This window comes from Argiope bruennichi, chromosome 10 (assembly GCF_947563725.1).
Source record: "Argiope bruennichi chromosome 10, qqArgBrue1.1, whole genome shotgun sequence".
In the NCBI taxonomy this organism is placed as follows: domain Eukaryota; kingdom Metazoa; phylum Arthropoda; class Arachnida; order Araneae; family Araneidae; genus Argiope; species Argiope bruennichi.
In genome coordinates this window covers 124,068,578-124,140,666 of record NC_079160.1, presented here as the reverse complement: position 1 = coordinate 124,140,666, position 72,089 = coordinate 124,068,578, and the positions used below count along the sequence as shown (strand labels likewise).

The 72,089-nt window shown below is 30.1% G+C and overlaps 1 protein-coding gene across 1 annotated transcript; it reads left to right on the top strand.

Annotated features, from left to right (window-relative positions):
• The first annotated feature begins 38,749 nt into the window (after positions 1-38,749).
• Positions 38,750-55,615, top strand: LOC129988608 (glycine receptor subunit alpha-2-like). Its single transcript, XM_056096868.1, has 7 exons — positions 38,750-38,819; positions 45,978-46,048; positions 46,702-46,928; positions 47,750-47,832; positions 49,185-49,319; positions 53,599-53,957; positions 55,373-55,615. Exons 2-7 carry the CDS (start codon positions 46,046-46,048, stop codon positions 55,541-55,543), a joined length of 978 nt encoding a protein of 325 aa, XP_055952843.1. The 5' UTR covers positions 38,750-38,819; positions 45,978-46,045; the 3' UTR covers positions 55,544-55,615.
• The last annotated feature ends 16,474 nt before the right edge of the window (positions 55,616-72,089 follow it).

The window sequence follows — 72,089 nt, the reverse complement described above, 5'->3', positions numbered from 1 at the left end:
CGATACGCCTGTTCGTTAGGAAAGTACTGTATTCCGACAGCTGAATTATTACTTAATTACTTACTGCTATTCGCTGCCATTCAGAACCCTTGAAAAGAAGAGCAAGAAAAAGAGTTTCCGCATCTCTTCTGCACGGCAAAGAAACAAGATGTTCGGTCTGCCATTGCTCGTTAGGTCCTTTGCTCGCTCTGAGTGCGGAGGAAAGGCTAATGATATTTTCGTCTTTTTTTTTCACGACCTCTTCCATATCTGGAGATGAAGAACTCCAGAACTTCGCACAAACTATGGCCCGAGAATAACGATCGATTGATGGAATGAAGTGGTGTTTCATCCCTGTTGAAAGAAATTCTCGTGCACTTCTAATATGTGCAGTTTAGGAGTTTTGGAAATAACTTTTTAGAAACAAAATTAAAATTTAAATAATGCTCATATGAATGCTTGCATTTTACTTGATAAATTTTTTAGGAGAAAATAAATTCGCAGATAGAATATGTGCAATGTCTACTTGAGTCATCCAAAAGGAATATCCGAGTAGTAGTGTTTACATTTTTTTTGCGAAAACATTCACTAATAAAGTCATATTTCTATTTTATTTCTCTTTTTTCACCGTTCTTCGGTACTTTAACAAATTCCATGAATTCTAATATCTTTAATTTTTTCGATATAAGTTAAAATAGGAATATGTTTATAGTTGCTTCTTTATTATTTATTATAAATTATTTTTAAAAATTGCATTTTTCTGTTTTTTTAAATCTAATTTGTTTACTTTTCTATCTTCAGAATTCGATGTTCTTTGCTCATATTTTCTTATTTTGACAGTCTGTGGATCAACAAAAATGGGAAAAAGAATGAAATAAGAATGTAAAAACATGACAAAACATAAATCAAGAAAAAAATGTTGAGACTGTTAGATAAGCAATCCATGAAGTAATGAAACCCTCCACAATTCAGTGATTTATCTGAAGACCAAAAATATCTTTCTCCCTTTGAATTTAAAGGTTCTGGAGCTGCAGTTCTACCAGACCTGATTTGGAAAGAAAGTCCCCCCCCCCTTCTAATTCGATCACTTTGTTTTCACTCTTTTTCATTGTCTTTCGATTCCGATTGATCTGGATTTTTTGCCTCGACAGATATTTATGCAGTTTATAAAATATTCGTTTTACTTTGGTAAAGAATACTATTCGAATGATAAAAGATATGTAAATAATTTTCTAAAACGTTATTCAGATAAACTTTTTCTTTCATGACTTATAAATCAGTATTAATGCCAGCCCTGCAGTAGCGTCCGGTGTTAAGTGAATGCTCATTATCGCCACTACAGGAATTTGTCGGAAAATATGGCAAATGTATTTCATGGGCAAAATATTCTTTTTCAAAAAAAATTACAATTTTTTGATAAATTTATTTTATTATTTATTTCATAATTTTTTTTGATAATTTTATTTTTTGCAAAACTTTATATTTCTCTGCTGATAAATCTCCACTGCATTAAATATGAGCAATAAAGCATGAATCAATTTGGTTATATCTATTCCCAAAACCTGGTGAGCGTGGATTCATCGTATCATGGATTATATCAAAACTTTCATAATACTGCCTATACTAATTAGAGAAGGCTTAACTAATTTGATTGGTTAATCATGAGTCTTATTTTTAAAATATAAGAGTTTTAACTAATCAAATAGCTATATAAATAAAATTAATTATTTATTAAAGAATAGTTATCACGACTAAACCTAGCTTAAAAAATTAATATTAAGTTCGCTGATTTTTGAATAATTTTCTGAAAATCTAATAAAAATATATGTACGGCCTAAAATTCAACGTATTACTTAATAACAAGTTAATCACTAAAAAGCAAAATTAAAGTAAAAACAAAGAGGCAATAGCAAACAGGAAAGGGAGCCAACGAGCTCTAACAGTCTTATATATGGTGAAAGCCAATTTTTGCAAATTCATGGAGGATAAAATACTACAGACGCTTATTGATGTAAAAGAGTGAGAATCAAGCCATCTTAGATCAGTATTGGAAAAAAAAAATCAGATCTTTGAAGGTTAAAGTCAAGATTCTAAGCATAATTCTGTAAAGCCAGGAGAGAAGAGATCGCCTGTAGACGAGGAAGTTTAGAAACTTAACTTCTATGATTGAAACAAATTTAAAGAAGTAAAGCTGAATTGCTGATACTCAATGAAATATTACTTTTCTCTCGAAATTTTTTTCCTCAATAAAACGGAATCAAAATGCACTCTACAGAGTTGCCAAAAGACGCAATAAAAATGCGACTTGGCGGAAAGAACATGTGAACCGTAAAATCATTTCCTTTCTCGGAAGCTTAGAAAGTAAAGAACCTTTGGATTGAAAAGCAAAAAATAAAGCAACAATCATTTTTCATGTTTCTCAAATACAAAAACGTTATTTTAACAGAAGCTAGTTCCAACTTGAAATTCTTTGGTGAGGAATTCGAGCGAAATGAATTCGCTATTCGATATCTGACTTCTTCAATCGACCCTTTAAGAATACTTTTTATTTCCCCACAAAAGAGAATAAAGTTATTCCTCAAATGCTCGTGACTGTGCTATAAATAGCAGCGACATAAAATGCTTATTCTGATTTTTGATAAAAATTGAGTTAAAAAAAAAATGCTACATATTTTCGATCTTTACGAAGCAAACTGCAACCAGTAAAAACAGGGGTTGCCATCGGAAATTATAAGAAGTAAAGTTGATTTAATATCGATAAAGAGATAAATAACATTTTAAAATAAGACTAAATAAGATTTCGAATTAGAGAGAGAGAGAGAGAGAGACGGAACAGCTTTGGTATAATTACAAAAAAATTGAACAAATTCTGTGGGTAATTCCAAAATTTCCACCTGTGGCAAATCTTCCTCTTGTGTCATTCGACAGAGCAAGGTAAATTATCATTTTCAAATGTAATATATCTTTTAAAAATAGAATTAAGACCAAAAATTAATTTAAATTGAAAAAAAAACTCATTTATATTTTATTATAAACGTTATTAATGAATAAAAAATGTAGTTTCTTTCAAAATTTATAAGTATGAATCCAACCCCCAAAAGAAGGAACACCGTCTTGTGGCTAACTGCACCCTGCTAAAAGAGACGACGATCATGCCAATGAGCGAATGCATCAGCTGAATGAAGATGAAGTTGAAGAAATGAAAAGCTGCAATATACTCCATTCGTTGGTTGCGAGATTATTTGCTTATATATAATTCTTTTAAATATTCAAGTGTACTTAAAAAATCTTTTTAATTTAAAGTTCGACTTTACTTTCCCTTTTAAAAAGGAGATAGCTAAATGAAAAGTGGAGGCTCTTTATTCAGCAAATCAAAAAAGCCCTTTCTTCAAGAAATCAAATTAGAATAATTTTCTTCTCAAAATACATCTAAAATTCTTTTGAGTTAGATCAATCGTCGATTCCCCCAAATGTTCAAGAAATGCATTGCAATGAAGGACGATAAACAAATACTTCTTTCTATGCAATTATTCTCCTATTAAACTAGTTTAGAAAACATTCTCTTCAAAATCTTATCTGGAGAGTCAATTTACCAAAAATATTGAATAGAATTCACCCATTAATAAAAGATTTGCATAGAATTTTTACAAGAACGTACTGCTCATGGTTTAACAAGATTTAGAAAGCCATCATTGTTCAGCATAAAGGCATATTTTACATTCAGATTGTGCCATTATACGCAATTCACGAGATTTGCATTTGACTTTGAAATGCCTTCTACCTTAAAAGCCAACATTTTTTTTATTTACCAGAAAATCGACTTTAGAACGGTTAAAATGAGTTTTAACGAAACGTTTGAGAACTCTTGTGCAAACATATTCAAATAGAAAGCTCTGTATTGGTAATTTATAGATGTTTATATACTGCACTGCACGCTTCAAGAATTTATTAGAGAAAAAGTAAGTTAAACGATAAAAACTGTTCAAATTTTAACATAAACTCTGTAATGCCTAACTCAAATGCAGGAAACATAAACAAAACATTAAAGTAAATCGTAGGTCTAATTCTTAAAAAAATTGGCTCAAACTGATTTTATTTTTCACTGATAAGTGACTACTCAAATATAAAACGATATCCTAAGATAAGAGTGAAAACTTTGAGTATTTTGGTTTGGAAAAAGTCCTTAATAGGCGTCTTGCCTTCTTCATTTAATTACGATGAAAGATAACCAAGTCAGATAGTACGGAAGCCGGATAGTCGGGAGTGCACTATACTTCCAGCCATAGCAAGCATCTCTTTTGCCATATCTTCCACAAATTGCTTCACCAAATGAAGGAGACAAATTTTCCGTTTCCTGAATATTAATATTCTAAAAGTTGAGTGAAGTCGAATCGTGAATCTTCTACGAAACTCGTTCGTTTAATTACGTATTCAGTCGAGGGATTCGAAACTCTTAAAAGTTTCCAAACAAGTGATGTGAACTCCAGATATTTAATTCATTCTTCAAATATTTACTCGGAGATGAGTTTTCAGCAGAAAGTTTATTATTCTGACAGTTTTTAAAAATAACATAAAATGTGCTGAAATAAGAAAGTAAATATTGGTGACTGCGGTTATTTAATTCTATTGGTAAAAACAATGTGTAAATGCTTTCAGAAGCACACTTTTGTTAATAAATTTAATATTACTGTTATTTAAATTATTTTTATTTTGTAATTCATCATTATTAATATAATAGATTCTTGATAACATGTCTAATGATTATGTATCATTATTAGATAATGATAATATATCTAAAATACATTTTCAGATACCGTTATTTATATAAAATTTGATATATTTAATTAAATGAATCAATTAACTAATAATTAAAATCTCAAAACATCAAAATACTGTATTGTTACCGGGAAAAAGTGTATACAATTTCAAAAATTCCCGCAAATAAAGGTGAAAGCATAATTGAATACAAAATTCCTTCTTAAAATCAGGAAACGAGTGGAATAAAATTGTTTGAAAATGCGAGAGAGGAAAGTGGAAAAACACTTTCGCAAAAGGTTGAGAGTTATTTTATTATTGTTGTTTAGGATTTAGTCTTCTATTTGTTTGCCGAGTATGTAGACTTATGCATATCATATTTTTTTTAAGCAGGAGTAAGTAAGATAGTTTTAAAAAAATAACAAAAGTTGTTGTTGAAACAAGTTATGTTCAACCGGATAATGATAACAATTTATTCGAAAGCTTCTGCATTATTCAATATATGCAAATCTAAATTGGGAGAAATTTAGACCTAAATTATCTTGTTTCCTAAATCATTGAACCAAAGAAATTAATAATCTAAAACTGTTAAGCAACAACAAAAAAAAGCTCGTATCTCATTTACAATTATAAACCTTTGCAAGGGTAACTTTTTTTTATCATATTTGTGAACAATCAAGTACTTCGTTTTTCTGTCACCAATAGATTCACAGGCCATGTCTTCCAACTCAAGAACTAGTGGTTACAGACTTGATCTACATATATTTGCACTTCTTATCACTTCCCTCGCCTGTTGACTGCGAGTATTGTACTCAAAATTCAGCTGTGGAGGTCCAATTTCTTTTCTTTTCAGAAATCCATAGGATTTTCATACCTGACGTCTCACAATTCTTGTCTTGTACTTGAAGGAATGGATTTCTTTCTTTTGCACACATCTTAATCGAAGAGCAAGTATCTACTTCTTAAAATATTTTGTTTAATCAAATGCTAATCGCTCATTATGACAAATCGAACAATACAGATTTCATTTCGAGCTCGAGTAGCTATTGAATGAGCACATGTCTTCTGTCTACCCTTTGACTGATAATTCTGCAAAAAGTGGCTGAAAACCCAGCTGGGAAGAGCAGGATGATAAAGCAGGAAAATCTGACAAACATCTTCAAAGTCTACTTTTAAGAAAGAGTCCCACCGAAGTCCAGAGTCTAGTCTCTAGTATTTTAGTATTTTCGTGGTAACTTAATTTTATGCGTTTATTTGATTTACAAAAACTTTGAGCTCGAAATTAAATTAAAAAAGTATCATTTCAAACATTATATTTAGGATATTTTCTTATTTACATATTTTCAGATCCGTGTGATCATATTTTTTGATTTGCTAACTAATCATGAGTTATCAGCTCTTGCGGAATTTTCATTTAAGTTTTCGTGTTATATTAAAAACGTGCTTAAAAGTTTTTGATATTTGGTTTAAATGACTTTAAATATTAATTTTTTTATTACGGTGAAAACCTTGAAATTCTCTTTTGAAGATGTTTTGCAATAAAGCATTTTTATATTTCAATGTGGTGAAATATTGAGTACTTAAAAACTGCTTATATAATAACTGCTTTTATAAAAATTGCTTATATAAAATCAGCATACAGATCTTGTTTTGGAATTCGCGAAGGAGAAAGGCGCAATGTTATCTATAGGTTTAGTACAATCTTCTGCAACAAGTATTTGAAAAATCATAAGACATTTTATTTCCAATTTAGATTCTATTTTCGGGAAGAAAAGATAATGCTGCCCTAAGGGGGGCACAATTATGAAACACAATTGAATCGTTTTTGCCTCGATTAGAAATCCTCACCCATCGTTTCCATCGTTGCGAATGATATTTCAGAAATGACGAAACAAGTCTCACCATGAAAATGCAATTAGAGCAAACAAATGTGAAACAGTTGAAATTGAAAAGCAAGCCCAGTATTCCTGTCTTCTCAGCTACAGCGTAATTACTCGAAACAATTTCAGCCTCGCTGCAAGCTTCTGATTTGCATTACGAGCGAATGAGTTTATTTACGCAGAAATTATATTAGTCTAAACAGCATAATGAGAGTAAATTAAATTGAAGACAAATATTGTACGAATGAATATTGTTTAGTTAAGCAATGTATATATATAAGAATTTGATTATCATATTTAACTTTTCATGAAAGCTATACGATTTGCATTTGTATCCAATATGTAGAGATGATATGGGTGAATTGATGAGAGGAATAAAATTAAAAAAGTTTTAATATTTTAAGTTTATACTATTCACATTTGGCAACAAGATGGTTCGATGAGAATGCCCGTTATATTTAAATTCATTTAAATTATATTGACATAACTTCATACCTGTAATACTGTCAAATTGTTACACGTTGAACTCGTGGTATTTTAATAATCTTGCTCATGTTCTGTTCATGGTGTCTATGAACGTTCCTTATGGAGCTCCGTTCTAAGACATCATATCGCTTTTGAAAATGTTAGTTTTTTTTAACCTATTTTTTAACTTCCATGATATTGTAACTTTACTAACACGTAAACCAGCTACATAGATATTAAACAGAATCCTCTTCCTTTAGTTTTCAATAATGGAATGAGAATCAATGGGCTAAATATTTTATGAAACAAGGAAATTGGTTTGAATTTCAAGGCAATAATATAATGTATTGTTGGTTTAATTAAAAATATCTTTGAAACATTTCCAAAATCCAGGAAAAATTTACACAACAATTAAATTGGTATTATTGAAAAGATGATGTTTGAATTTTTAGATGGAGTAAAAATAATTTTCGCGCTATTATATTTGCTGAAATGATGATGAAAAATACCATAAGTTTGATTAACTTGAAAATAATTAAAATTGTGATTAAAACTTCAAGTCCATTGACCCGAATCTCACATTCTGACTTCTCCTAGTATATCTGTGCCAAATTTGATAGCTGTAAGTCAAGTGGTCTGACTTGTACAACGCCGATACATCTGCACAGACACGCGCATTTATATTTTTAGTAATATATCTGTATTACTAAAAAGATAAATGCTGCATTACTTTAGTAATATATCTGTATTACAGATAAAGATAGAGATTACTCAATCTTATCATTTTACAGATACTTCTAGCACTATGTACTACTAGATTCTAGACTCTTTCAGTGAAGCCACTGTCTTCATTTCATTGTTAGTTAGATGATGTTCATGATTTTTGTTTGATATTTCGTAATATTAAAGGTCCTCTATGTAAGATCTCATTGAACATCCGGAGATATATTTTGTTATTCTTTCAAATTCACGACTAGAATACGATTATTAGAAAATAGGCTTTGCACAATCAATCCATTATTTACAATTTATTTTGGTTAATTTCTCCAAAGTAATCAAGTATTTTTAACATTCCTGATTGGGATAAGATAACCGGTTGAAGTTGATGGCTGCTTCACCTTGCCTCAAGTCCTTTTTACTGCTTTCTATTTGGCAGAGTTTGATCAAGGATAGCCTTCCGCTTTCTCTTTGAGGTTCATATGAATTTTTTATTTGTATATTTCTTTATCCATAGATTTCTTTATATCATACTATAAAGCGTGTTGAACGACCGTAATATTTTAAAAATAGGAACTTTGGAAGGCATGTTACTTTAGAAGAAAGCACATAATGCGCAATGAAAACAATTAAAGCTACAAAAGCAAGAAGCTTGGGAAGCAAAAAAAAAAAAAAAAAAAAAAAAAAAGGTGTTGAGGAAAATTGTTACTAAACATTTGATTCCTGTAAGAGATTAAGAAGTCTAATACTCATCAAATAAGTGGAGCTCCCAAAGAAAGTGCAGTGTAGTTCGTGCATATTATAGGATCTATTTTGATCCTCTATCAGGAAACTAAAATAAAATACTGCAAAAACGACATATTTTGACCCAAACTTAGAAGGTAAGATTATATTTAATTTTTTTATAATAAATCAGTGGAAGTGATGCTCCCAAAAGTTTCTTGTATACTTTCTAATGAAGGCATTATCTCCCCTTCCTTTAACTGTGTACCTTGGATCAGGCTGTGAACACTTCAAGTGCACATGATGTCATTTTCAGAGTCCTCAACAGGAAAGTTGTGTGTTTCGTACTGTACTAAAGAAAGCCAGTACTTTTGTGTCCATTGCAGGACATTGGCGAACAATAGTTACGAAGGATCCATCTTTGGCGTGAAACTAGTGTTTTTACTGAATCTAGCGTTCGATATTTGGCGATTAATCGCTGGTGTGCGGTTAATGCATAAGTATTAAAAAAATCAGATGTATGCATTTGGGACACATTTTTTTCAATAAATTGGAATTAAAATTTAATATATAATTGTACTCAGATGATAATATATGAATGACACTCATTGAATATATTTAATTTTTGAATGACTGCATTTACATGCGTGCAAAAGTCTAGATCGGCAGACGGTCCATTTCTTTTCAGATTTTGTTCAAAATTTAATATATAACTACACATTAAATATTCAATTTACCTAATTTCATCTATTCAGCTCGTTTTGTTTTGCAGTTATTGTATTCTGATAACTGGACAGATGGACTCACTTAGAATGAATTTCTTTCAAAATCTGAGAGAAAACTGTTAATTTGGTGAAAAGACTATGCACCAAAATTCTTCAATTTTACTCAAAGAGTTGAATGGTCGCTTTCACAAATGGACGGATAAATACTCAACCAAAAATGTTTTATTCTGATTTACGGAAGTAGTCGAATTGCGGAGATTCGTTAAAAGCCCGAGTTCGAAGACTTTGATGATTACAGTATTTTCTTTTTGTAAATTTTGTTGCAAAAAAAAATAATTATAATAATAATAACCCACAGATTTTGAGTTACATTCATTTACCCTGACCTGGAATTTTAAGCATAATAATTCTCTCATTAAATAATATTCTAATGAAAGTTTTTCTTATCAATGTGTAATAAATTAGTATATTAATTTATATCTTTTAAAAATAAAAATGCATTCTATTTCTTTTATCAGGATTGTCATGTTGTCACGAAATCAAAATCATTTTGTTTCGGTCCTGAGCATATATATATAAATGGGACAAGATTATATTTTTTTCAAAATAGAAAAATATAATTGATAATAATTAATAAAGATTTATCCAAATAAATAAACATTTTAAAAATGCAAACAATTTTCTTCAAAAATTGTGTTTATTGTAAAATTGTGAGTGAACTGTGTCCGGTTTCCCCTACTTATTAATCAATATTATTACCTATAAGGAATACTTTGAATTTAATAAATAAATACATTGAACCAATATCAGCTGGAATGAATGAACAGACATTTTGAGTTGTCTTTAAAAGAATTTTTTCTGCTTTATATGTTGAGAATAATTTTTCACGTATTCTTAAATTATTTATATTTATTTACTTTGTTTGATATTTTTTTATATTTTATCATTTATTTATCATATAATTAATAAACCTGATAATAAGAAGTTTCTTTAGATGCCTTGATATATGAGATACTTATGCGGAAAAATTTGACCTAATGATTGGGCATAAATAAAATCCAACATTCGCCGTGCTGCTATAATCAACTCCAGCACTATCAGCCTACACCGGCCGCAACGTTAGACAGCCCTTGTACGTGGCATTTGAGCTGCAGTAGATAAAGGGTGTTGGTTTTATAAATTCCTCTTCCCTTTCTGGCAAAATGCGAACCTGCGGTGCTGTAATTAATTTTTGCGTTTACCTGAAAGATTTTGCAATTATTATAAACCTCGTGTTAATGGACTGGAACAATGGTTTTGTGACATTAATTTCCATTGCTGCCACCGTCGTCCAGATTTTTTTCGATTCCGACGGAGGCCAAGTTGTCTGATGGTTAAGTCATAGATAGCGTCAGGATTGAAGTTTCCAGTGTCGAAGTCCGGTTGCATTTAGATATATCGTGTATGATGATCTGGTGCGTGTTAAATCTGACTCGAGGATCAGACGTCCTTTCAGTGGCAAGATTCGAACATTTGAAGAGGTGTTGCTATCTCAGCTGACATCCTTTTTATCTGACCTCGAGTGAAAATAATAATTATTAATTACATTCATTCATTACAAAGCAGCCACAGCGTTTCTTCAAAACAGGATTTTTACATAATGAAATGAAAATAAACTAAATTTGATTTCATCAAAGAACATTTAATATTTCCTTTAACCACTTTACATTTCACACATTTTCATTCTTTTATAAACAAAACTCAAACGCGCTCAGGTCACTATTGAGTGACATTTTTATTCCTTCCCATTCGTGTTCAAGCAACAGACTAAACCGTCTTAGAATGAGGGATGCCGAAGAATTTGGATATTTCGGAAGGAAAAAATGATAGAGAAGTAGTCATACGAAAAAATTTCAGCATTCTTCAGCAAGGGGAAAAAAGCACTTAAGGAATTGCGCTTTGAAACAAGAAGAGCACTAATATTTTAGAATGAACCACCTGTTTTTGCAGATTGGACCACCAATTTCTATAAACGCAATTCAAGAAAAAGTGTTATCTTGATTTTCAAATTCAAACCAGTAAACAACGTAATAATCCAAGATAATATTTTACATATTCTATTATTTCTTCATGTTTCTTTGCTTCCTGACGTGTGACATAAAACCAGGTAGCCTTCATTTTTAAACCAGCGCTTCAAGTCCTTCGAGTGGTTTTATTGCTTTGCTTTTGCTTTGGTTGTTTCAATTCATATAAAATTCTACTCCATATGGCTGCACGCTAAGATATTCCTTTAATAACGGCAAGGTTTAAACATTCTATTTTAGACAATTGTTTGCAGTTCAGTCTGAGCAATTTTAGGATAACAACAAAAAAATTCACCTGGAAATTATTTTTTACAAAATCGTTGCAGCAATTGTAGTCGAACTAATTTCCTATCGGCGAATATAATAAGATATTTTTCTAGGAATTTTAAAATAGCACGAAGACTGTTAGACTTTTGTAAAAAATATTTAATAGATGATATCCAACGTAAATAACATTCTCTAAAGAAGGATTCCACAAATCGCTTTTGCTCCACCTTTGCAACAAAAGTTGCATTATTTATGGTCCAAACATCTAATAAAATTGAAATGACGATGCTGATGTAACTTAGGAGACGGTCCAATCGTGGAAATCTTTCCTATGTAATTAGTTTGGATTGAAGTTTAAATATTATTTAAAGTTACAACCATTATGTAAAATAGGTATAAAATTTAATGTTCCCTAGTTAAGCATCCGTGCAAGTAAAAAAATAATTTCGAATACAAAATTTTAATTTTGTATTAAATATGACGATTATAATTCTAATTAATATATTAAGAGCTAATATATTAATTAGAAGATAGTTTGTGAATATTCTGAGTAAGTGTTTTTTTTTTATACAGATTCTAAACAATTTTATATCATTATTGTCATGGCCTTTTTTTGTTTATCAGTATTTCCTTTTTACATACTGCAAATTTCTCTCTTTTCTTTTTCTTCTTGATTTTTTTTTCAAATCACACGCAATTTAATGTAAATTTCTTAAATCGTATGGAAATTGTGTAATTAAAGAAACCCCAGATATTTTTTTCTAATTCTGGCATCATTTAATCGTTCTTAATATAAATTAACTTCTAGAACTTCAAAATAAAAAAATAGGAAATATAATTCCAAGCTCCAAATCAATTATTCCAATGCAATAACAAAAAGCACAATAAATGTGTTATCTCTTTATTTTATAACTTTCGGCGATTTGTTTAATAGGCGTAGTTTAATCTTTGCTATTAGTATTATTTTCTTAATTCTTTAAATAATCGCAAGTATGAAATTTCTATTTCCATGGATTGACATGAAATTCTTTTGAGAGAGAAAGCAATAGCGCAGAGTGACAAATACTTATTAGCATATCAACGAAGGATACATAAATCCTGAGATAAAATTGTCTATCACCTCGAGAAGCCGCGTTGTTGTTCGATGACAGCGAGTGAAAACAGGATTTTATCACTCTCTGTCAAAGGAGTGATAGGAAAAGACTACGGACAGCAAGCCCTTTCCGAAAGATGCGGGCCTTGATTATGAAAGGCGTTGCTTTGATGAATGGCTCTCTATTATCCCACTTCGAAAACTGTCTGCTTGTACAACATTTTCTCCTAACTTTTATTTGTTATTGCTCCCAAGAGTCATTGTTTTAATCTTATTGGGAGTGACTGGTGCCAGGGCATAAATTTTCTAATGCACATTTTAGTTAAATACTAGTATAAGGTTGATGCTTTTAAAAATAAATTCTAAAAGCCTCTCTTTTTTTTATAAAACGTGATTTACTGTTTTCTCTTGTCTATGTATTTAAGCTACATTCATGATAATAGATAGTATCAATACTTTCTAATTCATTTCTATAACAAAAGACCGAGTTTGAAAAATTCTTATTTCGACTGGAAACATACGAGCGCTTTTTATCTTTACATTTTTCCTACCCTTGAGATTTATAGTGATTTACCTCGGTGTATTTATTCGCAATATTCTTTCAGTCCATTAATAACCTCTGTACTTCAGTTACACTCATGTATATAAACTAAAGATAATGACAATTATTTTCAAATTTAACACACACACACACACACACAAAAAGCAAATGCCGTAATCGCGAAATGTTTCAATGCTCAAAAGTTACGAAACAGTAACAAAAAAAAAAAAAAATGCAGTAAATGTATGACAGACCCAGTAAAATTCTTCCTAGATATTTCCTAAAACAGATCCTTCCTAGACTAAAAAGATAATATCTGTTTCATCGAAAATAAGTAGCCTAAAAACTTTTTAAGACGATTTATAAGCTGTATGTTTGCCACAAGTCGTAAGATTCGTTTTTTTTTTTAAATCATCCACGTCTTCTTGAGATAGATCGTCCTACTCATGAATCTGTGCCATTCGAAGTTCTGTAACAGATATAGGGGTCAATGATCTGCTGCGATCTAGCGCCCAAGATAGCCCACGCATGTTAAACCGGGTTGAATATTGACCAAAGCTGAAGAAACAGCGATATATTCTTCTTTAAGGAATTCATGCACGATGGTTGCAGGCGATGATAAACATTTTCATCCGTAAAGACCCTCAGCACAAATAACCGTACTGCTGAAGAATGACATCTCGGTAATTCTTGGCTTTCATGATCCCTCATTAAACAGAGATCTGTTCGAAAATACTGAATAATATTCTAAAGAAACTTGTTCTAACTTTGCGCGGACGGATTGGATCTGTGTTACAAGGCTATGAACTGAAAGCGACAGTTCACTACTTTGTATCTGACCGCAGGCATGTTGCCTAAAAATGAATTTGTTATGGATTTACTTTCTGTTATTCCTCGTTTCTTCTAGAATGTTCTTATCATTTCTGTATCTTTCTAAATCTGGAAGATTTGAGCCATTTTGTCTTGTGGATAAAAGCAGATGTAATGTTTAGTTCTTTGAATAAAGTCTCGAGTTGAGATTTCCGAGCGTTATTTTTGATTTTAGTTAACACTCAGTTTATCTAAGCTAACTTCATCTACGCGACAATATTGTTACGAAATTTCCAGGTTCGTTTGGATAGTGGAAGTGATATGGTGTGGCAGTCAGCAGTAGAAAAAAAAAACAACGACGTTTATTTACACGAAGACAGGACAGCACAAAGACGACAACTATGTACAGTAGAGACGAACACAGTAGACGACAGTAGCACACTTCAGTAGACAGCAGCATACGAAGCGGATAGACAGAATCCAGCAGGAGAGGGGTTCCTGGGAGCTTCGCTCTGCCGTCTCTCCAACGGCTGACCTTCTCGCTTTAGCTGCCGACTCGCTACTTCTCACACGATTTCATTTACACAACCTCTTCTTCTTCGCAACTTCAGATTGCCCGTCTTTTATAGTTCCGGGAGGTGGGGCTAGAATCTTCAGACTCTGGGTGTATCTCGGTTCCCACTGGATGGATCGTGAAACTTCTCGAACTTTCCAGTATGATCCATTTTGTCGCCAAGTCACCAAATGGTCGCCAAGTTAATCGCCAAGCTCTGAATTCATTGACGTCCAGCACGCACAGGACAGATCGTACATCCTGTCTTTCTTACGATGACACTAGTCGTACTGGGAAGCAAAATTACAGGTTTGTAACAATATCATTCCATGCGAGCAATTCAGCATCATTCAAAAACATATTCTTGGTTGTAATGGGCATATGACGTAAGTCAGATTGCAATAAAATCTGAATTCGTCAGGTGTCGTTATTATAGATCCATTGTTCGGTGTCTGGTTAGAAACATCTTTAAGCATATCTGACACACATTTGGGAATATAAATCACACTGTAGAAATTTACCGGAAATGTGGCACCAGTTGGTTATAACTATTAAATAAAATATTATTTAAAACTTGATCAGTTTCTTTGGGCAATCACTGCCACTGCCGGTGGTTCTAAACATTGTAGATTGGGGATGATTTGTAATGAGGCATTTTATATTTCCATCTCTTCACGTTCCTAAATATGCTAGAGCCGCTGCCATATAGACTATACTCTACCATATAGACTATACTGCCATATAGACTTCCATTCTCTGAAATACTTTCGTTTGCGACATTCTAATCTATCGAATCTTCTTCCGCGTAAGTAATCGTCCATGTGGATCCTTTAAATGATAGCAGCACGTATATATCAGTTTCAGTATTCGCCAGACTTGTACTCTGGTTTTCAGGTGTACTGCATTACAGCTACGAATCCTTTTTTGTATACCAATCTCTCAATCGCTTAATAAGTATGTTTTGCTCGATTTAATATGTTTTAGTTCAGCTTGCAGCAAGAGCAGAGGATTCCAACAGATATGTTTAGTTCTATTTAAGTAGAAATATTTGCTCTAGCATGCTTTCTTCTCAGATTCAAACATTTTTTCATGAAAACGAAATATTTACTTTATAAAAATTTATATATCATCCGTTCTGCTCTATAATTTGCGTCAATCAGTTATCAACGATCAGCTTAATGGTTTTAGAATGACTTCAAAGTTATATTAAAATGGACGAAATAAATATATTACTTTACAATTAAAAAATCTACTTTAAGTATAAATGCTTAAAGTAAAATAGGAAGAAATGCTTTGGTATCTTTATATTTGCTTCTACATTTTGTATCTGTATTTACAGTACTTAAGATAATTTGTTTAAATATTGGAGTATTTCTGTCATTGTTAGTTATTATGTATTATCAATTAATGTACTAACAAATAAAATTCTATATGCAATCCTGTTCCAGATTTTAACATTTCATAATCATCATCTATTTTTCTTAACAATCAGTGATAAAATAGACATACAGCTCTTTATAAAATACAAAAAAATTCTCAACATTTCGAAAGAATACGAGTTAGCATGGTTCATAAATTAGGGAAAAATACGGGTGAAATGAATCCCCTTAAAAATTTCTCGCCTGTAAAAAAAGCTGTGATGAATCAAAGTAACAATCTTTATTGCAGCTTTTGTTTTTTATTTCCTTTATTGCATTTTTCTGAAGAGACACTGCATATCCCTTTTTAAACAAATATTTTTGTATCAGATTTGTTTTTTGGTACAACTTTCTAAATCAGAGGGCGCATGTATCGATCGCCACCGCCTCAATTCTTCAAATTAGCCATTTCCTCAGCAGAGTTGTCTATGTTTACCTCAGTCCATTAATCATCCCTCATATACAAGCGAAATTAAATTCCATTCCGAAACAGCAGACGGCTTGTAAACGTTTATACGTGGATACTCACCCCCCCCCTTTCGCCCCACGCACATCCATTCCTTTTTAGACGTTTGCAATTAACTTTTCCTTGTTAAAATGCGTCCCCAAATCCCGCCACACTTCAACTTCTTTGGGTTTCCTCCTCGTTCTGGCATTCACGCATAAAGATTAAATTCCACGACTGGGATAATAATTGACCGGCAATACGCCCTGTTCTATGTCTTCTACATAAAGCGCTAGAATGGGGGAGGTATTGCCTTTATACGGAGTTTGATTATTGAATTGGTCTTTGTGATTACGAGGCTGATTCATAGTTCCACAAAAGACACTTTGGCTTTGTGGGATTTGTACATTGCAGTTCACGAAAGGGATAGTTAAATTAGACATTTGCATAAAATATAATAAGAGAAAGCTGCCTTATCTCCAATCTCAATGTGACTGCAACAATTTTGGGATAATTATTTTGTGTATTTGCATCTTATTAAAAAGAAAATAAAAGGAAAAGAGAAGTTTATTAAAAATAGTGAATCCGCTTTTTCAAAACTTATGATATTGTATAATAATTTTATTGAATATTTTCATTTCTAATAGTGCAAATTCTCCATCTGTAACATTTGCATAGTGATTAATTTAATCGGCTCACCCACAGATCGGCCTTTAGATAATTTTATTCTTTTGTTCTATTGCATTATTATATATGAAAAGATTAAATTCAGAGTTAATTATTGTAAAGAAAAACAGGTATTCGTACACACTTGGTTTGAAAAAAGGAAATATTTTCTTGCAGCTGAGTAAGAATGTCAGTTTTAAACGATTTTCTTCGTTCAGAATATAAAAGTTAAAGCAAAAAAAAAAAAAAAAAAAGCATATAAAATTAAGTATTTTAAAAGAAACCATGTAAAAAGACAATTCAATTAATATAAAATAAAGGTTTAAATATTTGTTCATAGACATTCGACTATTTCTTAGCGAAATAAAATAAGTGTTTTCTGTAAGAAAACTTGAAGGGAAGTAAGTAGAAGTGATACGAATGAATAAGATAAAAATATTTAATTTTTGAAATAAAATATGGGATATAAATTCACCTAGATGCTTCACCAATATCAGTCTTATAAACAAATAAATTGCATTTAAAGATATCACAACCTTCAACCCGCTTCTCCTAATTAGTGTGAAAATTTTAAAGCTGCTTTCAAAGAGCAGTAAATGAATTCTATTTGTCCAAGGCCTTTTGCTAAAAGTTTTTTTTTTTTATTTCAGTATTTTAAATAAAGAAAATTTCGAAATTTTCATCGAAAATTTCAGAAATTCGTTTTGATCATATAAAGGCCATAATTGTGAAGATGTGAAACTCTTTTTCTTTTCTTTTAATCACTAAATTTGGTGAGAAATCACCAGCTTGATCTCTCTGCCACAGTACTGCGGTCCAAAAGATCAGAATCGAAATAATATAGCTGGATTTATAATTAAGTTATGTGAATTTTTTAAGCTGGGCTTTTATGGTTATGTTGCAGAATTTACAATCCATTAAAGATAGTTTGGTTTAGTAGAAATTATTAACTCCAACCTACGAGATTTTGTATATCAAGAAGCTTTGCTTTTTTCCATTTTCAATTAGATGGGGTTAATTCTTAGCTGATATTTTTATCTTATGAAATTTGATTTTTTCATTAGTATATTGAAAGAACCAGTCAAAGAGAATTTTATATAAGATTTAATCATTTGTTTGTATAACTGCTTCGTGCCTTTTAAAAAAATTTTTTTTTCTCCTTTCAGATTATATTAAACAAGATAACCTAAATTTGAAATGACAATTAATTTTTATATCCTTATTTTACATAAATTTAAACGTATCGGATAGTATGGAAAGTGTAAAATATATAAGGTTTCAAATGCACAATTTTTTAAATACAAATGGATAAATTTTGTTTTGTAGTCAAATTGAAAAATCAGGTATAATTTTTCTTTCATTTTCCTCATCCTTTTAATTGCTATGATTAACAATAATAAGAATATTAAAATTCCTTTCAACCAGTAATTTATTAAATACTTGTGATTATTAAACTCATCAAACTTATTGATTGAGATTCCCTGTAATTTAATTCTGGATGCATTTTTTTTATAAAACTTTCCTTAGAATTTTTACTAGGAATTCGTGTTTTAATATTCAATTTATATAGCAAATTCCTTTTTCAAAGTTTCTGCAAGGTCATGCGCAAATTTCTATTGTGAGAAATTCTATTTTAGATGGAGACATTCATCTTGAACGCAAATACCTCTCAACTGTTCATATACTTTTCCTCCATATTTCTCTTTGAAATCTGTCTTGAAATAATCGTTTTGAGAAATGAGAGAATCGCTTTTATTCATTTTTGTAATGTAATTCTAGGCACAAGGTAAATGTCAGCAGCAGTCTATTTGGATATTTCTAAATTTGATAGCATTCTCAGACGATTCACCTTGGCCATCGCTTTCGAGATTTTTTTTTCTTTTTAATCCTGAATAATTTAACATCATTTTCTAAACTGTAACTTTGGTTTTAATCCTCCGAGCAGCTAATTATTCTGAGTATGGCTTCTCAAAAATTTATCTCTATTCGTCAAAAGATTACTTCAAAAAATGTCAGCTTTACACGAGAGAGTGTTCGAAAAAGAAACGAGCATTTTTAACTCCCGTTGCTTCCCAGCCGTGGGGGGTCTAATTACGCGCCGTGGGGGTTCGAACTCGCAACCTCGCGTCCCTGAGGTTGCGAGTTCGAACCCCGCCGGCCGACAATTTCCCGCATGTGTGGTGGCTGACGCGCGTATAAATCTGTCGTGGTCACAAAGTCCTCCATGTCGAGAGTAATATCACTAGGGTTACTGGATCAGGGGTGATCGTTCTCTGATTCAGGTCTAAATTACGATCTGTGGATGAGTGAATGAAATGCGTGAATGAAGTCCGCCCCGTAAAAAGGGTTGTGACGTGTGTGTGTAACTAAGTCGGTCTCTTGGCCCTATATGGCGCTGCTATAAAAAAACACAAGAGACGCTTCACCTCCGGCTTAAAATTGCTGTCTTTGTAACAGCGGGCTTGTCCATAGTAAGTGTCATGAGAAACAACAACAACTAACTGACCACTCCCCCCCCCACACACTCTTCACTCCCCAACTTTTTTTTTCGTATTAGCAATATGTACTTCCAAACTAAACTGTGATCCGAATTCGTTTTCAAAAAACCATCACATCTTGGAAAAGGAAGAAATATTTTCCATTAGAGGTCTTCAATCTTTTAATTAAAATTTCTGTAATTAAGTTGGTTATTGCATATATTTCTTTATTCAGATATTTTTAGAAAAGCCACTATTCTACATGTTGTCTTTTCATTAAAAATACTATAGAAAAACGAAGAAAACATTTAGAAATATAAACTCGTTAAAAAAATGATACGCATTTACACTTTTTCTGCAAATAATATAAGTAATATTTCATGCAAATAAATATTTTTTTTCGAAGTTTGTGACCCCTACACTTTATTTTTTTACTAGAGATTTAATTTAAGATATCTTTTACACTGAATGATGAAAATTTTACATCCTAATTATGAAGCCTCACCAATTAATGTCGTTTTCATTTTATAGAGGAATATATACCTCGATCATTCTTTGACAAACTTTTTAAAGCTGTATATCCAAGCTTTCGGAATAAAAACATGTATATAAAAGATTGATAATATCATTTTAAGAGCGTTTCTACATTTAATAACAGTAGGATCTTTTAATTTTGAGCTCAAAATTGAAAGGATTTTTTCAAAGATAATTGAAAGAAAAAGAAAAGGGGAAAAAAAAAAGGGAATTTTTCACTAATTTTTTTAAAAATTTCAAACTGATAAAATCAATTTTTAATAAGATATGAAGCGATATTAACTGTATTTCACCCACAGCAGTTTTAGTTATTTCTTTATATTTAAGGGACTAAATCATCTAAATATTGCCATGAAATAAAGCAAAACGCTTTTGCAAAAATAATGAAAAGTCCGCTTGTTCTTTTTTTAAATATAGTTTTGTTGTTTTAAAAGATTTTGTCTTAATATCTTTATGTCTTTTTTGAATCAAAAGTGATTTGTCACTTTTGATATAGTTTTGTTTTTGAATCAAAAATCCCTTTTGGCAAGAAAACACTTCTCAGTGCTTCAACACAATCTATCTTAGAATCTATCTTTTGTAAATATCAAAATGAACAGATAGGTGCATTTTTTTTTTTAAATTATGAATGCCAGAAAGTGCAATTGTATGCCCGAAAGTGTAAGAATCGAATGTTCCAAATTAAATGGTTTCATGTTTGCCACATTTCTCAATGAAACCAAAGCGGAAACAGAATATAAACCGAAGTTAATGCTATGGGGAATGATAACAAGTATATGTATCAACCTTCAAATTTGTTTTTACTAATTTTCATCTAAAATTTTTGCACTGATTCTTTATACAATTTTTTTAATCGTTTCCTAATTCAAAGAATCGTACCTAGAAGAAATTAAAATACCTATATTAGAAAATTTCCTTAAATTTAAATATGATTTGTTTGATTTATTTTGTTCAAACATCTGCAGTTTATTTCTGTGCATCATTAATCAATTACACAATACAATCCAGTATAAATTCGAAGTTAAATTTTAAAAAAGTGAATTTAATGAAAGGAAAATTTAATTTGCATTTAGCATTTTGTTTCAATTATCAAGTCGGTATTCATTTCACTACGATCCCTCATTTTTTCTTTTCTTGAGAATCAATCACTAAAATCTAAGCCGTTTTTTTTCCAACTTTCATTTTCACAACTTTTTGAAACTATTACTATGATAGCACTTGAAATTGTAGACAATTTTTTAAGGTCGATTGTTTTTTCTTTTTCTTTTCTCGGATTCCTATTGATAAAAAAGTATTTAAAGCCATTTTTCGCTACCCTTGGTTTTTATTTCCAATAGAGTCGAATGTTAAAAAAATAACGTAAATATTTGTCTTAAACTTTTACCAGTTATTTCCTTCTATATAACATGTATTTAAATGGAATTTCAAAAATTTAGCTCATATGAAAAAAAATGCTTGTTCCAAATTCTTATTTATTTCAAATTTGCTTATGATTACGTTAATGTATCATTACATTTTATAGTTCAGTTTATGGGACTTTATAATATAGATTCATTTTAAAGGACTGTTATATACTTTTCCTCTAAGTTTATAGTGTTTCATTTAAACACGAAAATTTAATATAATCTTGATCTTGTATCACTCAAGGTAAAAGTCAGAGGCCAATTTCGTACAAATTGGTCAACAGCTTAAAGGAATAAAATGATTGTTACATATTTTTTCCTAGGGAAAAGTAGAATTCGATTGGACTATTTAAGTTGCAAAAGTTTTAAAAGAATTTCTAATTTTTAAGAAAAAACTTTTTTTAATATTGTTAAACATGATGAACACTATTAATAATTTTTGTAATGCAAATATTTGGAAAAACTCCAAATTTTTAATTATATATATTTTAGGCTGCCATTTTGAAAAGAATATCTTTTTACAAGCCATTTTTGTGAACATTTTTATGTTTAATATCTTAACCCGATTTCCTCACGGTTCTTTTTCTGAAATGATACCCGTAATGAAATGGTAACATTCAATCACATTTTATTAAATTGCTTCAAATGTACTTTGAATGAATTTCATCTTGAAGTATTTAGTATGAATAGCGCCTGTTTACTCTGCTACTACCGTGATTCCCCGTTTCATTGTAATCTTCAACAAAGACTTCAATGAACATTCTTTTATCAAAGAAAACCGTTTGCGGTATAGTTCGCCTGCGTGAAGCATGTGTTCTGCAACCATCTCTCCCACCCTTACCCCGTAAATTATTCAACACTACATTACACAAGGGAAGAATGCCGATGGTATATATAAATTAAGACATTTTTTGCCAGGCCGTTCCCATAAATGCCCCTTTGCTATCAGACACTCTATTGCAGATGCATTTCTACAAATTTTCATTGAACAAAATTGATTGAACGCTCGGTTGTTCCAAACCACCTTATATGTTAGAAAAAGTGGAAAATTCTGCAATATCCTAAAACTATCCCGAATATAATAATAATGACTGATACTACATATAAAATGATTTGATTTTGATGAAATTTCTGCTTTAGTTATTATAACCAATGTGACAATAAATCACTAAAAATACATTGAATTTTTTATAGATTTTAATGAAACAGCATTAAAATGTATAAAATCAATTTCATGTTCTACTTTCGAATATTCATACCTCTTCCAACCTTTCTCATTGGAATGAGAATTTAATTTTAATAAATTTCGTATTTAATGATGTCAGCTATCACATTTTTCAAATAACTTTGAAAACAATTTTGCAGATGTAATGGATTTAATATTTTCTGTGAAAACTTTTACATCATTTTCGGCAGATTTATATCATTATTAGGAAAAAAATAAAAAGAAAGAAAATAGGGGAATTTTCGATGGATCAAAACTTTAAATCTAGTTAGTTCTTTTTAAATAAAAGTTCTTATTAAAAGTTCCTATTATTAAGTTCCTTAGTTCTATTTAAATAAAAATTTCAGTTTTTATTTTTTTATTTTTTATTTTTGAACATTTGTTGTGCAAATAGCAAGTACAAATCAAATATGGCAGCATTAGGTTCAATTGTTTTATTTCATCGATTTTTTGAGTTTTTTCACGGAAAATATGTCCATTTAAAAGCATTAAAATATTTACATCAAAAATTATAAACAAAATTTTCTTCAGCTATCTCTTCTAATTTTATGTAATACGTGAAAAAAGGGCCAGATAATTGCGAAAATGAATTAAGCTATGTTTATAAGCAATACAAGTATATTATGCAAGTTCACTTACCATTTTACTTGCTTTATTTCATTCTAAAGCTCATAAATAGTTATTTTTTCCATGACAATTACAAATAATATGTCAGCGATTATATATAACTAGTTATGGATCCCCATTTCCTTAAAATCAGATTCATTTAAATTGTTTTTAATTTTTTTTCGTGAGTATTTCAGAGTGAATCATGGTGGCCATAAGCATTATTAAAAATACAATGAGCATTTATTATTTGTTCTTCTTAAAATATTATAGCATTACAGAGAAAAAAAAATAATGATATTTTAAAAATTTTATTGGAAATAAATTTCTACTGAAATTGAATTTTGAAACGCATTTATATTTTAATACATTTTAAATATAAAATAAAATCCCATTTCTTAATGAATGAACCAGGAAATTTATTTCAATATATTATTCAGTATTTTAAAAGGAAAAAAAAAAAAAAAACAGCAAGAATTGAGAAAATCTTGCAACTTTTATGTCAAAATATAAATATGACAAAACCTTGAGATATTAACAGATGCAAATTTCTATTTTGAGCAATGAGATTTCTTTCCAAGTATTTATGATATGTTAAATTTTGATGCAAAGTAGGGTTTTTAAGCAATAAAAAAAAGAAAAAAAAAAGAAAAGAAACGAAATAAACAAATTTGTTGTTGTTATTACCTTGATGCCCATTGACATATTTTACGAATGTTTAATACAAATTTTATATTCAAAAACATTTTGTTTTACATTTAAAAAAAAGTACTTATAAAATTTTGCATCCATAATAATAATTTAAGAAAGACTTTCTTTATTTCCGAAACCATTTCCCTTTTAAATCGTTTTGTAAGATAAGGCACTCATTAGTCAGAGCAAATGAGTTCCATCCGGACTGCTGTTTTTGCAATCCATCAGTGCCAAAGACGTCATTAGAGGAGGGGGACGACAATGGCGAAAAAACACGTCTTTAAAGATTTGGGAGGCAAAATACGAAGTAGGAAAAAACTATTTGCGCCCATCTTGAAGACTACCGAAGAGGGCGAAATAACACTTTTCCGCCCGTCATGAAATGGAATTGCTTTGCAGAAAAACACGTCTCCGACGCTTGCAGGGTTCATTAGATGGCCCATACTACTAGACTAACATTGAAAGGAAAGACACGATGACTATTCAAATTAAAGTATGGTGAATCTTTTACGAGTAAATCTATATAAAATAAGCTATACAATAAGATTCTTCAAAATTTTGTATATCCATAGCATTTTATTCTTATCATCAAGTCAAGGAAAAATGACCACTCAGCCTAGCTTCAAACATTTCTTGCCCTAACATTGTTGTTATAAAGGAAATCACTAAGACATAATGCAGGAGAGACAAGAAGCTTGTAACACATTCAATAATTAGTTAACATATATTTATGCTATTCTTACCAACAGGAAACCTCTTTTCAGCATGGGTTCCTTTTTCTCAGTTTGAGAACCAGGCAAGAATATTTCCTGAATCGTCTCTAATTGTTGCTGCACCTTCTCCTCATCATATTTACGTATTATATTTACATTACATCATATTTACATATATTTAGTACCAGTCTAAAAGAGTGCAAAGTTTTAAACCTCCTCACAGAGTATTTTAGATTTTTAAGTTTTAAATCGATCGGAGAGGAAACTTCTTTCAATTTCATAATGTCACTATGGGCCTTGGATAGGATATTGAAATTAAAAGACAATTTTGTAGGCAGAAATATTATTTATTTTGTCTATCCAAATTCTGAAATGAATGTTGTCTTCATGATGATTCAAAGCGTTTCATAAATCTATGCAATCTTCTTTAATGATAACCACAAAAATAAGCAAATATTCCTGCATTCGGCATAATGTGGTAATGATTTGTTTCAAAATGTTTCATTCATACTTTCAAAAAGGATTTTTTTTTTAAACTTTCAATCATAAGAAGTAAGCAAAGAGAAAGCATTATAATCTTTTAAAGCTTCGAACTCGAAATGGTGACGTAACTTCACGTCTTAAACTTCCAACAGCTCGAAAAACCCACTTTCGGAATTCTGTCTGTCTATGTGTGAATAAGATAACTCGGAAGCGCTTTTCAGCTTGTTTATGTGTGCACCTTACACTAGATTTGTAGATTTCTGACAGATTGGAACGGAACTCATTCAAACGAAGTCTTTCTGTCCGGCTGTCCGAGTGTAAGTGAATACGATAACTACAAAGCGTAAAGAGCAAGATAGATGAAAATTCGCACTCCAATTTAGCATCCGAAATGTTGATAGGTATCAAATTTTGAATCAAATCCGCGCAGGACTGATCGTCTGTTGACCTGCGCTTTTACTTAAATGTAAACATGAATGTTATAAAACGCAATGACTTAAGTGAATCTAATTTGGTATTCGATCTTGTGGCCACAATTGTAATTCTGTGACAAACTTTCGTTCCAAAATGCATATTCGATATATGACAAAAAGTGTCCCAAATACGTTCAATTTTCCAAAAATTGTGTGTAAATCGCTAAAAAAAAAAAAAAAAGGCTTTTTAGATTTAATAAAAATGCTAGATTCACGCCAATTCGTAATCCTTGCCCACCATTACCATTCAAAGTAATCACGGGCTTCACCAAAACCTACAGTTCATGAAGGAGGTGAGGAAATAGCAGCTTTATTTGGGAGTATGCAAGAATATTTTCGAGAGACCACTCCTCCTGGTTTTGAAAGCTCTTCAAATCGGGTGTTCTCAGTAGTGTTTAAAAAATACAAAAATAAGCAATATTAAGCATTAAAATAAGCATCATTTTTTCTTCTTTATAATATTTTTAAAAAGAGATTTTCCCTTTCATTTAAATGCCTTTTCTGAAAAATAAGAAATAGTGAAATGATACTATGTATTTAACGATAAGGGGAAATATAAATAGAATATTTATCATTCTTAAATGCCGAGGCCTTACGGATTCAATGACCGTCATTTAGCTTGATTTATTCCTTTCAGCAATGGCTCTAATTATCATTTAAGTCACTTTTATTAGCTTATGGATCATAAATGCAAATGAAGGATTCAGTTTTCAAAGAAAGCATGACAAATAAATTTGATTCGTTAAAATGAATGATGATAGTTAAAAAAAGGATGGTAATTACCATGACAGTCATGCGTTAATGATGGAGTGAGCCAAATGCAAACGATGCGGCAGAAATAATGAATGTTTGTTTATTTGGGCAATTTGTACCTCATCCGAAACTCCAATGTACGCATAATGGTTTTTAAGTACGGATGAAATATCCTTTCACAAAAATGCTTCGAAAAGAATGCAATGACCCTGTAATTCAGAAATAATTTATGTAACGTACGATATGCATAGCTTTCTGTAGCTAATACAGTTATTATTTATCCTAGTAGTAATGAAAGAAAAGCTAATAATTTGGTGTTCACGATTAATAAATATTTATTAATGACACATTTTCCATTTCATTTAATTACAGTGTACACATACTCTTATTTGTGGGCAAATTTCTTCAATGTAACCAACCGTCAGATGTAGGTTATCTCTTAGACCGTTTTCATATATTTTGCACTCCCTTTTTAAATAGATTAATTGATGATTCGTTCTCTTTTTACAGACTTTATTGATCTAAGAACTACACTCATTCTTCATTCACCAGAGAGCGAATTAAAGCTCTCAAATCAAATTATTGAGCTGGGAGCGGATTATGGTTTATACAAAAACCGACTTTTTGAAAAACCGGTTTTCGAATTCGACATTTCCAAAAAAACCGGTTTTAGCCGGTTTTCGAATTTTTGTCAAAAAAAATTGAATAGGGAAAAATAGAATATTTTTCCCTATTCTATTTTTTTATTTTATTTTAATTTATATAAAATAACTAAAAACAAAATCAAAATATAAAAAACAAAATTAAAGATTACATATACATATTACTTACATAAAATAACGAAAACTCAAACAAAAATTTCAAATAATATTTATATTATTTTCACTAATTTTAATTTCTCCTATGAAAATATGATTTTTAAAAACATGAAATATCCACTGAATATCAGGACACAATATTGCCTGAAATTAAAAATACTCGTTCACTAGTTACTGTGTTTGGCATCAAATTACAAATCTAAGTTTTTTGTTCTTTTATTCGTTTGTTCAAATAATGAAAATTCAGCTTTCAGTGTCTTTGGATTTGTAAGTTTTTCTTCAGGGTCTTCAAGAAACTAAACAATTATATTATTTCCGACAATTATTTTATGAACTGCTTTCAAATGATTATGTAGTTTGCTCGTAGATGATCCTTTGCAGCATAACATTTTATTACAATGATTTCAGATTGCCTTGTCTATCTCGAACTTTTTGAAACTATCCCAAACTTCCGACTTACTCATTTTTATCTAAAAATGAAATTAAAGTTATTGAATAAATATTTTTGACGTTTATTTTACAATTTTATTATTTCAACTATTAATATTAATGCAATTTAAAATAATCTAATCTACACATTTTCTAGGAATTAAAAAAAGCACTTCTTAATCTAATTACGATGCTTGCTAAAGACATAATTTATGTTAAAACATTGCGAAAGAAAATATGGAATATTTTAACATCCTGTGTTTTATTTAAAATTCCATTAAACAGAAGCCAGAACTTCTTATTTTACACTAATTTTTGATAAAAGAAATTTGTATAATAAAATTGAAATTTTAAAATGTAAAATAGAAAATAACATAAAAATTAAACACACTTAATACTTAATATTATCAAACATAAATAACAACTTTAATATATAAAAATATATAACAACCAAAAATATATAACAACTTTATATTTTTGTTTCCAGTTTTCACCTTCACACTATTAAGCAAACCTTTCGTGACTCGAGACGGATCGGATTCTGAGACCACATTTCGACAGTTCCATTTCATTAAGGGGTGAAACGCGGAACGATGAGCACATTTCATCTTGGATTTCTCGCATTAGATACTTTTTTAGTTCTATCTTTTTTCACGTGTATGTGAGTGTTATGTCATTTCTGACAGCATTTTATTTTAACTGAATATTTCGTATTGATTTGGCTAGTTCAAGTGGTGTAAAAAAGCTTTCAGGAGTGGTACGAAGAAAATTTTATGATATCATTAAATACTGTGATCAAGAAGCAGAAAACGCGGAATTATTCATTCCTTTCACACGTTCTTCGAAACGAGCCAGTCAAATTGCTGACGTTTTTATTAGCACCGACTTCATACCGATAGACAAAACATCCGACGAGAAGCAAGAGATGAACTTTATCAAACTTTTGTTTCACCTAGAAAAAAAAGTGAAAAGGGATGTTCATGAAAAACATGAATTGACGAATTCGAGGAGGCGCAACTGTACAGTGCACAAGCACTGGCCAACGCAACTTGCAACATTGAAAAAATATGTTTACTGCCCGTTGCATAGAATGAATAGCAAATCAAATAAGTTCAAAATTAATTTTTACATAATAATATGAATTCTTAAAAACCGGTTTTCTTAATTTAAAAACCGGTTTTCGAATGTGACAAATTTACTTTAAAAAACCAGTTTTGTAAAACCGGGTTTCAAAACCGTCAAACCCTAATGAAAAGGCGTAAAATAATGTATGCAAATAATATGAATATGCGTAAAATAATGTATGCAAATAATATGAATATGTATTAAATACTGTATAAAAATTAAACTTTAAGACATTGTAGATAAAAATTATAAAAAAAGGGCATACGATCTGTGACACCGCCGTGTTTTATATACGAGGCATACCGTAATCGCACTTAACGAAGAGTAAGAAAAAAATATTTGTGACAAAGGCACGTTTCTACTGTTTGGTAAATTAATATTCCCGATATCAAGTTTCAGTTCCAACGTTTGCATACTCAACGAAATAAACACATATTCGCGATTACTTAACTTGAATAATTGTTTCATAGCAGAAGAAGTATAATGATAGAAAATAATATATACTAAGTAGAAAATATTTTTTCGCGATGATACTGAGGTGAAAATAATTTATAGAATAAAAATTAGGGAAACGAAATCCGAATACCTCAAGTATTTTCAAAAGATGAATCTCTATTTTTAATTGTCTCGATTTTATGCGTAAACACCATATTTTGGAATGTGAGGCGTTTCTAATGCCTAAATGGAATATTTTTTTAAGATAGAAAGGACACTGAACAATTGATCAACGCACCAAGAAAGAAAATATAATTTGACTGATAAAAAGTAAGAACGTGGGATCAGTTTGAATTACCATTTATATATTCACCCAAGTGATAAATAGATAAGTGATGTTCTACTTTAACAAAATTATGCTCCATCCATGTCCTATTTGACAGGCAGCTTATTTTCTATTTCTATCCATAAAAAAACTCTCTGATCGCGGATTTCGTAGCTCTGTACGAGATTTCCTTCAAATCGAATCTTAATGGGAGGTGGGGGGAAGGGGGTCGATCAAAGTATCGATAACCGATTTATTGCTTTCTTCGAAAATAAGGGAGGGAAATCGCTTCATTTCTTACAGAGAATTTATTTTAAAGGTTTCCGATTCGATGGTTGGAGCAAAGCTTTCATTCTGTTCTATAATATAAAAAAAATAATTGGTTTGAAGTATTTTTTTATAAGACATTTACATATTTTTTTTAGAAAGGTTAGAAAAGAGAAATTTTTTTAGAACAAGCAAAATGTATAAGAAATGTAGAATTAATTGGTTAAATATATTTTATAAAAAATTCATGCATACATATAAAGAGGGTGTTCCGAAATAAACGCAAGATTTGAATTTCAACCATTCGTGCAGCAAAGTGTTGACAGCTTTATTAAAAAACCCCATTTGACAACAGATAGTTTAGGCATAGTAATGTGTTTAAAGACTTGAAAAAAAGGAAGGATAAATGCATTACGTTAAATGGGGAGTATTTTGTGAAACCCATAACAATTTTGAGGATAAGTATCAGTATTTATTTATTTATTAATTTTTGATCGTTTTTCATTGAATAACCGCATACTTCAATATGAACACTATTTCTTTTCAAACTTTCTTCAGAAAAATATATCAGTTTTTTAGAATAAAGAATATTTTATCAAAATCAAGTCTTTTTTTTTTTTTTTTTTTTTTTTTTTTTGCTTGTTGGATATTAGGAACTTTCCTGTACCGAATGTACCAGTTTTATTTCAATCGAGGCTTTAACCAATATTTCAGCTCACTAACAAAACGGGGATACATTCAAAATGCTCTAAGAATTTTATACTGAGATTTTATAAAATCAATGCCGATGTATTTTTGTGCGAAAGTTTCTATTCATTTCATTGGTGGTATTTTAAAATTTATTTGCCAAATTACATTAAAATGCAATTTGAAAAGATCTTCATTTTGAAGATATTTTGTAACCTCTTAATAATATTGATACTTTTGTTTCAATATAAATATTTGGATATACAATTTTTTTATATTATCTTACGGTTTTGTTAAACCAAAGAGCCTTTTTGAATGAGCTTTGCGATATGCTCACTTGAAAAAGTTCTTTGTTTTAACATATCCATAAAATAAGATCTAAGCATATTACTAACAGTTAAGAGTGTCTTCAAGTAATTTAATACTCCCACTTCTATGTCGTCTTTATTTTCTTTATTTCATTTCTTTCATGGGGAAAAATTACCAGGACATCAATTTCTGTTGACAAGTGCACATATTTGTAGCTTGATTCAACTGAATTATCACAGAAAAACTTGGAGCATTATTAAATAAAAGCCATTCACTTTTTCAGAAAAAAAAAATGATAAGTTCTTGACAAGCTAAAAAAATAAATGTCAGCTTCAGAAAATAAAACCAGAGTAGTGGATCGTCAATGGATGCCGATTTAGTCAGAATGTGTTTTAAATAGAGAGTTATGTTTGAAATGAAACCTTTTTAATTACATTTTTTTACTTAATTTGCTCCGCAATTTAAAATATTATTTTTGAAATGCATTTCAATATTTTTAATTTTTCTGCAAAAAAAAAAAAAAAGCATTTTGATAATGCCTTTTGCGCTCCTTAAATCCTAGATAAATCTTTCTTAAACGGATTGTCTTGATTTAGATTTAATTTTGAAATATGTTTAAGTCCTTACCTTATAAGATGAAGCAATAATCATGTAAATATGTTTGAAAAAATTAAATTATTATCAAAATTTTTAACAAATCTTTCCAACGCATGTTTGAAACATACAGTTTAGTAATATCTGCATAATACATATATTAGTAAAATTTACAAAAGACCGAAGATAACATAATAAATTTTATAAATAATGTAGCAGACTTCAAAATTTAAACAAATGGGCAAATATACTAAAACTCAATAGTAAAGGCTATAAAAGGAAAATATTCCGATTTATATTTATTAGCCTTCAACAACAACAAAAAAAGAAACATATTAATTACAAATATGTTTATGGGGTACAGTTGAAAAAGAAAACATTCGTCTTTTAAATTTATGATATAATGTATCTTCTTACAAATAATGTTAAGCTGAAGTTCCGAGTCCAAACAAAAACCTGCGCTTAATTAGTTTCGGAGTCGGCAATCAGATTAATCAATCAGAGTTTTTGGTAGTGACATTTCGAATATTATCTAATAAAGAAATCTGCTTTATCGAATTTATGACTAACTGGTTTATTTGTGAGTCGCAGTTATAACTATGTCGCAGTTAAGTATTTAGAATTTAATTCTTGATAAATAATGATGTTGGTCATTGCCAAAAACAGAACCCAAGGAATATTACAATGAAGAAATGTAAGAAATATTTTATAACAAGAATATAAAGGAAATATTTTTAGAAGATTTAGGTAACTTCAAACAAATTATGCACGCCTCCGTCGAATACACAAACAATGACTACAAATATATTTCACATCTTATTAGCACAAGCCATCGTGTGATATTATCACGAAGTTGTCCGATTTTCTAAATGCCGGGCAATATCATGAAGATGTTGTTACTGGGTGTTCTTTGCCAATAGAGCAGGGTCTAGAGTGAAATGATCTACACAGTGGCTGTCTTCCATGGGCTAAGGATAGCCACATAGCTCGATTATGACGCCAGCAAGCAAACATTAAACCTCCTTTAATGTTTGCTTCCTAATGTTTCCTTTAGTTTTCTGCCATTATTTGCAAGGAAGTTGTAGCCATTTTCAATCTATGCAACTATTTTGAATAACCATAAAGAATACCTAAATTATGGACATATTTAACGTTTCATATTTTTTTCGATTCATTCATGTGAAATAGAATAAATATATTACGCTTTCCTGTTCAATTACAGTTTACGTTACCTTTCATTAGGTGGACGAGAGCGGAGTCTGAAGAAGCGTTTCCCCAACGTCAAGATGTGGTTTGTGTTCAATCAATCCGCTTTACTCTGGTTGATTCAGTCCTTCATACTTCTAGGAGTTTATTCGTAAGTCATTCTTTTTATTCTTATCCTAATCTACTCCTAACTTGTTCGAAGAAGAACTATTTTGAACATAAAAATACTATAATATTTAAAAAATGATATCATTACACATTTTTTAAATGCAGAAACAAAAAAAAAATAAATATTTTTTAATGTATATCTCACTTTAAATAAAATTTAAAAACTATTATAATCTTTTTCAATCGTGTATACATAAATATTGTAGTTGTAATGAGTTTTTATTGTAGTGAAGTTTCATTTTCTCCAACTAATACTTGCTGCGACATATATATTCTTTTTAAATTTTCCATATTTTAACTTGTGCACATTTTCTATTAACATATCTAATTTTACAACATATCGTAGGCATTTAATACTAAAGGCGATTTTGCGTAGGCATGGTAAATGCAAACCACCAGCATTTTTTTGAGCTTAAATATGATTTTTAATTTTCACGCTTAATATTTGCTTAAATATTTGAATTTTCACGTGGTATCTAAAATTAATGACAATCAAACTGCATTCTTGTTTTGAGCTTTCATTTTCCAGGGAAATCTCAGCGAAAAACAGAACACCGCTTTTCTTAAAGAGAAACAGAGAAATACCAAATAGTACCGTTTTCTTATGAAACAACAAGGGACTTTCTTTTCACTTTACAGTTTCGACAGCGAAGCTGCTGGCAAAAACGTAGTACGAATTTCTTACGCGCAATAACAAAGTGCATTCGTTCCTAATCACAGTTTATTAAAGGTGAAATGTCCTGTCACAAATACAGCAACCTTTTCTCTTTCAAAGAGGATTTAAAATGATTTTAATATACTGAAATCTAAGATGTAAATATAACTTGAATACATTTTTAATTAATAGTTATTGATATATACGTATTAATTAATAGTTATTGATATATACGTATTAATTAAAAATGTATTCAGCAGTGTTAAATGTTTTCAAGTGAATTAGAAAATAATATGAAAATTTATTTTAATGTTACGATTTCGTGATCTTTTAATGTTCAGTCGCAGTTGAATTAGTCTTTATAAACGAGAGAAAAGAATGCAAGAAAAATAATCTTGAAAATTTATTTCAAAATTTTGTTTTTAACTAAAATTAATTCAATATTTGAGAATTTCTTTGTTAAATATTATTTAAATTAAAATTAAAGCACTTTGTCAATTTTATTGATCAACTAGTCGCCTTTGGCGACCAGTTTCTTCACTAGAATTAATGCTGCCTAAAATATTCAATTAAATATTTATGAAATTTGATTCACTTGGTAACTTCTTCAGCAAAGTATTTTTAAGCTTCAAATTTCGATAGCCACATAACTCGTATTACCGTAGAAGCCTCATGACATTTTGTTAATTGTATTATAAATATATCTAATTTTTTCCTAAAACCAAACATATTTTTTTAAAAGTTTAACTACAGGAAATCGAATCCTTCAGTATTGTAATCTTATATAGACCACCAAATATTAAAAAAAAATAATTTATGCAATATTTCAAAGAAATACTCTATAAAACATTTTCTGATTCATCATAAAATACAGTTTTACCTTCAAAAAGATATAAATGTGGTAAATAATGTTTCTATCAATAAATGCAATTCAGAAAACTACTATGAAGTTTAAATTTTATTCTATAATTCGATCCTATAAAATATATTCAGTGAAATTATCTTGACAATCTTACATTTCAATCTTCTGCGATCAAGCCTGACCGAATTATAAAGCTTTGAATATCATTATTTTAGGACAATCAACAATTTCATTATTTTAGACAATCAGTCTCTGGGAAATTCCAGTTGCTGCTTAGCTATTTTCTTCAAGACAGTTCAATGAGAGGTATAAAATAGAGAGGATTTCTTTTTTATAGAAATAGAATGGAAGTATTCACATTTTCATAACTCAATCAGTTTTAACTGTAAAAGAGTAGAACTTTTTTTATTTAAAATATTTGTGTCTCGAGAATATTTTATTAATCATGAATAAAATCAGAGGATCTATATAAAAATTTAAAATTTATAATTCATCAGAACATTTGATTATTCAAATTGTATAAAACATGATTTTTTTCATTTAGACCAGATGTATAAGCCAATTAATAAAGTTTTAGGAATTGGTTCTTCGGCCTTGATTAGATCTTATATCCTGTATATATTAAACGATGTGTGCCTTATAAAACTGAATTTGAATTAATGATATAAGTATTTTAAATCACTACAGAAGTTTTTTTTCTCTCATTCATTTTTTCATTGCATTACATGATGGAAATTACACTTTCCTACGTTTATAGTTTTCCATAAGTGTTTTGTAAAATTTAGTTTAACATTTCACGGCTAATTTTTCTCAAGCACTTACAGCAAGCTCGTGTAAGTGTCTGAGTGCTAAAAAATAAAAAAATAAATTTTGTTTCATTTTGTTCATAATAAATTGCTGGAAAATGCAATTAAATTATTTAAATATTTTTTTAAATAAATTAAAAATAAGAAACTTAATTTATAGTTTAAAACATTGATATCATGGAAAAGATTACTTTTTGAAATTTAAGATAATGCAAAAATAAGTTTTAAGTTGTAAAATTTTCGGAGGTTATACAGGAAATACGCAAAAATTTCGATTCATTTTTAATTAATTATAAGTTTATGAATAAATAAAAATGTTACCAACATAATTCAAGTTACAATCCTCGCACATAGTAGTAAAGAATGTGAACATTTACATTCTTCTTATCCCAATTGACATGAAATTCGACTTTCAGCACTTTCAAATTCCCATTTGTTTAGTTTTCGCAATGACAATCATTAAAGCTGAGGAAAAAGGTCTTGATGTTGGGAACCTGGAACCTCTATTCTTCTCCAAAGATCATTATGCATTGCATCTTCCAGAGTATAAACTTCAAGAAGCCTTTATATATTTGTTCCAAACGGTCCATTTGTTGAAAAACTTTTTTAGATGATAGCTTTAGAGGAATAATTAACTAGCTTTCATTAATAAGTGTTCAGAATTCTAAAATCTATTAAAGGATTGAAAATGAGAATTAAAAATTTTTGATATCAAATGTGTACGTCATTTTCTTTCTCTTTCATCCACATAGAACAGACAAATTCGGGCTGAGACGCGGTTACAATAGCTAGTTATATATACAGATTCTCTGAGATTAAAATTAAAACTTATTACATTTTATCGTTGGATTACCCTATATCTTTTCTGCTTCAATTATGTTTTCAAACATATTCATTACAGTAATTATCGAAAACTTAAATTGAAGTTGACATTTCAACCGTGATGAAAAAGTCGAGAGTTTCGAGTGATAAAAAGTCGAGATTAGAAATCCAGTAATATCAATTAATTATCTGAAATAAATTAAGTAAATTAATATTATCTAATAAAAGAAATTACACAACTTTGCTTTAATAACCATTAAATAAAGTTTATCCAACAGTGCAATTTTCATTTCCAACAATTAAATATAGTCGTGGAGGGAATGTAATGTCTTTTAATTAAAATAAGATATACTTTCAAAGCGATCTGTTTGTAATAGTTCCCTTGTTAACTAAGTAAATGTAGATCCATTGTCCCGGTTTCCAGATCTTAATCTTAAAAAGGCTATTATTTTTGGATTTAATTAAAATAAATAGAGACGATTAAATGGATTAAATTAGCCCAAACAAGCTCATGGATTCAAATACAGCACTATTAGTTATTTTGTAATTGTCAATTAAATAGATTTAAGGTGATTAAAAAGGATATAATTTTACAATAAAAGATAAGTTTTAACATTTTTATCTGCATAATTGTAATTACAATAATAGCAGCTTCATTATATTACCATTTATTAGTTTTAAACGTAATACATTTAAATATCTTTTTATTCTTAGCCAATAATCATAAAGCGAACAAAACAATGCTATGTGCGGAAATTTGTAATATATTTTTTTATTTACGGAAGAATGATCCTATCATTAAACATCTGATTAATTCTAATGAATTTTTAGTTGAGCTATCTTCTTTTGTTCTAGGGCATTTCTATGCTAAGGATGGTAATGACTTCAATAAATCTCAGGATCTTTCCTCATTATCTTGGATTTAGGTAGAAGTTTTAATTTCAAAAAATCATAATAGCTTTCTTCAAAAATTTTTATTTGTTCACTGTTTTTAATTCATTTCATATTACACCTTTTTTTTAATTGAAAACAAAGTGTTTGACAAAAAAATTATTTCAGATCATAATAGAGAAATATAGATATATTTGTTCGACAAAAAATATGTCTATATTTCTCTATAGACATTTTTTAGACATACTTTTAGGGTGTCGAGAAAGTTCGTCAGCCAATTTGAAGGGTAGGTCAGGCATAAAGAAAGAAGTAACATGGGCTTGAAAATACAACGGTGGACTGTTATGGGAGAATTTTTTTTTTTAGTGAATTAGATATTGAAGATATGGATGTGTCTAATAAAATGTACAATACGGCTGTAAGAAAGTATATATTCATTCAGAAACTCAATTGCTTCAAGTTTCTACTACTAAGAACATTCCAAAATAATCCAAAAATTTGGCGCTGATACTACATATAGTTTGCAGTTATCTTTCTTATAATGTTATTTGCAACTTCAAACGGTATTATTATGTAATTAAACTGTTTTTCTCTTTAATACAAAATAGCATTTTCAATAAATCTGGGCTATAAATTTAATTTGGTGTATCCTTTTCTTTTACTTAATTTACTGACAAAAAATAACTTGTATTGAACCCCATTTACTGCATTTTAACTCAAGGTTTCATTTCAATTTTTGTTTATCAGCACGATGTCAACTAGCAACTCCCTGATTTGAGGTTCATATTAAATTCATATCCACATACTGAGAAAGTAAAACAAAAACTTCGTTTTGCTGAAGTCTCCTAACACTATACTTACGGTAAATTTATTTGATTTTAATTTTAAGGAATTGTCCTTTAATGATGATACATATTTATAACATTGATCATCAATGAAGTTTTTTAAAGAGAAAATTCAAAATTAAGAAAATTTCTTCTTTATTTATTTCTATTCTAACTGTCAGCATTGTCAAACACTGAAACAAGCGAAGCGAGAAGAATCCTTCGTGTTTTCTACATACTTTTCTTAATTTACTTACAGGATAAATCAAACATTTCAGGCAACCTTAAAAAGGACATCTGGCATAAACAGAAGAGACATTTTTATCTAGGACCGTGAAACCTTATATATATATATAACGTACAGTGATTTAAGGGAAAATTTTGAGCATGCAATAAAGAGGCCAAAAATAAATCATCAAGTTGCAACAAATGCCTGTCGGGGTTGTAATTATAGGATACTTCCATCAAAAAACATTTTCTCATAAATCCAACTATATCAACAATGGATGTGACCAGAGAAAATAACGTCTCACAATGCCACTCCAAATGTTGATGCTACACTATTCTGTATTAGGATCCTTTTGGGTTTTCAGATTTTATGAACCCAGTTTTACTTAATAATCCTTGAAAATAAAGCTTCCTTAGTGAAATGAAGTATGGATAAATAACTGATCTGAGGTAGAACCGACTGAATATTACTATGCCAGTGAATGTATTAGCAGTCATATGGTGAGTTCTCTGGGTATTAGTAATGCATAATGATTCTGCCCTCCTTCGAAAATGAAGTTTCTTTCATAAAATAAACCAGATTGGAAAACAGGCCTGTTCAAAAGCTTATTGAATCACTGTCACAGCTACTCTTCAAGCGATCCTATATTTACGCACGAGACAACATGCTCTCATAAACAAATAGTTTATCTGTGCATGCTTGGTTACACTTATGCCTGGTTACTTTATTCTTAGCATTGTGTTTAATATTCCAATTATTTTTTCTTGAACTGAATATCTCTGGTTTTTTTTCGTGTAAGGTTCATTTTTCAATATTTTTTTTCGCAGGTTCCAGAGCTTAGACTTTAACACCATTCTTCCCCCGACTCCTGAAGAGTACGACAATCTGCAGCCGCCGAAAGGAAACGGTAATTAGAATGCTCATATTATGCAGAATATCTTTTTAAATTCTTGTCTTATAAGAAATGGCAGTTATATGTTAATTTCTGATACGAATTATAAAAGCTGTGTTAAAAATTTGATATCTTTCAAAGTAACGGGGAAAAAAATACAGGAAAGCATACAACTTTACTATGATTTGCTAATATGCATGATTTTTCCAAAGTTTCTAACATTTAATGGATAAAAAAAAAGAAGCATATATTATCCATTAGTAATAAGAGTATACATTATTTATTACTGTTATGTTAATTATATTAATGTATTTGTTATTGCTTATGTTAATCTAATCCTTTTTTCCTACATTAGAGATGGTAGATCTTTCAATCTCTAATTTGTGAAAGATTTTAAAAGGCATCTAATTGTCACCCCTCATCTGATATTTGGCTATCTATCATCTCACTACTCATCTGATCCATGCGATCTGACACAGGCCTGAATCTTTGTAAACACTCTGATAAATAAGAGAAAATAATTTTCTTCTCATTAAAATTTCTTTATTAATTTTTTTTATTGAATAAAAAGAATAAGTTTTTTTTCTGGATCAATGGAATATTAACAGTTTAATGTAAATGAAATGCAGTTAAAGAAAAATGTTAACAAATTTACTCACATTGTAAAACGATGGTCCCTCATAAAGATAATTCCATTTTAATTGTCCACTTCCTTTTTTTTTGAGAGGAAGAAGACAATTTATCTTTCTCTGATATGTTTCATGAACTCTTAACGTTATTATTTTTACAGAAGCTTGGAAAGACTCTATTCAACACAAGAGAGATTCTCTTTTCGTTTTTTTCACCACCGTCTCATATAAGTAGATTTTATAAGGAATACTTCTATTATACTTCTATTTTGATAATAGTATACTTTAAATGAAAATCTGACACAAGAATTGAAAAGCAAAAAGTTGCAGTAACCTTACATTTTACATGAAACGAACGATTATGAACGGACTGTAAACTATGTATAAGCAAGTTTTTATAAAAATTTGTCAAACTATTATTGAATTTAACAATTAAATATTTTAAGTTTAAATTGAAATACAGATGAAACAGATTTTATTTCATTCTTTTACCCATGATTATTAAAAAATTAAAAATTTGTAAAACTTTTTTCCCAGAAAAAAAAATGAATTTTAGTTTATAATCTAAGAATAAAATCAAAATTTTGAAAATTCTAAACAGTTTTTATTTTTAATCTGAATAATATAGAACTATAAAAATTCTTATAAAATTCAAACCTGAAGCAATGATAATTTAAACCGGAAACGAGTAACTTATTTTATTTTTACTTTAAAATTCTCCCAAAATGATATCTGAAACGCTTACTTTGAAAGAATTGCAAAAGTCCTGACATTGGTGTTATGAGTAACAATCTTATTTTAAAAAAACCCTTAGGATTATCTTCCGTCTCACTGAATCAATAACCCATTTCTTCAACTTTAGCACTTCCTAAATTCATGATAATCTGCAAACATAGTTCTAATGACTATGACAGAATCCCTAATTAACCTGAGAGTTATCAACAATCAGTCGCCTCACCAATCCCAACGAAATTATTGAACAAATAATACTAAATAGATTAAACAGTAATGTTGAAGACCGCATCTCACTTTACTAATTTGGCATGAGGAAAAATCTATCGACAAGAGAATCTAAGAATGATAAAGGATATACAACAAAGATTCAGCAATGGCCATCACCGGTGATGTTTCCCCTGGATATCGCCATAGCGTTTGATTTAGTTTGAACTGACGCCTTATCTGCAAAATGATTAACATGAAAAATCTCAAAGGGAATTATTAAATTCTTTTCTTACTATCACTTCAACAGGCAATTCAGGGGAGGGGGGGGGTCAACAACTTGCTTTCCACACCCAGAAAAACTAAAGCCGTTGTACAGATTTCGAAATTCGGTACAATTTTCTTCAATATCTGTATTAATAATTATTCAGAATTGAAAAAAAAAACCCTCAAAATGACACTTTTTGTTTATGACACCGCCGTTATCATCATTATCATCATTACCGATAAGTTTTTTGAACATCCCAAATTAATTGCAAAATGTTTCATTCAACAAAAGATGCAAATAAACATCAGTTATAGTGGTTTTCTTTTCATGGAAAAAAAACTTGCTTCTCCCACCTAAACTACTTAGGAGAAACATTCGTTGGGTATAATGACATTACATACCTTGGCATCACCCCAGACAAACATTTCACTTTTTAGAAGTATATTAAAAAAAATCAAGCACAAGACAGCAAAAGAGAACTTTTATTTTATCCATAAGATATCCCAACTTTAAATTTTGAAGGAAAAAAGAACTTTTAATCATCAAGACAATGTTAATGACCTCAATATCATATGCATCTCCAATTTTTAATAGCCTGAAAAAAAGAGAATTCTGGCTAGCTAGTGGGTATAAAGAAGATTTATTACGGGGAATATACTCTGCTGCGTTTTTTTTTTGAAAATGTATGTAAATTTTGTGTATGTCTTCCAAATGCATTTAGAGGAGCTATCTTAGCGAACAAAGCGCCATCTCATGTATTCAATCAATTACACAAAAAAAAGAGTGGAAATTTCGCAGAAATATTTGGGCATTCTGGATGATCCCTGCTCTTTGTTTAAACTGTGGCTTTTTAATATCGGAAAAATTAAAATTACGATGAAAAATTATAAAGCGTCTTTGACATCATCGGATTATAGAGCCATGAAATGAGTGCAACATAATAGAAATAGGTATACAGCAATTCAAAACTGAAGGTAATTCTAGAAAAAATAATCAATTCTGGATATGTTTGATGATAGCGTCAAATCGAATCAATTATTTGGAACTGTTCTAGGAGATTTTTATTAAAGATTAACAGAGAGAAATTTATCAAATAGAATTAATCAATTAATATAAAATGTGTGTCTTTACATGTCAATGACTAATCCGGTGGAGAATTCTCCGAATTTCTATCCAAAGAATTTGATCTATATTGTGAGCAAAAAAGGAAAAACAATTCGCCGTAGCTGGCTAATAGTAAAGGAAATTTTATTGATAAACATTCTTTTATCTTACTTGTAGCTAATTCCCTGTTGTTGCAAGTAAGATTGCAGAGAATTGAAGCGACACCATATTAAGTCAATATTTAATGACAGAATTTCTGTAGGCGATCCTGAGCGCAGGATTCTTGATCGCCATACAAAAGGAAACCGCGATTCCCATTTATGCAACAAACTAAGGATTCAAATTCATTATTTTATTGGAATGATAGATGGAGGATTTTCTATTGGAATGAATATTGTCAAAGATTAATTTTTTCCTTTTTCGTTAAGATCCAAAGAATATAAGCCTGTTAGACATAATGGACATTAAGGAGCATCTCTATAACTATGTATTACACATCCAACAATTCAGAAAACTGACCAATGAATTCACAACTTTCTTATAATATGACCTAGTATCATCAGATTTATTCGAAAAACGAAGGTTTTTATAGGTGGAGAGTAGTTTTGATCTGTCAAGATTCTTACTACGAGTGTACATATATGGTGCAATGGCCGATTTCAAGAGTTTTTATGAATGAGGGTTCATGGTTTAGGAAGGAAAATACATAGGGCGCGTTAAAGCGAACGAATCGTACATTGAATGACATTTCCAAACGATGAATACTTTTACCAGCAAAATATCCCTTCTTATCATTCGCCCTTCGATCTACAGTGGATAGTGCATTACATTTTGACTTGCCTTTATATATTTCAGTCAAAATTGCTTCCCACGGCATTATCGGCAAGGCAAATTCATAAAATATGATACACGTATGAGGCTCACTGTTGCTATCTACTTCATCGGTAAACTAATTGCCAAAATATTGATTGGCTGAACTTGCTGAGTAACCAAATTAACGAGAGTTGGCGGAGATAACTTGAATTCCTTAACTCCGTTAGGACTTAAATTTACATAAATTAGCTGCGGACAGAGGAGGCAAAGGATTAAATGCCACTTTACAGAGCGCTTCCCTACGATTCGGACGGCATGTTTAAAATGCAGCGGGGACATACTTTGTAGTTTCATGGAACCCCGCAACGCTCACTTGCTCATTTCTCTGAATAACTCTGAGAAACACGAGCGAAAATTTGCTTAGAAATGCATTTAATTGCATTTAAAAGAGAATCACATTTTAATGAATTAATTTGTGATAACGATTTCAGCAAATTTTTCTATTTCTTAAAAAAGATTTACAGAACTAGGATTTAAAATATGCAATCGAGGAGAGTAAAATAAAATAAAATTAATTAATTAACATCGCAGTTTTCTTGAATTATATTTGTTATATTTGTTATTATATTTGTTAACTTAATTTATTATATTTGTTAACTTAAACGTTTTATTTTTTATTTAACTGTAAAATTGAAAAAAAGAAAAAAAAATGCAAATTAAAAAAAATTAACGATTAAAATTTTTTTTTATTTTTTATTTGTTGTTAGAAGGAATCATGAACCACTGTGGTTTCATATGAAAGAAATATCTAACAAAATACAGGTGCTTAGATTTCAAATATTTCCCCATTAGTTTTGGAAAAAACTTGGAATCGTTTAATGAAAGTGTTAACTCCACTCCTCGCAAACAATTGTGGACCTTGGACAAGGCACAAAGCTCCTTGCATGTCATTGGTGTATAACAGTTACGAAGTATTAATCTTTGTGGCGAATTCAGCATTTTTCTGAATCTACGATGTTATTATTGGCGATTAATCCCTGGAATGTGGTTAATAGTATCCGAAAATTGAGCTTTTATTTTAGACGTATTTTTTTCCAACCGAATGAAACCAAACTTTGACGCAGAACTAAGATTGTAGTCACAAAATCACACACCAAATTTTTTATAATGAAATCATTGCGTTTTTGAGTTGTCGCCTTTATATTCTTCTGAAAGTACAGACCGAGTCTGTAAAATAGATATTTGCAGACTCGGTTTGCAAATGGTCTCGCAAAAATCATCTTTCTTCGTATTGCAGTTATCAAATTAATTTATACCAGAACAACCGGATAGAGAGACTTCCTTTGAAGAAATATTGCTGAAAATGTGTTAGAAATCTACAAATTTGGTATAAAGATTATATATCAAATTTCATTCGTCTATCTGAAATCGTTTTTGAATTATCTTTGTCACAGGTAGACAGATCGACAGACATTGTCCCAAAATGTGTTCTTCGAACTCGGAGAGGTATGCAACGTGGAAACTCCCCAAAGTCTTGATTTCGAGTTTTTTGACAATTGCAATTTTTCTGTACTTCGTACATGAGAAAGTAAAAATGTTCATGAAAAATACTCGTGCTGAGAGCGCAAGGAAAAAAATTCAATGAAAGTTTTATAAAATGTGAATAATGCCGGAACTCTGAGATCTGGTAAATCATTAAATTGAGAAGTTTCTGAATGTGTTTGGACTTGTTTTCCTACATCATAGGTGGAATCCTTGAGAACGGGGAGGAAATGCCTGAAATATAAGGTTAAGAAATCTTCAGATAATCAAACTTATTCTGGCTTTCCTGGAAAGTGCAGCAGTGGTAATGTGGTTGTGTTGGTCTCATCCCTGTGACTGAGTTTTCTGCTTTGGAAGAGTCAGTGCATGCAACGGTGATGGCCGTAGTGCAACTATCCAAAATACTGTCACTATTGTGGCAGTGACCGGGTTTTTCAATGACTTGGATGCTTAAACAAGGATGTCATTTAGGGTTGCTTTATTTGAGCTCACTTAGGTTCAGGTGTCTTTTTCTACAACATTATTCAGTGAGTAATTAATGTTGGAAAGATTTCGATCTTAAATAGCACGGATTTTTTATTTTATGAAAGTTCTAATTTCACTACTTACTTCAAGTTATGTTTAGAACACATGTATCATTTAAATCTTAATTGTGACAGTTGTACTATCGCAGAATTCTAAATATTCTTGAAACTGATAGCCCAGATGCACCAAGTTTGTGAAATATTATTTAATCCTTAAAAATATACAAGTGAAATTTTTGGGTCATAAGCTCTAGGCCTTATTGTTAAACATTTTAAGAATAATTTATAGAAAAGTCCGACAATTTGTTAAAACTTTTCACATTCTTTCCTCTACTTTTTTCTTGAGAGCCATTCTTCAAACTGTTTTTAATGTCGTGCATTATTCAGATTGCAATTCAGTATTTGAAGAGTTAAGTAAAGAGTCATTAATTAATAAAAAATGTCAAATCATCAAATTAAACTTATCCTACGGTAAAGAGAAGCATAAACTCTATAATTCTTACCATTTAAACCTACGCCCAAAACCAAAGTATTTGTTTGTTGTTGATGAATGATTTTTAATAGTCTGTAAAATAAAATGGCAAATTATATATGAAAGAAAATGAAACATAATTTATTTGTAAGTTAATTCCCATTGCCATAAATTTGAAAAAAGTTATTTTAACTCCAATAAGGAAAATTTCTAAAATTATGAATATATGAAGGCATGGAGGAATTTTTAGTATGAAGCATCTGAAATCATTTCGACATTATTCTTCATGGCAATTTACAGAATCCAGGATCCCTAAATTGGAGTTAAATAACCCTTGAATATAACATCGGAATAAAAGAAAAGTAGTAGAATATTTTTTCTATGCTTACGAGATAAATTTTAACTTATTGGTTTTTGTCAAAAATATTCAATGAGTGGATTATCAGATTGGTTATGGTTGTTGATGAAAATAGTGTTATCAAAATCGTAGGTAACACATTTTAAACAAATTATGCAATAAAAATTCATGTTAAAATATTGAAACCTGAATTAAAAGCGCATGACAACGAAGTTCATTTCTGTGATTTTAAGATATTCTTTGCGATGGATGATTAATGACGATTTTTTTTAAATAGTTGATTTCATTTATGGACATTAAAAAAGAATCTATAAAAATGAATCGATTTACTGCAATTAAAACAGTATGCTCCCATTCTGATCTGTTTTTGATAGATTTTTTTTGACAAATATGAAAAATCATCCCTAGTAAATGATTGATTTTTTTTTTGAAGAACTGAAGGTAATAAATTTATTTTGCTGTCATATGGTTTCTCAAAGTATTTGATGAAAATGACGATTTAAAAAGTTTATTCCTTCTTACAGAACAAACACCGACCATTGTTCGATTTCATGTCACGGTGCTCAGTATAGATTCAATAGACGAAGGATCAATGGTAAGTTTTTAATTGCATAAATTAGGATATATTTCAAGGCCTCGTATTTAATAAGAGAATTAAAACCTTAATAACATCCAGAAATTTTCATCGTTATGTTGTCTATAGTACTTTCCGATTTCTTTGCAATTTTATTATTAATATAACATTAATTTATCCACACTCTTCTAGATTTAAAAACAGTTTTGACAATTGATATATTTTTTCTTGATAGTTTTTGCCGTATCTAATTAATTTCCATTTTTTTGAGCATGTTAACAAAAATTCTAATTGTTTGCTATCTAAAATAAATATGACAATCTAATATAACAACCAAATACATACATTGATTATAAATTTAGTGCTCATCATATGGTTCTTCTTTCTCTATTCATAATGAAAATAGAAATTTTTCAACTTCCAAGTGTATTATATACATTTTAAGCAACATATTTATAGTAAATCGCAAAAAGCAGAAGTGAAAAAAGAAAGTTGTCGTTCTTCCTGACACTTAGAATGTATAAATATATCCTATATATCTGCATAATTGTAAATGTAAAATTTGTAACAACATCTTGGCAAAGCATGCTTTGCAAATGTATTAAAATAGGGAATCAAAATCTGGTATTTCCTTATCCCGAGCGACCAGTAAAATCTCTGAATATTTCCGCCAGACATACGTCACCGACATCTTCATGTCGCAGAGCTGGAAGGACGACCGCCTGCAGCTGCCGGAGAACATGACGTCCAAGTATCGCCTCCTGCCCATCAGTTGGCTCAAGAAGATGTGGCGACCGGACTCTTTCTTCAAAAACGCGAAACGGGTCACCTTCCAGGAGATGACCATTCCAAACCACTACATATGGCTCTACAGCGACAAGACCATTTTGTACATGGTCAAGTGGGTATCTTCTTTGCTTTAATTTACATACGAAAATAAAGTTTGCAAAGATATTTGAAATATTGATTAGTATTATAGGCCCTTCTCTGTTTTTCGTCGCATGAATTTTGATTCTAAAAACCATAGAAACTGAAATTCTCAGCCATCATCTATACATTAAGTTAAATGAAACTCAGGTGAAATGTTTCATAAGTTACAGCATATTATTCCTTCAAAATTTAATCGCATCTTGCTTGTTAGCTCGTCTGTAACCGCAGGAGATTTTTACATATATATAAGACATTAACGCACATGTCACAGAAATTTCTCTTATTATAGGCTAATTGCCTTTGACAACTAGTTGAATCTTCTGGATTAATAGTCTCTAAAATTTCAATTAAATATTTTATAACCAGGTCTTAGGTTTTTTTTCAGCAAAATATTTTTAAGCTTCAAATGTTGATAGTTATGCAGCCATACTATTTTATAAAACTTAGACCATTCTTCAAAATTTCACTATGCATTTTTCTAATTTTCTGTCAGCTTCCCAAAAATGTGAACTTTAGTTAGAACTGAAGTCATTAAATTTCAGTTAATATAATTGCTTTTGATAAAAAAAAGTTTTTTAAAAATATATCTACAATATGATGATACATATGGAAAATAATCTTTCAGCATCTAAGTCTTAGGGGTATTATAAAATAATTTTGCAATTTACGCAATATTTCAAAGGATTATTTAGTAAAATTTCTCTTATTCAACATAAAATCCATTCTATTGCAAAAAAATCTATTGTTATATAATTTGTCCTATTGTTTTTCAAACGAGTCTATTTTTTACAGGTTGACCTTAGAGCTCTCCTGTGCCATGAAATTCGAAGCTTACCCCCACGATACACAGACATGTTCCTTGAAAATGGAGAGCTGTAAGTGGAGACCCATGTTATTCATTCATGTTTTAAATGCGGTCACTTATAATATCGAGTCATTTTAAACTTCAATGATAATATAATACGAAAAGACCAGGAAAAAAAATTCTAGATTATTTAAAAGGACTCGAGAACGGAAATATTCGCTCGTTGTGTTAGTAATCTTAAAACCCTTGTACAGCCAATGAAATTATAAAAAAGTGTTCTTCAGCGCATTTTATAAGTAAAAAAAAAACTGAGCATAGAAATATCATTTCTAAAATTCTCTTTCGAGCATTTTTACCCTCTATTAAATAGACCACAGTCATAATGTGATAGGTGTAAACTATGTGCATAATATGAAGAATTAAAATTTCTGTTATGATTATCCAGTTGATAAGAATAGCGTGGACTAGAATAATAGTCTTTTATGAAAGCTTTTCATATTTTAATTGGAACAAATTACATTACAAGAATCTAAATGTAATTAGAAAAAGTCTTGTAATTCATTTGATAATACAAAAAAAATGTCTGTCGTTTAGTTGTAGGGGAAGGTTGAAACGAAGTTTTCCGTTAAAAAATAATAATTAAATAAATTATTAGCTTTTTAAAAATGGGTCATATTCTACCAATTTTGTTGTTGGAGGAAACCGCCCCTCGATGTACGATATGCCTGTCCCTAATATTAGTTCGGTATATTCTTATAGAATGCTGACATTTTAATTCTCAATAAATTCAATGTTTTCTTTCTTCTCGCATTATTTTAAAAGAGCTCTTTCATAAAGTGCCTGATCCTCATTTTTTTTTCTTTTTAAAAAGTTATTGGTATTTTTTTTTCCTATCTTATATAAATATTGCTATTTTTTTATGTTTTAAATCCTATACAGCAGTTTTTATGCAGATTAACAAATTAACTATTTATAAGATAGAACAGTAGGTATTTTTAAGTAATCTTTTAAAATACGATTATGCTTTTTTATGGACCATATATTCGCATACATCTTATGATTAGCGCTATCATAATGGTTTTTGTGCTAGTAAATCTCATCAAATCAATGAATACGTTCAAAAAATGTCATTATAAACTATAAAAATATCTTTATTCTAACTTAAAGTCCTTAATTCCTATTCTCTAATTATAAAAGCCTCTTGTGAACTTCTCACCATCCTATTTATAAAGGAAATAACAAATCTGCAGCGATTACCTTAGTTCATTTTAAATAATTATTTAAAATCAACTAAGCGAATTCATTGACCTTAAGATTATTTAACTAGTTTTAACTAGATTTGAAATTAAAATAAATGAGGCTGTTCGTGTCTTTTCCTCTTATTTTGCGATATCTGACCATTTTGTCCTTTCTCCCCCGCAGTGTCCTACACCACCGACGACCTCATCTTCGACTGGGAGTCCAAAGTTCCGTTGGTGGTGGAACCGACCATCGAGCTTCCACAACACATCCTGGTGGACACCAAACTCGGAGACTGCATGCAGGAGTATTCAACTGGTAAGGAAATCCCTTTATATAACAGAAGGCAGCATAATAATAATAACAAAATAAAAAGAGAGATTGAATAAAAAAAAGCAATAATTAAATATACAATAAAATATGGGAGATAACTCGATATTTAACTGCTTTATTATACTCTAATTTTTTATTTATTTTTTTCTAATTAACAGAAGTCAACGTTTCCGCATTTAAAATGAAAGGCTCTTGTGAAAATGTAATTAAATAGTTAAAAACAAATATATGTTTATTGTAATCGAGAGAATGATCCGCGGAGATGATCCGAATGAAAAATTAAAGTATTTAAGAAGAATTTTGGAAAAAAACTTTGATTTGAGAATCAACAGACATTTTTAACAAGGAATATTTGGAACAAGGGACAGGGAATATACAAGAACAATTTTCTACAATTTTTTGAAAATCCTTCATAATAATAGTATAGTAGTCACACATATAAAACCAAATCTAGCAAAGGGGGGAAAAGAGAAACCAATTCAATCTTCAGTAACTTAGTTTTTATTTATGTAGTAAAACATTGTGGTAGTATCCTGTTTGATTATATTAACACCCCGTTTTAAAGCCACACTAGAGCTATTTTGGGACGGACCTCGTCAGTTTGAGCCGCTGTCAGATGCCGAGGACGACACATCAACTGGCACACCCATCACCAAGCTTCCGCATCTCACCAGAGGGAGGACGTTCGGCCCCGACGGATTTAACGTGCACCAGACCCGCTTACACGACGGTTCTTCGGTGGGATCGGGTCGTGCACTTGCAACTTTTATGCTCTGAAGGCGAAACCTTACTACTATTGACGCATTCAATGAAACGAAAAAAATTCAGACATGTAAACAAGTTCATCGAGATTTCGATTCTTAAAAATGAAGTGGAACGAAAATTCTGTTTACATTTGCTTTATTGGTTTTAGTCAATTCCCTTAGAATTGAAGATTAATAATGCATGTTCTTGGGTACATGTGCATTAAATTTTCCTTTAAGAGTGCGAAAGTGGGCATGCGTGCTTCAAACAATGAAGGAATTATTTTATCTTTCATGGAAAAAATAAATGATTTTAAATATTTTCTTGAATTTTTTAATGACACCATTACTTATCTTATTACTATATTCATTGACTCTTGAAGTAATTAAATGAATATACAAAGCTACGATTTTTAAAATTTTAAAAAGTATTTTTCCTTATTAATTACACCACAAAATCAAGTACTAGAGTGAATGAACAATGCCCCTTCCCGCCAAAAAATAGTATTCAAGGAAAGTTTGCTTCCTTCCATTTCTTGAGAATGAAGGAGAATTGAATTGAGAATAAAGATTTTAAAAGAATTCTATTTATCATATATTTTTTTAGCTAATCAATACTTAGCATACTCAATTCTATAAAAAATATTCACAATGATCTTGACCTAATAGAGAATTCCATCTACCTGAGACGTTAGACTTAAGGACATATTTTTTAATTCGAAATATGCCCTAAATGGTATGAGAAATTAGGTTCTCTGAGTCAATAACTATACTTTTGAAAAATTATGATTTTATGTACAAAAATAAATTCATTGTTTCATCAGGTATTGAATGACGTAATTTTTCTTCCATTGATGAAAGCTAAAGAAGAAGGATTCTTTTTAATATCTGCGTATTTCACAAGACAAATGAAAAAGAGAAATCTGAATACCGCGAAATGAAGATGGATGAAATGGACGTTTACGTTTTTAATAGAACTATGAAGTCTTATTACTGGTCTCCATTAGAAAAGTTCGAATACTGAATGAATAGAGCATGTGTAGAACATTTAGAAAAACGCGGCTTTAATATCTGCCAGTTTGACGACATTGTGAATTTAGATCTAAAGGTTGTAAATGAAATGAAACAGAACTAATATTCCCAGAGAACCAGTGAGTCGCCTAAGGCGACTAGTACATAATAATTTTCCTTATGTTTAATTTTTATTGATGAATATTCAAAACGGGAGAAAATTTGAATGGCAAATACGATAGAAACAAATGCTGCTTATTTACATCTACTTTGAAACGGATCATTTGACAACAGGTAACAAACAGATCGATGGCGGAAGAGGAGGAACCTCCCATCGTCCTTGAATGCCATGTGTTTACTCATGAATTCCACCACTTATAAAGGGCTCTCTGTCCTCTAAAAGGATTCTTCCAACATCAAAGTGCTACCCGTAATGTATTTATCCAATTCAACACATTAACGGCAATTAGAGTTCAATGAAGGGATGCTAATAGCCGCTTTAGATACATCTAGACAGATGAAGAACGGCTGTTGCCCTACAACCATGTTGTTGATGTTTTCGCCGCTAATGAAAATTTGTTGACTCATATGCTTTATTCAATTTTATATTAAATTATTCAATTTTTATACATTAATGGCATTTTTTATCACTTTACATAATGCCATTTATTCATTAAATTGTTTGAAAGCAAAAAAGGCAGTTAACCAATTGTAAATATATTTGTATAAATCTGTAATAATAATAAAGAAAAAATGTACTGTTCGTGCTCTACAGGTTGACCACTGAATCCAAAATTATTAAATGTGGCACAAATATACTCTTAAAAAAGAAAATTTTGAAACTTTAGCAACGATTTTTTTGAAGTTTTCATTAAAAATGAGGCTAAATTTTAACGTTTTCTCGTGACAGGTCCCAAAGACAATACATAATTAAAAAAAAGACCCCCACCAGACAGTTAAGCTTTCAATAACGCTATTATATGAAATGACTTTATCTCACTAGAAAACTTCATGTGCACAAGAAACAGAAAAGGCGAAAGCTATTTCATTAATACAGCTTTAGTGTTTCTCACAATTTGATGCTAAAAACTACTCTGTTGAGAGAATCGCAAACTTCAAGTTATGCATAAGAAATTGGTTGAATTTAAGCTTGATTAATATTCCGAGAGAGTCAGCTGGTTGTCAAAAATTAAGCGAATATTTTGAATTTCGACAATGCTTTCAATCGTTTGTTTTTTAAGTTCTTTTATATGAAAATAAATCTATGTTTGTTTTTCGTATTAAAATACGCATTTTCTTAAAGTTTAATCTAATATGATTCCAATAATTGCTCGTGTTTCTATTGGGAATTTATATAAATGAATCAAGCAGTTTTAATCAAGCACAACATAAGCGTAAAACATGGCATGCAATTGAGAAAATTTCTTTTTTTGTCACTAATGTGACAATTTTAATAAGATTTGAGATGCAACTGGATATTGCACAGCAAATTTCGGGAAAAGTTTATTCTCAAATCCATAGTCCTCATAGTTTTATGACGAGAAATTGCTATGAGTCCAAAGAAAATCCTCAGACATTTAAGAGAGATGACATTTTAAGCAATTGTTGCTCATGGTCGCTTTATACTGTAACAAATCATTTCATTAAGTATGTGAAATATGCTACTTTTATCATAATATTTTTATCGTTTAATTTTCTTAAGGAAACTATAACAGGAAAAATTTAACAAACACAAGGCGAAAACTTATTTTCAATATACATAATTATTTTCAAGTAAAATTTTTAAATGACATGAAATTAAGTTTTAAATCATTGTAATAGATATTCGTCTGTAATAAATCAATCCTTCATTAATCAAATCTGATGGAAATTGAAAAAGAGAAAGTATTTGATTCGAAGTTTACATGCAATATTATTGGAAAAGACCACCAGTTTTCAGGATGCCTTCCTCCAATTTACGTTAATGAGTTATTACAATGATAGCTTGTCAGCAGGACACTGGATCTAAGGACTCAATTGATCCTTAAGAACATTTCTTTATTTAAAATATGAGAAAAATACCTTTTAGCACAAGATATTGTACGATATATCCATGGTGTTATCCGATATTTTGAATACCGACTTATACCTTTAAGATATCGTAAAAATATTGCAGTAATTTTATGCTACTAGAAACAACTTTTGATTACCCTGGAAAATCGTTGAAGTCTAAATAGCACGGCATATTCAGTATGAGTTTACTTTCTATTCCTGACAATAATTAATGCTTATACGGAATATTCGTGAGAAAACGCATCAAACCTAGGTAATCAAGCTACAATTTAGTGCTTACAAGTTGTACACATCTTGAATAAATTTTTGAATAGATTAACATTTGCTAATATTTATTATTCTTTTAAATATGTGATCATTTGTTTTTCCGAATTTTGTACGATTGTTTTGAAATATGTTTTTAAAATTATCCTTTACAAACAACAAGATGAATATGCTTGCATTGCTTGTTGGCGTAGGAAACTTTACCTGCATCGAAGTCATGTTCACTCTGGAACGCCGCCTGGGATATTATCTGTTCCATACCTATATCCCAACCTGCCTCATCGTCATCATGTCCTGGATTTCGTTCTGGATACGGGCTGATGCCGTCCCGGCAAGGGTCACCCTCTGTGTCACCTCCCTGCTCACTCTGGCCACCCAGCACGCCCAGTCACAGAAGTCCCTGCCTCCCGTTTCTTACATTAAAGCAATCGACATATTCATGTCTACCTGCACCCTCTTTGTCTTCTCGTCACTCATGGAGTACGCCATCGTCAACATCGTCATGGGGCAGGCGGATGAGAGGGAGCGTCTTGCCAATCACATGCTCAACGACGTTCAACTCATTCATATGGAGGTAGGTTTTAAAGAAAAGAAGCATTTTGATACACATTCGACTTTAAAATTTTGTGCAGAGGAGCTGAGGATATGATGAAAAGTACCCTATATGTAGGATTTCAAGATATATTATATTTGAATGCTTAGAATGTCACCCTATAGGTAATTTGAAAGGTCTCTTCACAATGTATTTGTATGATGTATTCTTTGACTATCACCGGGGGACTGAAAAAGTGGAAATGAGCTGTATAGATTATCAAAAAAATATTATGGATGATATTTATTATTAATGTAATTTATCACATGAATACAAATACTTAAATCGAGACATTTTTTTGGATACCTAATCTTAAATTCGTAATCAAAGATTAAAAATAGTTTTAAAATGGAAGCATTTAAAGAATTTTTATAGCAGTGGAAATAAGAGAGAAATATTCCCTTTCCAGAAAATAACCAGACAAATTTCTGCCAATTCTGTTTTGCCTTTGTTTCGTGAGAAAGCATAATTTTTAAAAAAATACCATATTGGTTTTGTGATTCCAAATCATAATTGTTTTTTAAATTTAAGACAGCCTTCAGAATTAAAAACAACAATTGAGATTCAAGATATGTATTTAAGGGAATTCTTACCAGAAAAATATAGTTATAGACTGTCTCAAAGATGTTGACAGCCTAAATGAAACATACTTGCTTTGATCTAATAAAACCATATAGATCAAAGTAAAACCATTGCTTTTCCCGCGATATATTTGAGATATTGCGTTTCGATGACACCTACAAAAATCTAATGCAGGAATCTGCCGATGACTGAAGATATCTATGAAATAAATGAAATTACAATGCGCCAATAGAACTTTAAATTTTATAAATGCAAGAGTGATAATCAGTTTCATAATAATTAATACCTCAAAGCCATAGATAAATATTTAAAGATTTAAAAATTTGCCATCTACTGTCATGACAATAACCATTTTAAAAGTTAAACAATGGTCTATATAGAGTTCTATGTGTCCTTTTGCAGTTGAGCGTTTTGGAAACGAAACAAGAAAGACCTTTCATTCTTCTCAACCTTCTAGAGTTTAAGAGGGTTCTCTTTTGTGCACTCGCATGATAACCTATTTTTGCTTTTTCTCAGTATCAATAAATCTAGCGATCATACATAAGGATCATAGGAGTAAAGTGTTCGGATGGTTAGGAACTTCACAGTTTTGCTCCATAAGCTTAAGGAAAGGCTATAACCCATAATTGGCGGAGCAGTTACGGAGGTAATATTACGGTAAATATGGAGTTTTGATATGGTCATCATTTCCAGTAGTAAAGGAAGGATAAAGGATTCTGTTCAGAAAATTATCTCATCTGTGCTTGGTTAATTTTGCGAAATCGAGTCTGACTTTTCTTCCTTTTCGATTCCAGGGCTCGACTCGAATGCCGAACGGAACCAAAATGGCCCGATCGCCTTCCCTGCGCCGTCTTTCGGAGTCTTTTGAGAGGCAGGCCCTCAAGATAGACAAGTTCTCGAGAATTGCCTTCCCGCTTTTGTTCGTCATTCTCAACGTAGCCTACTGGTCCTACTACCTAAGGTAATGCCACAACTCTCATCGCTCCTCCCCAAAAGGGTAATACCACTTTCGAACGCAGACTGAAGAACGACAGATTTCAATCCGAAAAAAGAAATTTATTGCAAATTTCTTTTCATGTAAAAGAGTGTCTCTATTCATTAACAATAATTAATAATTTCAGCTTGTACGAAATGGTAAATGTGTAAATTCAAGGAATTTTTTAAAGTTTTTTTTTTCTTTTTAGATTATAGAATTTAGAAATGAATTGTGGTTATATATTTCAATGCACCCGTGAAATTCATAGCTGGTAGATGATTCAGAGAAATATGTATTGCCCATTTAGTAAAGATATGATGCAATAATTTAAAAAAGTAAAGAAGAATTCGTATACACTTGTGTTAAGCTTCAGGAGGCCTTGACATTGCTGCGGGCTGTCTGTGTCAGGATGTCCGCCTTCTTCCCTTTGAATATGGGTGGATATTGAGCGGCTAATTAAAATCATTGTTTATTATAAAGACGTTGCTATATTTGAAGTATTGATGAGAAGCTTCTTAATTTGTAACTAAACTTATTTATACTGTTAAATTATTGTATGCTCACGCTCGATCAAAAAGTAAATGACATTCCACTGCAGCTTCATCATGGTTTTTAATCTAGAGGCAAAAAATTCTTGGATAAAAGCATTGATTTTTCGATTCATTGTGAATATCAGTCAGTATCCATTTTCTTCGCTGCAACAGAACCATTTTTGCATCCATAACACAAACGTAATGTTCACAAAACACTTGAAATTGGTAATTGTATTATTTCTTTGAACATTTAATGCACTTTTTGTCAGCTCAAAATTATTTCTATGTACTTTTAATCTCTATAGATAGGAATTGGATGATGATAGGTTGGCACTGTGCTGAAGTTATAGCAGCACAGTAGGGCCGACCATCCGTACTAGCCAATCTTTTGAAGTGCCATGTGCATAGTGTGAGATCTTGTAATACTTCGATGCTCGTTTCTTATAATTATAGTCTGTTTCAAGGTAAGATGCTCTGCAATTGTTCTAGGACGAACAATATATATATATTTTGACAGTCGGCCCAAGTTCGAGAAAACGTATGTAACATCCCCCTTTTTTTGAGATTCCAAGAGAGTGTTGTTTTGACCAGCTGCTCGGCATTGCAAATCGTGGCCGTATCTGAAGAATAAAACAATTAGATGTAAGGGAGACGATAAAGAATCAATGCTTTTATTCAGAATGCTTTAGGTCTTTGGTGCTTACCAATATTAAACTACAATTTCTACTTTTACGTGTGTTTTACTTTTTGACCAACCTTTGTCAACCTTAACAATCATTCACATAGAAAGAGTATCCATTTTATTTTATTTTTTCTGACTAGACAATTTCTAGATCGTTACAGATAGATATATGTTGACAGAGAAGGTGTTTAGAACATGTAGAGAAATGTATCTTATGTCGTTTGAGTCAATAAATGTGCTACTGAAAAAGTTCCGAAGTTGAAACCTTACGAGTTCCCCGAATTTATTAAACACATTTAACAAAGTAATCTGGACTCAATAATATTTTAAACTAAAAAACATTCTACACTTCTGGAATTATCACTATTCATCGGTGCAATCATCATTATTTTAGACGATTTCGATGACGACGTCGAGAAATAACTGCTACTGAATTCACTGCGTTTTCTTGGGTGTTTATTAGCTTAAGATATAGAATTTCACTATTCGGTGAGTTTTTGGGGTAAAAGATTGAAACTCTTTTTTTGTAAAATGTAAGCGGGTCAAGAATATTTACTAAATATAACTAATAGAACAAGGCAATGATATAAAAACTTAATTTTGTAATTTTTCTTAGTTAAATTTAATGACTCAAATGGCATAAAATATGATTATTTAGAGCCCTTTTTATAATAATCAGTATCTCTATCTCTACAAGTTTAGAAATGAACAATAGAACCCCAATTAAAGACTACTATTTGACCAAATATAAAAATACTGAATGGAATGCAGATCAAGCACATAATAAAAGAAGTATTTGCAACTTATTTTAAAGTTCTGCGTTGAAAGTCCAAACAATGTGGTATTACTTCTTATGAGAGAACCTTCTATCATCACTTTCTACACACCTGCTCATCCGGAATCGGCGCATTCTCTCTTTGCTGATGTTGCCATAAAGATGGATCACAATTTTTTATGAGTAAAAAAAATTGGAACTTTTTAATATTAGAATAAGTCCCAAGTAGTGCTGTTTGTCTGTCAAAATATCTGCTGTGAGTTAAAACATTTATATGAAGCATGGAATGTGTATAATTGGCAATATTGTAGTGAGAATATTTGAAGTAAATCTTCTGAATAAATCTTTTTCTATGTAGATTATACGTAGATAGTCTTTTTAGAGACTTTTCTGTAGTTCTGAAATACAATTTTTTTTATCGTTTCAGAAATAACCGATGAAATAACTTTGTTTGATTGTTCAGAAATAACCGATTCATATTTCAGTTGATCTAAAAACAATGCTTAAATTTCTATATAATTCAAATCATTGAAACCAAGTAAAAGGTGGCAACTGAGTAAATTTTTTTTTTCAATTACTTTATTACCTAAACTAATATTTGAAACAGCATAAAGGTAATTATTTCTTTAAATCAAAAAAATGATTACCACTCGTTCTTAAAGAAAATGGGAAACAATGTTTTATTTTTTCTAATATTTCGCTTAAATTTTAGTACATGTTCCAAATTATATGGTAAAAATTGAGGATATTTTTCAACCTTAAAAATATTAAGCATTTTACTAACGAATATAACAATTCTATTTTATTATTTTTATTTTCAGAATAATTTGCTTTTCTAAAAATCTAAATGTATAGGACTGAGACATCAACATAAACATAACAATAAAAATTGTACTTTTTTTTTAAAAAAAGATTCTGTTTACATTATTAATAAGCTCATTAATCATTATTACTTACGAAAGCTGGAATTTATGAAGCATATTAATTTATCAAAAAAATCTATTAAGAACTATTTAAGAAAAAAAATTCATTTTCAACCCTTTAGTGACAGCATCTACATAATTGTGGGTCTATTCTAATTAATAAAGAGACAGGCAACTCAAGCCTTTTATTCGAGTATTGCATGGGATTTTAAAAACAACGCACAACAGTTGATAGTTTGCAATAAATTTTTACAAATTTTATTAATAGATAAATTAATGCTTATCATATCTTGAGAACTTCTATCTGTTGGTAGAATTGTAATAAACAGGCGCATCCAACGAAAAGGATCGTTAAATTCTTTGGCGTATCTCAGTCCTATAGATTTCTTTCCACTTTTCAAGTCGGGGTCAAGTCGCATGCTACATAATATTTGCAACACAAGGCTATTTCAAACCAACGAATTAAATATGAATTCAAATGCTTTACAATTTTTGCGGTTTTATCGATTGGAGCTGCCAGATTCCCTGGACAAAAAAATAATCACGATCGTTTCCGATAAGTGAACAATAATTTACATTTTTATTAATAACTAGGAAATTTTAATTAATTCTTTCGTGTAATAATGTGAAGTAAGACGCATATACTTTTGGAACATCAGGTACCAGGAAAAATTTGCAAGAAAAACATATTATGAACAACGCACGCACGCACGCACGCACGCACGCACGCACGCACGCACGCACGCACGCACACACACACACACACACACACACACACACACACACACACACACACACAGGAGTAATGATGTTTTCAAATGAAATAAGCAACAATCATAGTAATATTCTTAAATTTTGTTTTATGATTTTACTATTCATTTGCAAAAACCGGTATATTCTATCATGTATTATATGTCTCTTGCTAGATTTTCATGAAGCTGGTTAAAGGATGGTTTTCCATAACTTAACTGTGATAATTCTTTGTGATGCAAAACACATTGTATTTTAAAGGTTTAATGTGATATTTTATTTCTTTGTATAATAATGTGGTTGTTTTAATTTGTTTCCTTCAAAAAGTTGCATGTTAAAACATGAACTGTAAGATGGTGCCAATAAAATGTCAAATAAAAATTAAAAGCTTCTCTATTTCTTTGAATAATTACCTTCACAATGTATATAAGGTAATTGCAAGTTTTGAGTATATAAAGTCTAAATGTTTTGAACAATTAAAATAAAGTCATTTTTTAAAAGCTTATCACATAATTTAAATTCTTTTATAATTAAACAATTTCACGAAAATTTCAAGAAAATTGGGATATTAAAAAAGTTTACTAAGGTATTTGTTTGGCCAAATGCAGGAAGATGCTTTTTTATAGTTAATATTTAGCATAACAAATTAACATTTTGATAAATATCTTGCATTTTTACATTGATTTCTTCTAAATAATAATGACTTACTTCTATTACAAGTAGCCATTTTTTCTCAAAGATGAAGCTCACTGAACTTTATATATATAAAGTTTACAAAGAGAAAGTATTGTGATTGCGGAAAAATTCGACCTCGTGATCTTGCTAAATCTCCATGTTTTATGTCTTTTTGGGTTCAAGAAACCTACTTCTGGAATTAAATCTCTCTCTGTCTCTCTCTCTCTCTGTATATTTGTCTGTCTGTGAACACGATAATTCAAAAATAATTTCAGATAGAAGAATGAAATTCGATATGTGGCCTTTACACTAAATTTGTCTATACATGCCAAATTTTGAGAAAAACCCTTGCTGGTAAAATGTGTTTTTCCTGGTGAACACATTTCCTCGCTTGTAAACACGATTGCTACAAAACGAACGAAATAAACGACATTTTTTAGCATCAAAAGTTTGGATTGAAATTTTGAAACAAATGCATTTATGAGCTGACCGTCCGTCGATCTGTACAATCGCAAATGCAATAACTCAAAACGCAACGACTAAGATAAATGAAATTTGATGCATGATCTCGTTACTCAAATCGCAATTCTGTGTCAAATGTTGGTTTTTATTCTTTAATGGAAAGCCGTATGAAATGCATACAAGCCTTTTTTCACTACAATTCTCAAAAGGATCGAAAAATAAAAGCAAAGGAAAAGTATTGTGATTGCCCAAAAATTACCACAACTTTCACGATCTTGTCCGAATTTTGTACGGGAGGGATAGCACCCGTCTTAGAGAGTATGCAAGAAGTCGGGGAGACCGCCCTTCCTGGGAATTATTTATTAGTAGAAATTATATAAAGATGCTACTTCTGATTTCAAATCTTATATATATTAGACTCCCGAGATCCGTCTGAATGTGGTGGTAAGGTAGGCCGGATAACAATAACAAAAAAAAAAGCCAGATAGATTGGAGTTCTATGAACTCATTACCCACCAACAAGAAAAAGTTTTTCTCCAAAATTCACTGTTATCATACGTATTTTCTCACTTCTAATTGAGTTCTAAACTCTGCACTTATCTCCAGCCACGTAGAATGTGAACTCGGCCGCGGTCCGGTGAATCGTAGAAGCAGTTGCCGGTAACGTGTCGAGTTAAAATAAAAGGCTCTGCATTGGTAGTTTATCTATGCTTATGTACTGCGCTGGTCATTTCAAGAGTTTTTTAGAGAAATCGTAAGTTAAAGGATGTAAATTGTTCGCATATTAACATAAATTCTGTAATGTCCAACTTAAATGCAGGAAACATGGACAAAAATATTAACGTAAATCGTAGGCTAGATTCTTAAGAAAATTGGCTCAAACTGATTTCATTTTCACTGATGAATGATTACACAGATATGAAAAGGTAACCCTAAGATAAGAGTCAAAACTTACTGTTTTTAGTTTTACCAAAAAAATCTTTAATAGATGACTGCTTCTGCATTTTAGCTTGCTTCTAATACCTTGGCAATGTTTCGAACATTATGTCTTGCCTTCTTCATTTAATTATGATCAAAGAAAACTAGGCCGGACAGTCGCGAAACGGATACTCGGGAGTGTACTGTAAGAAATGAAGAATTGATTTAAGAAATAGTTTGAGTGCATACGAAGTTAACGGACCAAATTTCAGAACATTGACGTTTTCTAGAAAGTTTTTCTTTCATTTATTTAAATCTTCTGATATCAATCCACAAATCTAACCAGCATTTCATTGCTATGTTGTTCTTATTTCCGCACTGAAATTTTATGCATCAAATCATTGTCAGTATAATATTGTTGAAACTTTAAACTGCCATCAGGAAACTTTATGATTTTCTTATGATGTCTTCATGAAACTTTAAAATGTCAATTTTTTTTCAGAATGTTTATTTGAACTGTAATATATTGAATTTCGTCGTTTTTAATACCTAAATTTCTTGTATGAAGAGGATACAGATAGATCTACAGAATCTTGTGAAGGCAGGGATTAGATTTTGCAAGAAACATTTTTTTTTCATTTATGTTAGCAATCAATTTTATAAATGAGCAGGAGATCTGGACGATACTGGCATTATCGCATTTGCTTTTTGAAAGTGATTTGCTGAGAGCCACCCCAACTCCACTGGAATATTAATTCTAGGATGTGCTCTTCCTTAAAAATTTATAACTTGTAATACTTCTTCTAAATATTTGCACATCTATGAAACAATGTCCAACTCAACTTTACCCAGTGTTTCAGAAACAATACTTCAGTAGTCGCTTGGTTACTATTTTGTTGCCGCATGTCTCAGCAATGAACAAGGGTATACAGATTTATTCGCTTTGTATATCACTTCATATTGCTTTCTTACTAATTCTGCGCTAATGAAAATCGTTAATTCTCCTTTAAGGGCATGCTTCGTTACCTTTATCTTAGGGTATTCAAAGAATCCTATTTTTGACTTGTGATTTTTTTAATGTTAGGCATCAGTATTTTTTTAATCAATTCTGTGACTCCTAGATGCAGAAAATGTCAACATCCCAGATTATTGCAGCGATCCTTCTGCTTTTATGTGTTTGCTCTTCTCATTTGACTTGTTGATTTTGATTTGTTGAAGGCAGCATGTGTAATGAAAAAGAAGATTGGAACTTTGATAATGTTGGTCAAACAATCGCCTTTCTTCTGTAGAAAACCTCACTTTTTGTTATTTGTTGAAGACTATCCTTTCTTGAAGTGAGGTTTAAAATAACCGAGCAAACGCTGAAGTGAATTTTTTCCTGCATCTGCTAATCTCATTACATCAGCTCATTTTACCCCCCCCCCCCTAAAAAAAACAACCCACTTTAACATCATTTGATTTAAAAGGGAATTTTTTAAACGTTTCATATGGTGACAGTTAACTCCGTTTCTGCCTTCAGCAAAAAGAAACACCTGTAACATGGTAACAAGAACATTATTTTTATCTTCGCAGTTTGGTGGCTACAAAATAAAGCATGTAATTATTTGCTACATGTACAAACCTTGGAAACGGCAAATCCTAAGTTGGGAAATAATTAAATATTTTAGCTTATTAACTTATTCTTTTAAATAAAATTAATGAATTAGCGTGTACAGTTTAATTCACGGTTATTGAAACTGTTAAAGGAAATAGCTTTTTTTTTCCTTAAAAATAATCTGAATAAATTTATTAAAAGTAAAATATTAGTATGATAATCATTAGAATCGAAACAGGAAATATTGAGTTCTTATACACTAATACGATTTTTACGATTACGTGATTTTATAATAAATTCTCTTTGAAATTTAAATTTATTATATTATCAAGAAAAATAATCTATAAAAATTCTTGAAACTGGCTCTCAAGATTATTCATTATAATTAATTATTTATTATTTTATAACATTATATTATTTTATAACAGTTCCTGTAATCCCTTACATACACTTTAAAAATTTCCACAGTATCGAAATGAGAGCTAACAAGCCTTAAGATATAATTATTTTTGTTTTATATTTTGACTACATTGAAAATAAAAACTATTTAAATTAATAAGTAATTTAAAGGAATGCTGTTACTTTTCGCTAACACTCAGATCTCTTTTAATTTTAATTCAGCAATTCATAAAGCATAAATAATATGAATTTTCAACAAAGCTGAAATGTAAGAAAAAAGCACTTTCACTCAGAAAGAAATGTTTCTCCAATTAAAAACAGAAGCTGCTGATTTTTCAGTAATAAAATATCGATCGCCAACCGATTAATCAATAAATGTAAAATTAGCATTTTTCCATAACTTTTAGTTGCCAAATTTTAAATGTCACATTTTTTTTGGATAGGTTTCTACATACCAATACTCCACTTGGCGTCTGCATGGGCTCATTTTCGCATGCATGTAGGTGCGAAAACTCAAAAAGGACAAGACTTGGATAAACGAAATTCGATATGAGATCTCGCCACTTTTCGAATGATATAAGAACACCTAAAATTGAGTGTACTGTATTTTTCATTGTACTGAAAAACACATAATCCTTATGTTTGGGACTTTGAATATTTTTATGAGGGGGGAGGGATTTTTATTAGAGAATATGGGAGAAAGTTTGGGAGAAACCAGTCACAGCGAATGTGGAGTTTCTTGAAATAATTGGGGTGGTATTTCTCACCAAATAAATGAAATAAAAGACTTTTTAGAATATTTTAATAAAAATTTCCCCAATAGTAACAGAAAAATAGTTTTTATTTAAAAAGTGTGATTCAATCACTATTTCAAGTGATTGAATCACACTTTTTAAATAAAAACTATTAGTTATTAAAGTTATTATTAGTTATTAATAATTTCATATTTAAATAATTACTTTAAGTGCATTGAAAAATTTATACAGCCCGAACCAATTACCCGAAAACTTTTATTACTTTCATCTTTATCTCGAACAAATAAGTTTATCCAACAATTTCAAAAAATAAATAAATAAATGCTAGCACTCAAATGGTTTCCATAAAATTGATTTGGTATAAAAAAGACATAACCACAAATAACGGTTTCTTTCTTTAAGAATTCATATATGACGGACATTAAACGCCTTGTCTTTGCTTTAGTCGCTTTAATGTAATCTCATACTACCAGATGCAAATTAATGATTAGTTTTATAGTAATTATTCAAGACAACCTCTAATCTCCTATCACATCAATATCAGATGGTTCAAAGATTTGAAATTATCAAAAAGCGAAGAAAAGCTATCTCTGAAATCTGATTTCATATCACTTCTAATGCTGTATTTAACACAATGAAATTCCACTATAAGAATACTAATCAACATGAAATTTATTGAAAAGGGTTTCAAATTATTTAATGAATGCCTTGAGACCATATTTATTAAAGAACTTCTAGCGATCAGCTGATTCGTGAATATTGATTATGTTTAATCTCTATTAAATCGCTTATACAATTAATATAATTAATGAATAATATGTTAATTTATTTATATAATTAAGCATCAAACTATGATGGCAGTAAAAACCTTATTATAGTATTATAAACTTTTTGTTTATTGTTTACACAAATGTTATTAAGGAAGTCGAATCCCATGACGTCGCAGTGCCATTAAAACCTTATTATATCTGTAATCTATCAATCGAACGTTATCTTTCACGGGATTAGAACTCCGCTTCCTTATTTCGCATTTAAGCTGCGTATATAATAAGAATAATTACAACTCTTTTTCTTAGTTTTGTACAATGTAGGAAAATCGCACGATTAAATGTTTGAAGAAACAATGAAAACAGTTTGAATTTTATTGTATTAAAGAAATTTAATAAATTTATTTCTCTTACTCTAAAAATAGAATGAAACTATTGAGCAAATTTTAATTCTAAAATAATTTTTAACTGTAGGATTTCAAGAAATTCGTTAATAAAAATATAGACTAGAAGTAAATAAACAGATATTCATTTTGCGGAAAATAGATTATTTTACTGTTAATTTGGGAGTTCCAAATTTTTTTATGACACCATATTTTTTACTAACACTCTCACTAATCAACACTCTAAATTTTAGGTCTTTTCCCTTTAAACCAAAAAATTGCCATCCATTTAGTTTTTTAATTAAAAATTCCCATTTTTACAAAAAAATCAAACATTAAGCTCATTTTGGAAGATTTAAATATTTTTTATTTTGACTCAATCGTGTTTTGGTAATTATGTAACCGCAATGACAACTTTTTATCTACTTCACATTTTAAATCTCAAAAGAAGTTTTTTTTTTTTTTTTTTTTTTTTTTTTTTTTGTGATACACTCTAATATAAATATTTCATGAACATGCCATGCTGCAGCTAGGAGAATGTATAGAACTAATCGACAGTTTAATAATACTCTGTTTTCTTTATGTACAACTGACAATATAACATTTAATTTTCGCATGTTAATATTTAAATTTATACATCCGGCGTAAAACAATTTAAACCATTAATATAATAGAAGTCGATTGCGTCTGCAGAAAATATATCAAGAACTCCCGCATTCAAGTAAATTAACCCATTTAAAGTTTAAAAAGTAAAATACTGGAAAGAAGAAAAAAAATCAATTCTATCATCCGTAACTGTTATTTTTTTTCTGAAATATTATAAAGCAGAAAACAAAGGTTTTCTTTCCTATTTTGTTTCTGAAAATGCGGTGTTTTCTTTAAAAAAATAGATTGATGTGTTGAGTAAAAGGGAATCAAAGTGAAATTGATATTTTTGCTGGAAGATAACCCAGACATATAAATAGATAGAAACTTTCATTGACTTCCAGAAAATTCTTTAGTCATACTACGAAATTTGCAGTAAGAACTTCCTTCAGGGTTTATGGAAAGTAATTTTAGCTGTGTTTTTTTTTATATATGAAAAATTTTCATGCATAAATTACGCTGAGGACACTGTAAGCAGAGCTGAGCAAGTTTCTAAAAATATTCTTTTTGCTTTTAATTTATAGCGAAATCAATGCATTTTGAATAGCATTTGCATAATTTTTAGAATTTATTCGATAGTAAAATAAAATGTATTCAAAATAGAAAGCACTTCTTTTAATGATATATTTAAAGCAAATCAATGCCTGAAATTTCTTAAAAGTGTAGAAGATTTCTTTTTAATTCTAATTATATTGAATAGTTCTAATTTATGGAGGGATGTATAAATGAAATTTAAGATGTTAAATTTAAAAAATGCAGTAAGATTTATAAAGAATCAATGAAAGCACTTATTGAGCTTTCTATCTTGAAAGTTTAAGAACTCTTGACATTCGTTAATGAAAGCCTTCTGTTCTTATTGTTTGATGCGCCATCTACATATGCATTCGTATAGAGTATATTTGCTTTGTAATGTAAGTTTCGATTCGGTATGTATATCGCTTGTATTTGCATTTTCTTCATGAAATAAGCATCAATATTATTTTCTACTTAAATTTCACTTATTGCTAACAAATAATAAAGAAAATACTTCTAGATATTTTAAATTAATATTTAATAATGTTGATTAGAAATTTTTAATTAGTTTTAATTTCCTTTATGGACATTCATGCTCGTATTGATACATCGCTGCTTAGTGCTTTTCTAGCAGTAAAGAAATATTCGTTAGGAATCAATTTTAAAGCGATTAAATTCTTAATTAATTGTGCTTCTAATAAATGTAACCGCCATGGTGGGGACTTTTCGGATTAGGTAATCAATACCTTCATTGTCTCACAACAACTCAAGAATTTATAATCTAATTTTAGGAAATACATTTTCTCAAAAGCAAATTTTAGAAATTAATTTTAAAAAACGAATAATCAATGATGATAAAATATTTACTTATTTAAAAAAAATTAACAACAGAAGATGCACTGTGTTTTTAAGTTTATATGCTTGTTATATCTTTTCAAAGTAGATCATTTTGTTTCAGAATGCAGTTTTGACAAGTGTTCTTTTTATTCATTGAATTATTTCTCAGTATCATCTTACTATAAAAGTTCTTAACATTTTTTGTATGAATTTTTTGATAAGTTTCAATTTATTGTAACCAAACTTATCTGACATCCATTTACTCAGAAAATGAAAATAGAAAAACAAGCATCACAAAATGGACCTTGGAAAAACTTTTAATTCAATGATTCCATCCTCGTATTTTTTACAAGTTTTTCTTAAAGATGTTTGGAATTGAATGAACAATTAAAAAAAAGAAACGAATCCAAAAACTGCATTTTTTAGGAAATAAAAAGAAAAAAACTTCCTCATATTCATATTTATTATTTTCACCTTACCAAATTTTATATATGATCCCTTCTGATAGTGGTTTTCTTAGCAATTTTCGCATTTTTCTGCAGTAACAATGATTTTCAGTATTACAATAAATTTGATACAAAAAAAAAGAATTGTATAGAGGATGTGTAATTATCTCTTGGAATAACTACGTTTGTTGGGTAATATTTTGTTATTCTTAAAATAAAAAGCAAAGATACCTTACATTTAGAAACAATATGAGAAAACAAGAGCACTTCCAAACTTTATACTGTCTTATTAGATAATATTAAAATGAATCTATCATAATATTTTTGATAGTTTCTTTTTAATTCAAAAGTAATTATTGTTGATAAAATTATTTATCAAAGTTTGGAATAAATGCATCCCTATACAAAGAAATGTCATTTCTTTTATTTCTATTACATTATCTTTTATAATTTTCAGACTAAATGTTCAATAGTGCGTATTTTTTGAGAAATGAACCCTTTGTACTTGCAAAAGTAATTCGATACGGAATTATTCTCCTAACACAAGGACTTCTTTATTGTTGCAAAAAAATAAACGTATATAATTGTTTTAAATTGAATTGAGACATTCTTTTAATCTTGTATTCTACATTCATTTTATTTTTAGCAATCAGATGTTTAAAAAAATAACATATATCACAATACTGTGATATATGTTATCACAGTATTAGAATGTATGAAGTATCAACCCAAGGCACAAACAACTTAAATTGTAAAAAAATGTGTGTTTTTTTCCGGCAAATTTTTTTGCATAGATTTAGAGCGTTAAATATAGCGTGAAAGCCTTTCATTGTACTTAAAAATATTTCAATTAAAAATGACGTCAAAATAGTTTTTGAAATTAAATGTCATTTTTAAATGCATTTGTGCAAAGAAATCTCAAGTTTTATAACTATGAAATCTTTATTTTATTACCATTACCGATATAGTTTTTTAAATAAATGCTAAATTTATTACAAATCTGATTTCACATTAAAGATTTCATGTCATTTTAATTATAAAAAGATGAAACACATACATCTTGATGACATTTTTGAGACTTACTTCTTATCGTAAGTTCTGCATATGCGCATAATGTGTTGTTTATTGTCATGATATACCTTTCAAATTCCCAGAGCTGCAAAATAAGAAATGCATAAAAGCACGAAGTAATACTTCTATTTGAACATCGAATGTTAGTAAGCCATGAAATTTTATTTTATCCTTGGGGATAATCCTTATAAAAGCAGCGCGATTGCTTGTTTGCGAAAAAATAGCGCCGCTTCTGCAAAAGACAGCTGTCAAGACTTCATTCATTGAAATATTCATTGCTTCATTTGAAATATCAACACATTTACGAAACACTACAGGCAAACTGATAAATCATGCTCGAATTTGTAATGAAATGATCATGAATTTTCCAACTTTTCCTGATGTCACTCCAACTATTAAAAAAATATTATTTTCTTTTTCTACTAAACTTAAAATTTTGGTTCATTTTATATACCAGTAAATACTATATGGGTAAAAAATAATAATACTATAAAAAGTAAATACTATATGGGTACTAAAGAAGAATTACAAAGTAAAAAGTCAATAAGCATACATAAAATTATATTTCAATGAAAAATAATGCATTGATAACGTTTATTAAAGATTTAATTCTGCATAATCAAAAACAAATATTTTCTAAATTTATGAATTCTAAATATTTATAACGTTGTTGATTTCACGGAAGCAAACAATTTTAGCAGTGCCGAAACCTTCACTTTAACAATTGATTCATAACAAGTACATTCATTTCGTAATCATTAAATCATGAAGAATCCAATTCAAATAGATAATATTAATCCATGACATGCTTGAATCAAAATAAGATTAGTTATTTGAAATGATTTTCCCAGATTTTTGCAAACTTTTTACTCATTCGAAGTAAGCAGTCGATACTTCTCACTTCAACAGAAATGTTAGCATTTAATATTCAGCATAAAATGCATCATAGTACCAGCAAGAAAACGAATACGGCTTCTGCTACAATTCACACGTTTGAAAAATAATCTGTGCACAGCACCAATCAGCAGGTGAATCGATTATCTGAAATACTTCGTATTCTTTGTCATGAGTGGAATTGACATTCATGATTATGAAGTGATCATGGAAACCCGTAAGAAGAGAAAAATGAAGAAATTCTTGATTGAATCTAAAATGTTATAATCAAATGATCTCAGTTTAGTAAAGCCTAAAAAACATGACAACTAAAATTATTAAATAGTCTAGGAGTGAGTGTGAAAGTGAGTGCTCACTGTTTTACATCCAGCGTATTAACGGAACGTATGGCTTATACTAATAACATTTAATTAGAACTAGAACATATGCCCTTCAGATGGACTGTTATCGTGTTAACAATTTTCTAGATACTATGATAGGGATTTACAAACCAAAGTTGTTGTAGGAAATCTCATGCACATTGGCAGAATGCTTAAGAAATAAAAAAAATATATAATTATTTGCCGTACACTTTCGATGGAAATATATAGTAGCATTAAAAGTTTTGTTTCCTTGCCATCCATAATGTTTACGAACTCTCAAATATAAACTAATCACTCAAGTTGGATTGAAACAAACAAGAATCCACTAATAGAAAAAATGCATTGTGAATACAAATTAAAAATAGTATTGAAATAAAATATAAGCAATAACCTTCAATTTGGTTCATGAATATAATGAATCAGCACAAAATAACAAAAATGGCAGGCTTCATCTCTTTGCTCTTTGCTGTTTATTCGTGCATAGGTTTATTCACATTTCGATAAATCAGTCAATTTAAATGGAAAGAAAAATAATCTATCTCAGATGTTAGATGCCGAAACAGAAGTTGAGATTTCGCATAGGACGAAAATGACGCAGACCAAAAATTGGGCGATAAGAGCATTATGTATTAGTGGTAATTCTCAGTTGTCGGTATACGAAAAATGATGGGACAATGTATCATATATGATTCATGTCATATTTTAAAAATGTAATTGCATATGTTGTCTAATCTTGTGCATGCGGCATATCCTTTTATTTCAACGAGATGAGCTATTTATTTCATAATGCTATTAGTAAGACACATACATTTCAAGTGCATCAAGTGAAGTGAATTTATCGCATATTCAACACTAGTTTCAACAATTTAAGAGAATAAATAATATTTAATCTTTAAAGAAAGCAACATTTTTAGATTATTACAGAAAAATATTTATTGCATATCATCAAATTTTGTAAAAATGTAGTCATTGGTATCCAGATTTTCATAATAGTTAGAAATTTTTCTCGTTTCATGCTATTTCTAAATAGCAAAATCATTGAAATATTTTCATTGGAATCCTCCCAAATTGGTGCTCTAAATATAAAAGGGATTGGAAACACGGCCAATTCAATATTCTAGTAAAAGCAAAATATGCTGTCTTTCATATTTCAAAATTTTATTGCATATAATATGGAATAGAAATGCATGGATTTATAACAGATCATCATACTTACATTCAAAGAGTTTTTTTTTTAAATCTTTTTTTTATAAAGCCGTCATGAGAGAATAATAACTTTCGAAGAATGGGAACTTTTTCTGAGCAAGAAAACTTATAAATAAAAAGAAATATCTCTAGAAAAGTCTGACGAACAAAGGAACAATCAAAGGAAAGGCATTATGTCAACTTTTAAATGACAGGTGTCAAAGAACTCTTTCCTTTTCAAACTCTTAAAGCAAATTTTCCCGTATTTCATAAAGAAAAAAACTTCTAAAGTTTTTGAAATCTTTGAGTGCTTGAAGTTTCATCGGAATGAAGGAAAAAGAAAAAAGGTTAAAAGAAGTTCAGTAAGCATTTAAATTTCATGGCTGTGTCGATCCAATGGTGCTGCTTTAAATATCGGAATGCAGTTTTCATTGATGCGATTCTTACTCCAAAGGAGATGTGATAGTGTCATTTTTTTCATTACATTTTATATTGTAATTTGGCAAAAGCACATTTTATAAAATGGGATATTTGATAATCATAGTTGACTATTCTGACATTCTCGAAGATAAACGACAACATCTTAATGATCGGACGCAGCGACATCAGCTGTATATAGACTAGAGTTGAGTCCTAGGAGCCATCACCGACCATGGCACAAACCCTCCCATAAGAGGCACGTCATTGAAAGGGGTAGTCACCCTACTCCATTCCTGTAGCCACCGGGTGATGAGAACCAGTCGGAAGCTTCTCATCCCTGTATCTGAGGTGCCATGGAGGAACTGGGAAGTGTGATTAAGAAACAGAAGTAGGATTTTGCCCCTTATATAAAAATAATAGTTCTCTCCATTTCGAATTTCCTTGTATTTATATAGGATAAAAAATTATTTGAAATATTAATAGGGAGAAAGATATAATGAATCTTTCTGAACGTTCTCCTTTTATTATAATTTTTTATATGTTTTT

Coding starts and splice junctions, on each gene's coding strand:
- LOC129988608 (XM_056096868.1), top strand. Junction 47,833..49,184: donor TTCCTTGAAAATGGAGAGCT/GTAAGTGGAGAC, acceptor TCTCCCCCGCAG/TGTCCTACACCACCGACGAC. Junction 53,958..55,372: donor CCAATCACATGCTCAACGAC/GTTCAACTCATT, acceptor TTTCGATTCCAG/GGCTCGACTCGAATGCCGAA.